Source organism: Populus euphratica, unplaced genomic scaffold (assembly GCF_000495115.2).
Source record: "Populus euphratica unplaced genomic scaffold, PopEup_1.0 scaffold339.1, whole genome shotgun sequence".
Taxonomy (NCBI): domain Eukaryota; kingdom Viridiplantae; phylum Streptophyta; class Magnoliopsida; order Malpighiales; family Salicaceae; genus Populus; species Populus euphratica.
This window is the reverse complement of record NW_011500231.1, coordinates 124,644-196,732: the sequence shown is the minus strand read 5'-3', so window position 1 is coordinate 196,732 and position 72,089 is coordinate 124,644. Positions and strand designations below refer to the sequence as shown.

The following is a 72,089-nucleotide window of genomic DNA, read 5'->3' as shown; positions in this document are numbered from 1 at the left end:
TCTCCAATCTCCATTTCCCTTTCTATATTAATTCCAAGATTTAAACTTCAGAAAATAAATAAGGAATTAAATCTTCTTTATCACCAGATTGATCCTTTAAAGTTACATTACTCGTTTATTAGTGTCTTAATTATTAAACCTGAGACTAGATCATGCATGTTAACCCCTCCAAACCAATCCAAACCTTATCAAATCAAGTTTAAAAAAGTTTAAAAAATTTAAATTATTTTGATAAAAATAATTAACTCAAGTTTGCCGGACCACAAGTTGACTCAATACATTCTCCATACTAGGTATGACAACTGTGGCTTGTGCTATGAGATTTTTCTTGGTATTCTTTTGGTTGTTCAAACTAGAAAATGTGGCTCGGGATTTAAAACTAGCCGTTTTATCAGCCCTCTTCTCCACATGATTGGGGGGGGGGGGGGGGGGGGGGGGGTGGGTGGGTGGGGGTTCTTTAGGCCCCACACTCAACAGGCACATAGTACGTAGACTACTCAAGTTGAATCTCCGTCCACCGCAAGCAAACATGAGCTTGCGCCATTGGTTCTACCAGGAAGCCAAAATGCTATGGCTTAATTCAAAAATCACAATCCAAAGTGGAATGGACATTGTAAAAACCACCCTGCAATCCTCCCCATGAAATGGGATAGTGTAACATTCACAAGATAATACAAAGAGTCAAGATCCATCACTGAGGCCTCTCAGCATCATTCACAAGATGCCCGCAGTCAATGAATAAGCAATCACGAGAGAGTCTCAGCGCAGTGCTAAACCTTTGGGATCAGAAATACCAATACACAAACAGTAGTTAACTCAGAAAAAGTGTAAGTGCAACAATTCAGATGGGAAAGACAATACCCCAAAGGGAAACGATGACTTAAAGCACCTTTTGTTACAAAACCATTCGGGCCGGAGTGCCCGTTTCCGTTTTGTTTAAGCTTTTCAACCTGCTTTTTAAGCAAAAAGTAGCTGAGAAGCTTTAAACAAACAGGCTTTTAATAGTCAAACAACTGGGTTTCTCCATTAGTTGCAGAAATCAATAAAGGGAGGGGAGCAACGAACACTCATGAAAAAGAAAAGGGATCAAACACCTTTGCAGTTTGCACTAGCTGAAAAGATGACAATAAGAATATAAAACTAAAAGACCCAACAAGTAATTAGTCACTTAACAGACCCGATAATACAATACTGGAGGAAGTTTTATTTTAAGTGACCAAATATATTGGGTTAGCAGAAGTAGAACTCCTATGCTGTTGCTGCTCCATGTTAAGCTCCCTCAGGCTCAAATAAGGTATCTCCATATCACCTTTTCTTGCAGGAGTCAAGGTTCCAGCTAGAGGCCCTGAAGACGGTCCGCTAGTGGACCTGGAAGGAGTACTTGACCCACTTAAACTATCAATTAAATAAACAGATCCTGAGATTGAAGCACTGAAAGCTCTAGCCCTTGCTTCGAGCACATCTTCTTCATGATCAAGATAGTAATCTTTGTGATTACTGTGGATACACTTCCACTTAAAGAACAACATTGCATTTCTCCACCATTTCTTCTTCTTCTTGCTGGCTTTGTGGACCTTTCTACTTGCAGACTCTTCATTTGAAATGGGCTTTCGGAGCTTGAAGTGTAAAGAGTCAACGGAAAACCTTGCTGTTATAGTCTTTCTCTTGCGATTTCTTGCTTCCTCCGACAACTTATTTATATGGAAATTAAAAAGAAAAAGGGGTCACTTCAAAACATCAAATAATTAAGAGTATATATAAAGGACTGATTATAAAGATTGAAACAAACCTCAAAGTAATCAATTTGTGGGTCAAAGCCATAGTCGCTGAAGTGAGGTTCTGGCATGGGAAAAACTGGGGACTTGTTTGACATCTTTGCTTTGTGGTAGCACCGAAGCGCAGGACTTTTAATTGTCGGTTTGCTTTATAGGAGAGGAGGGGTCAGTAAATTACTTTAGCAAGAGTATCGTTGTGAATTCATCCTTGTGAGAGGACGGGGGGCGAGCAAAAAGAAATATGTGGTTTTTTTGGGCCTTGGGCTCAAAGTGGGTGATTGGCCGTGGGGAATAGCAAACCCTAATTATTAGTTATTAATTACTAATTATTACTGCCAAAAATTAAAACATATAGGGTTTTGTCACTAATTATTAGTTTTAAAAAAAAAAGATTAAAAATAGCATTCTGTAAATATTTCTCTTTTTTTAAATTACCAAATATGATTAAAAAAATAATCAAAATGTCCATGAATAACGGCAGACTTTGTTGATTTTTAATTTTGTTTTTACATTTAAATAAAAATTCATCATATTTTCCAAAGCTGAATTAGAAAAATTTAAACCCCAATTGATTTTTTTTAAAAAGGCACAGTCTTATTTAAACGCAAGAAAAAATATTAAAAAATCACTAAAATTTTTAATTCTAGGGTTATCATTAATTATTGATAAGTTTTTTTATTTTTAAGGATCAGTGTTAAATTTAAATAAATAAACAATGAATAAGGTTAGAATTTTATTACATAGAATAATTAAAACAAAACAGTAACAATAACTTTTTTATTTAAAAAAATATGATAAAAATAGTGTCTACCTTTTCTTATACACTACTAATCCAATATTTAATTTTTAAATAAGTCATTATATATTTTATAATTTTTATTTTTTTAATTATTAGATAATGATGTTAAAAATTACTTTATTTTATCAAAATCATTTCGTCACTGATTTTCATCATGATATGATAGCATGATGACTTGTTTGATATTTTTTCTTCGTGGTAGCTCCAATGCGAAGGACCTTTTTTTTGGGTTTGGGGCTGGGGGGGGCTCGGGCCTTGATGTGTAAAGTGGATAATTAGCCGTTGGGGGAATAGCAGACCCTAATTACCAATTATTATTACCAAAATTAAAATATATAGGGTTCACTCACTAATTACTAGTTTTGAAAAAAGAGATTAAAAAATATTTCTCTTTTTTTAATTACCAAAGATGATAAAAAAATCAAAATGTCCTTACATTATTGGACACTTTGTTGATTTTTAATTTTTTTTATTCTTAAATAAAACTTCATCGTGTTTTTCAAAGTTGAATTAGGAAAATTTAGACCTTCATTGGTTTTTGAAAAACAAAAAGCAGCTTTATTTAAATGTAAGAAAAAATCAGTAAAATCTTCAATTATAGGGTTATCATCAATTTTCAACAAATCTTTTATTTTAAAGACTAGTGTTAAATTTAAATAAATAAACAATAAATAAGCTCAGAATTTTATTAGATAGAACAATTTAGAAAAAAAAACACAAGCAACAATAACTTTTCATTTGAAAGGATGTGATAAGGGCGATATCTACCTTTCTTTATGCATAGCTAACCCGATACCCGATCTTTAAATAAACTATTGTACATTTTAAATTCTTTAATTTTCTTAATTACTAAGTAACGACTCCAAAAATTACTTTATTTTCCCAAAACCATTTCATCGTTGATTCTCAGTATGACAATATAGTGACTCCATTAGGGACTGAGTTAAGCCAATTTTATATGTTTATGTCCTTGATTGTTATTTATTTTTCAGCAATTAATTATTTTATTTGCATTCTTTATTTCATACTTTTATTCATGTTTGTTTATTATAATTCATTTAATTCAATTTTAATATTTTACATGTTGGTTTGGATATGCATGCATGTTATTTATTTGAGTTTCACATAAATAACTGCAAAATCCATAAAACCTCTGGACTCGAAATCATCCATTCTAAAGATAGAAAGAAAGATTCGGTGGAAAGAATGGCTTATGTCTATTGATGCTCACTTGAACTTTTGCTCAGATTAAACCCACCGTATATGCTTGGTTATATGGATTATATCTCTAAACCAGGTGCATAAGGTTAAATGGCTAGATTATTTCATTGGTAATTTGGATGATCCAAGAGCTTGAAAAATCTCTATGGATGAACAAACCAAGCCTAAACCTTTATGAGTTATATTCAATCTAATAGAACGGACCTTTTAGGACATGACTTAATAACATGTCATTTACATACGTGCTCTCACTTTATATATTGTGTTCTTATTATATCTTTATCGACCCTTATAGAAAATGTGAGATGATAGAGCATATAACCATCATGGATATGAAGGTTGGGTTATAGTAGGATTAATGGAATGTAAGGGATTGCTTGTTGACTAGATTCAAGTTTTAATTACCTGAACATGAACATGTGAAGCTGGATGAAAGATCTCTGGGTGTGAATCAGTTATTAGATTGTTGGAAAAGATTTTTTTTCATAACCAATCTAATTTTGAGAAACATTATGGTGATATCGTGTAATTGCTTACAACTAAGATTCAATAATCATGCTTTCAAGCTTTAATAGGATTTTAGGATCCTGAATGGAAATGCTTCACTTTTGACAGATATTACTCCCATTTTATAAGGATATGATGCCTTTATAGACTTCCCCAAATCTGATAAAGTGTACTTTTATAATTTTAGAAATAGACTTCTTTTAATTTTACTTAGCAAGCTAAAAAAATATAATAGAAACCATTTATATTATATCTAATCGTAATAAAAACTATTATAGGTGTGTTTTAGATCAACAACATCACATTGGTTAAAAAGAATAGTCAAATTTATTATCATAGCAAGAAGTTCATGAATTTCGACACTTATAGCCTATTAAATGTTCTTGTCTAACTAGAAAATTTTCAACACAAGTTATTACATCCTTGTAAGAAAAAAAATCCTTACAGGATAGAAAATTTATAAGTTAAAAGAAAGTAAATAACAAAATTTATATAGCTTATTATGATCTATATCTTGCTTTCACGAACTTTGACTCACTTAAAATGTTTATCCCAACATAGAAAAATACCTCTAGACTCTTCTGGTATAATTTAAGCTCAATCCAACAATTTAATTTGAAGTTATGCTAAATAGATTAAAACTGGATGGTATAAAATTTTACATTGAATTTAATTTGAAGTTATGCTAAATAGATTTAAACTGGATGGTACAAAATTTTACATCGAAATCTGAATTTGACCTTACTTGGGTCGTATCAATCCAGTTTCACAAACTCTTAACTTATCATAGTCAAGTACTCCATTACATATTAATACCTTAAATTTATTATGTGAATGGATATAGCAAACAGATTTTGAGGTATAAAGATTATTATCTTTAAAGTATTAATCGTTCCAGCTCTATTTGCTGTAAGGTTAAAGCAATATATATTTAGGATATAAGAAAGTCTTAAATTTATAAAATAATTAACATAATCAAAGAGTTTGTAGAAAAAAATAAGAAAAAAATAATATTTTTTTTAATTGATTTCTTATCATATCAAATTGATATTTATAAGAAAAATAACATCCTTTTAGACTAAAATGTCTAGATAATTTAAAAAGTACATCTCTTTAGAGTGTTTGTAGAATTTGAAAGAGGCATATTTTTAGATCAAAATGTTTGTATACTTTAAAAAGCTACTTTTTATCCAAATTAAATGAATAACTTGTTATGAGTGTCATGCATAATTAATTCATTCTAAAAATAAAAAATTATTTATTTTATATAATACAAATTACTGAATTGCCAACACACACATACACACGTATAAATTTTGAGTTTCCATTCAAGTCTTTCTTCCAACATCTAAATATATTGATTCAAGGTGGGCTGATGTTCTCTTTGTTTATCCACATAATATAAAATCTATTTCTATAACATGTTAAACACACAATACCATATATCATGCACATCTACTGGGCCGTAAATATTGAAACTCCAGTTCATACCCCCACACACCATGTAAATTCATTCTTAAAAATATATGCACTGACAATTTCATATACGCATCGATCATGCACGTTAAAACCTTCACCCAGAGACCAAGTTGCTGCAGACTTCTTCCTATCCTACTGTTTTACCATTTCTTTAGGATACCAAACTAACCAAAACACAGAAAGGAAGGCATCATTTTTTTACCCTTTTTTTGAAAGGAAGGCATCATTTTTTTACCCTTTTAAAAAAAAAAAACGAGCATAGGTACAGACTAATAACATCAACTCTTCTATCTCGAAAGCTTTTTCATGAAGAACAAAAAGGGTTGGCAGGCCTTTAACACAAATAATCATATGTGAAGCAAAAGGAATGAAAGGTGGTAAGCACAGATCTCATGCTTTTTAATTAGTAGGAAGATACCTCAATGCTGTGGAAGTAAATCCATGCCAAAACTGAAGCAGAGGAAACAGAACCAACAACAGGTTTCTCTCTAAACTAAGAAGTCTCATGGCTATTTATCACATTCAATGAGATCGTATAGGGAAGAAAAAGAAAAGGAAAAAGAAGAAAATGAACCACATAAGATTACACCTTTAGCTATACATATGCTGGGTCCTATCAAAACAGCAGCATGAGTACTAAACCAAACTACCACCTTTAGCTATGGATGAACTGCCATGGTAAGACTCCTTTTTTCGTTTGCTCCTCCTCTTATTTTTTAGTCTAATTCACTGATGTCTCTCTTTCACGCCATTCCTCTTTTCCTTCTTTTTGTTTCCTTAATACCCCTCCCTGTAAAACTCTCTTCTTTCCTTTTCACTTTCTTTGCTTCCTACTATCTCTCTCTACTGTTTTTTCTCTCAATTTTTACCTTGAGAGCTCTTTTCCAGAATCTACTCACTGCCTCACCCTTTTTCTTTCTTTCCTTCTTTTTTTCTTGTAAACTCTCTTCTTTCCTTTTCACTTTCTTTTCTTCCTACTATCTCTCTCTACTGTGTTTTCTCTCAATTTTAACCTTGAGAGCTCTTTTCCAGGAACTACTCACTGCCTCGCCCTTTTTCTTTCTTTCCTTCCTTCTTTTTTTCTTGCAATCCCTTCTTCGAGGGGTCTTTTATAGGCGAAAGTAGCTATGGGCAAATGAATCTTTGGTTTGGCGAGATCATCACCATTGATCTCCAGAAAGACATCACCATTGTTTTTTTTGTAAACAATACCTGTTATTTGCCTGAGTTTAAAGACTGGGAGGAATGGGAGCAAAGTAAATGATCTGATGAAAAGAGTGGACTGTTCGTTATAGGGTGAGGGACGCGTGAGAGAGAGAACCTTTTGTCCAAAACATGCCCGAGAGCCATTAAAGCACCTCCAGTATAGCCATGCGGTGAGACAAAGAAATGCTGCCGCTTTTATTTCTCCCAACGGCGTCGTATAGACATTTCAAATATTTTTTGGTGAAACTCACGTCTTCACTTGAGATCTTTTTCTTTTTTTAGATTCAAATAAAACGAGGCCGTTGTTTTCCAAAGTTCAATTAGGGTTTAAATTTCCCTAATTCAAATTTAGTCTCTGATCTTATACATCTAGCAATTAAAACCTCAATTGGTCAAAACTTTAACAATCCTTTCAATTTAACCCTTGGAGTGTTCAATTGCATGTTCTCCCAAATTTCACGCGCTTTATATATTGGTCCTTGATCTCGTAATTATTCAAATTAGCCCTCGAATGACCCTTTAAACTTTCAAGTCTTACAATTTCACCCCTGATTAAGTCAATTATGCCTTCAAAGTTTAAGTGCCTATTCATTTTGGTCCTTACACCTTTAAATATTGCAACTTTGATCCTATTTGGCTACCAAACTCTATTTTTCTTTAATTAAACCCCTATTTAGATATTGGCAAAAAAAACAATAATTTGCGTGGGATCCAACACGATTGCTAAACACAAATATATATATATATATATATATATATAAAACCCATAAAATCAATTTAATATTTTGAAGAATTTAACACTATAACGTAATTAGCAATTACATTTTGAAGCTGTTCTTGGGTGGACATCGAGGTCTTCTAAATGCTCTACAAGTATCCTTTCCCTCTGTTTTACCAAACTTCTCCCAAAACAAGCAAAATAATTAATGCTCTTAAAAAAAGGAGAATGATTTCTACTAAATGATTACAAAAATAATAATTATTTTTATTTTATATTTTTTCATGTACTTTATATTAAAATATCATAAGTTAATTTTCGTTGCGAATAAAAAGGATTTCTATGTTATTAATATATCATACAAATATGATTTGCATAACATAAAAAAGATTAAAAACTAGAGATAAATTAAAATAATCTAAAATCAATCAATAGTATAAAAAATAAAACTAAGCCAAACAATTTAAAAAATAACATAGAAGAAATCAATCAATATTAAATAAAAAGAATCAATGAAAAGATTTTAAAAACACCAACAAAATACACACGAAAAGAAAAAGTAAGTGCTGGTGGATAGGCTAGGCACACGCAGTTGACATCTAATAAAAAATGCCCAGGCATACCTGGAAGCGTCCTGGAAGCCTAGGTCCTCTCTCTCTCTCTCTCTCTCTCTCTGTATATATATATCTACACACAGACGCAGAAATCGTTCTCTAGTATATATATATATATATAGACACACAGACGCATGAATCGTTCTCTGTTATTAATTCTCTACTTCAAGTACCAACTCCAAAAACATTCCCTGTTCATCATTTACAAGCTAACCCACTTTCTCTTTCTTCTACTCCTATAATTCCATAGACTCAGCAACTGTCTTAATACCCACAATCAAGAAATGGACTCGGACTTGGGAGATCCACCAAAGGAATATAGAGAAGGCTATGCATTAAGTGGCAAGATAATGCTAAGTGCTGTTGTTATTCTTTTCCTTGTTATCATTTTAATGGTTTGTCTGCACCTTTACGCTCGCTGGTACCTCATCCGCGCACGGCGGCGCCATATCCGCCATGCCCGCAACCGCCGTAACCATCTTGTATTCTACGTCGACTCTGCCCACAACCCTACCATTGTCACAACTGAAGTCACACGTGGCCTTGAAGAGACCGTCTTAAAATCGCTTCCTGTTTTTGTGTATTCAGAAAAAACCCACCAAGATTCGATGGAGTGTGCGGTTTGTTTATCCGATTTTCAAGAGAACGAGACGGGTCGGACCTTGCCTAAATGTAATCATAGTTTCCACATCGAGTGTATTGATATGTGGTTTCATTCTCACTCCACGTGTCCTCTCTGTCGCTCTCCGGTTGAGCCGGTGACGGAAAACCCGGTTCAAGAGGGTTCAGGTTACGGGATTTCTGTACCGGGTTCGAGTTCCAGTACGGGTTCCACGCGTCAGCATGAGGAGGATAGTGTGGGTTCGGCTTCTACGTCGTCATTTAATGACAGAAGGAAACGCGTGGAGCTTTTCGGGGTGACCATCGAAGTGCCTAGAAGAAATGGGAATTTTGAGGATGAGTCAAACACTGAGTCACCATCAGCGAGTCACGCGTTTAGATCGCCAATGAGTCGGATGCTGTCGTTTAAGAGGATGCTAAGTAGGGAAAGAAGAGGCACTGCGTCTCCTAACGTGGCTAGCTCTGTGAGTTGCGGTGGTGAGTCGGGGACGACTGAGATGGATATTGAACGAGGGCAGGATGAGTCGATGCCTCAGCAAACTCGGTGCTAAAATCAGCGGTGGATGATTAAAAAGCTACGTGGCGGTTGTCTCATGCAGAAAACAGGCGGCGATTTTCAGTCGCTTAAGTGGGGCAGCGTGTGGGCACTCGTTGGACGCCGCCTTGGGCTCAAACGTTTAGCTTTGACTTGTGTATAATGAAATGAATATCTTCTTATTATTTTTTCTCCTCCTTGATAATGTCTACTATGATTTTCATTTACAGAGATTTAGATAATGGTCGTTTTGTATTGGAAAGTGAATTTTTTGAGCATGTATTAGATTTAATTAATATATATATATATTTAAAATATGTTTTCCTAAGAAAAACCTAAAATGTCTTGATATGATAAATTTGTGATTTATATATATATTTCAATTAATTGTTTTTCCATTCAATACTATTTTTTCTTTAATTATTTTAAATACACATTCTTCACATCAATCTAGGGCATCAAGAAAAAAATTAATGAATGCCTCCCGACTTTAAATTCAAAAATTAAAAAAAAAAACACCATATCCTACCATTCTCTTAAAATTATTATTATTATTATTATAATAACATAACTTTAATTTCACACCTCAAAAATGAGGTTATAGATCGGAAATAATTGCTCATTACATTAAGTCACTAAAATATAATATTTATAAATTTTAACAATTTTAATACACGTAAATCTCATAATTTTGATATGCAACTAATTTGATTTATAAAATTCGAGAGTTGTATTTAATTTTATATGTAAAAAAGAGCTGGAAATAGAATAATTGGGACGAAATAGAATACAAGGTGAGGAGTAGGTGTCGAGTGGCCCAAACGAAGCATCTTTGTAGGGTAAGATGCCATTAAATTTCATAAAAACGAAACTCCTCCGATGTTGTTTGCACGATTGAAAAATTTCCTAGACTTTTAATGAAAATAATTGCTCAAGCCGGCTTCTGACAAGTGTTTTTTCACCCACACTGAATATATTTTAGTATCTTATTATGTACCAGACCGATTGATGTTGTGCCATTTTCTTGTCTGGGGACCACTCAATTTAAAATTATAATTATAATGGACGGATGAACGAGCTCCATGCTAAAGTGTAGAGGTGAGTAAAGAAATTAAAAAAAATTATTAAACAAAAAGATTAAAAAATATAATAAAAAAACTAAATGATAAAAAAAATCAATTAAATTAATTAAAATTTTAAAAAACCAACCAATTTGATTTTAGTTTTATAAATTTAAAACTAAAAAACTGAATCAAACTAAATTCAAATCTAAAAAAAATCAAGTTAAATTAAAAAAGATTGAACCAAACTAAAAAAACGGTTTAAACTAGTTTTGGTGTAAAATAATAAAATTAAAACTAATCAATTTAAATTAATTTTAATTTAAAAAACCAATTTAATTATATTTTTATTAAAAATTACATCAAATTAAAAATAATCACCCTCATTAAAAGTTTTTTTTTTCTGTAAGAACTCATGATTTATGCTAGGTAAACATTTGTGAGTTCGGAACTTTATCAAATTCAATTATTTTAAACTAGTCAATGTGTCAAATTTAAAGTCCATGAATCTCTTCACAGTAAAGTTTTTATTTTTAAAGAATAAATGCTCAAAAAAATATCTAGAGTTATTATCATTTTACTTCCTAACCGGTTAAAAAATCATTTAAAAATTATTTTTATATCAAATCAAATCAAAATTAATATTTTAATAGGATTAAACCTAGATTTTATTAGAAATATTAAAATTATTTTGTTTTGTTTTGTTTTTTATTTAAACTGGATTAATTTAGATTATAATTATCAAGTTGATACATTAGATGAATCCAGATTTTCAAACAAAGTTTATAAACGGGAATCATGCTAGGGTATAGTTGGATTTTGGAGGAAGAAGCCGGAACTCTCTTTCAAATTTCTATTCGATTGTCATCCAATGCCAAGTAAGATAAAATGTCCATTGCATGCAGGAACACACAATGGATATATATATCTTCTATCCTCTTAAACAGTAACTAAACGCTATCTAAGTCGGATTGAAACCATGTCCATTTCACTGCGCCAGCAGAAGAAGGAAGAGTTATGAAGGATTTCACTGCACTGTGTGTGTGTTTTTCCTTGATGGTACTGTGCTGGAGAGGATTTGCGACTCGATCCCATGTCTTTTTCCTGTTGTTTACGCGCTTTCACTCAGCCCCAGGCACACTGTTTGATTTGCACTGTCCCATTCAAAGCAGTAAAATAGCTCAAGGTGCCATCTTTGGAAGCCTTCTCCTCCTTTCCTCGATGTTTCATTCTAGCTGATGTCATTGAAGATGACATGATGAATCATGAGTCTCTCTAGCATGGTTTCTTGAATATCATGACATTATTTCTTCTTTCTTCTTTTTTGCGTGTCTTACACTGTAAATTGTGAGCATTTTATTTTATAAATTTTTTTAAAATGTACATATAAATTTGGATGATGATCTGTTTAGAAAGGAATTATAAAACGAATGTATGGTATAAAGAGAAACAAGGGAATGGTGGCTGGGTAAGAATAGTATGATTACTGTTAAAGTATTTTTTATTTAAAAAATTATTTTTAATATTAGTAGGATAAAATGATTTAAATTATTAATTTAAAATAAAATAATAAAATAATTTTAAAATTTTTTAAAAATAGTTTTATAATGCAAATGTTGATGGAGGGATCCAAGATGCGCAACGCCAATAGGCAAATAACACGCCATCTCTGTTCCTCCACAGAGGTCCACACGCTTTCGCAACTTTTGCCTTGGGCTTCGAGGTATGTTCAAACAAGGGAGCAAGTCAGAATTATTGTGTTGGGTATGCTGAATGCATTTACATGGATGCTCTTCACACGTCTTAGTAGACACCCACCACCAAATCCCAAGATGCAATTTCGTCTTTTTCTCGGAGTGTCTATAGCCAATCTTCATTCAAGTTGGTTAGATATTCTTCCTTCAAAATATATAAAAATAATATTTTTTAAAAAAATATACATCAAAACCAAAAACATAAAAAAAAAATTAAAAATAATTATTATTCTTCAAAGGTATGCTACAACCATAAAGTATCAAACATCATATATAAAAATAATATTTAAAAAAAAAATATACATCAAAACCAAAAACATAAAAAAACAAATAATTATTATTCTTCAAAGGTATGGTACAACCATGGATCCTGAAGTTAACGACCATGTAAGCCTGTATCAAACACCATCTTAATGTTATTAAACATGGTTTTTTGGGTTAACAAATAGGTGACTTGATCAATTAAATAAAAATTATTTTAATAAAAAGTAAAATAATATTATCTAGATTGAATCAAATTAATATTAATTATCTCTTTCAGGTAGAAAATCCAGTTTGATAACCTTGGGCTATCTATAGGAAATTGGAGGAGGGAGAGTGGGCAAGCAACATTATTAAGTATTAGTTAATTAGTTGTTTGAAAATCATGGTTATTTCGAATCATGAGAACTTTGAGGATCCTTCCTTAGTCGACTGAAACGAGTGATATTTGTGACGACTTTTTCTTAGTGATTATCTTTCATTACCATAAAGTCAAGTAATCAACGAGTTTTTTCACTTAATTCTTATCTGACAGCAAATAAAATCGGTTCGGATGATGGTTGCTTGACAAAGAAATACCCACTACTTTGACTAATTAAATAGACTGGTGTTATTTCCCCTACAGTAGTTTTTTTTAATTATGATTAATATATTCATATTAAAATTCTCTAAATTCCTTTAAAAATATAAAAAAACAATAATAATAGAAGATTATTAGCAAAAAAAAAAAACCTATATTTGAAGGATTTTATTTTCAATTTGTTGGCTTTAAACTTCATAGCACTTTACTAGTTTACTAGATTGTACAATGTTGCCGTTCCAATCCAAAAATATTCAACATGAAATAATATTCAAATTATAAAAAATTATTTGATATTATTATTAAATCTAACATATTAAGTTAATCTTAAAACCTCTTTACCTGATTTTTTATATAACTTGGATTCTAAATTAAATTGTGTAATTATCTAGATATAATTTAGTTAATTTGGTGAGTTCAAATGCAATTCTTTTTAAATATTAAAATGAGAATATAATGAATTTATTTAGATTTCATAACTTAATTAACAAATCTACAACCCTAGTCATTGATTTTATTAAAATTAATAACTCTATTTTATTTTGCATTTTATGAGGTTATCGTGGTCTTAAATAAACATTCTAGTTTTTTATTAATATTTTATTTTTTAAATATTTATTTTAAAATCAATTATATATATATATATATATATATATATATATATATAAAGACCACTAGCAATGTTCATTTAAATAGTGTAAGCAAGTGATTTAAATTCAACTCTTTTAATATTTTTAGTAATAATACATATTTTCTTAAATAACAGTATCTAACTTCGAAATATAAAGTGTTATATACAATTACAATATTATATTTTTTTTTTATTTCGTGATATGTACCTTCATCAATGAAGTCACTAAATCATTAAGACAATACTAAATTAATAGTAATTGTTGTAGGAGATGTCTCAGTAAATTAAAGGTTAAAAAAAAGAGAAAACAATCATTCATTATCTAATTTTATAATAATTATAAAACCCTAATTAATCAATTAAAAAATATTATGTAAGGAAGTGATTATGCTAAGTAAAAAATAAAAATCACTTTAAAACAACTTACTTAGAAATAAATTGCTTCATACTTGTATTTTTATGATAAACTATACTCATGATGCTTATATACTAAGTCTTTATTTAAATATATGCATACATTTATGGTGAAGGACAAGTAAAACTTAAGATAATAATTTTGGATCTAGGCCCAATTCTTACATTTAGAATAATAGCATTGAACTTATAAGTAATAAATAATTTTTTAATTTATGTTTTTTTTGTTATGTCTAAAATACTACTATAAAACTTGTTAGTTTATTTTTTATTTAGTTTCATTTTTTATGTTTAAACATATTAGAGGATGCTTTAGGCTTTAAAATATGTTCAGTAAGTATTTTTGGATGTTTTCAACGTGTTTTTAGATAAAAAAAAGTTAAAAATAGATTTTAATAATCAAAATATCTGAATTTTTTTATCTTTAAAAATGACTAAAAACAATAGAAATAAATAACTCATTATCTACTAAGCCAGATAATATATCATTCATTTAAATAAATAATAATAAAAAGAAACAGATGCATCGTTCACTTTTCAAAAAATAACCTAGTAAATGGGCCTGGCATATTATACTCATTTCTAACTAAGCTTTTCCTTGTATATAAGGCATGTAGGCCTAACTTGTTAAGTCCAACATCACATGATCTCTTTTTTATATTTTGTTTTTATATTTTTTATAAAAAAATAATTTTTAATGAATATTCTCTCACAAATTTTTTTATATCATTTAGTTAACATTTTTTAATATTAATTAAGCTTTTGGATTGTTTCTATAATTTTTTAATACTTTTAAGGGATTGTTTTAATTTATCTTTAAATTTTTCTCATCTCAATTTTTAGATAAATAAGTTGATTTGCACAAAAAAAATCATATATACTTAGAGAGAAGAATTAGCCTTGATGATAAATAAAATAAAATATATAAAATTAAAAGAACAATCAAGATAAAAATTTACACATGAATCTATCTTTTTTTCCTTTTAAAAAATATCAGCTTTTTGCTTATGTTTTTAATAATGTTGACTACTCTTAATTAAAAATCATCTTTCCATTCGTAATTAAAAAAATATATACGATACCACAAAATGCATTCAGAATGTCTTTTTCGTTTATATAGAGCATTACCTTGAAATCTTTCATGCGAGTATAATAACAAGTAAAAGAATTAAAAGACATCAATTAACAAAAAAAAAAATCTACTAAAAAATTTATTGTGCATCAAGACACAAAGTTATTGATTAATACTTAAAAGTACATTTTTATCAAGGTTTTATATCATCATTTTGCACTTAAAGTATCAATAACTCCTTAACTAAAGCATGTTTAATACTAACAAATCTAATAATATAAGATACCTTTAATTTATGGTAAATATTCATTTTAAATGCAGGCCTATCACATAAATAAAAGAATTGATTGATGAGTTCAAGAACTAAAATTGAAAGGATAAAGAGATGGTCAAACTTAGAAAAGAGATGTCAGTACAGTCCAAACCGGAATACTGTTCGGTAATTGGGTCATATCTAGAGCTGTAGATCTCAGATTTAGGTCTATTTTATATGGATGGAAAGGTAAGACATAGGCTTACAACTTTTATATGAAGCCCAAGATTTATTAAGGTCATTTTCAAGTCCAAATTGTAGCAACAATGAAGAAGTATGAATCTGTCCTACAGCCCAAACACTGTTCAGTATTTGGCCCATATCTGGAGTTCTAGAAGTCCAAATGACCTCCATTTTTTTCCTAGAAGCTGAGATAATTTCCTACAACTTTCATGTTTTTACATGGTTCTAATTATGACGTTATCAATGATGTTTTGGGCAGACACAAGAAGATAAGGATTGTTACCAAGTCAAGAGTTGACCACCCACTCATCAATTAGTCATCAAATTAATAGTTTTCAATTTTAGCCTATAAAAGGAGGCATTTGCCATACATTTAGGCATCTTGGTCTCTAGATCAAGATTATGCTTTTGCTTTCTCTATTTGTATTTTTTTATATTTTTAAGTTTTATTTTCATTAATGTCTTGTTTATGCTTTTCATTTCCTTTTCTTTACTTAGTTAACTTTTATCTTATTTATGTTCTTATTTAGTTTTTTTTCTTTTATTATGTTTAGTTAAGTTTATTATGTCAAGATGAAAAGGTTACACTAATAGTGTAAGAATAAATATAGTGTAAACTTAATATGGAATTTAATGTTTGATAATAACATGTTTTGTATTTGTTATCTTGTTCACTCTTTAATACTTTGCTTGTTAAATGACTAATCTAGATTTATGTTGTATAACACTTGGTACAACAAATGCTTGGCACTCTCATAGCCCATACTGTATGGTATAACGGACAAATGAGCTATGAAAGGAACTTGATTTGTTGTTAACATAAGTTATAATCATGAATGCTTGATGAGATTTACAAGTACTAGCATTAATCGAACAAGATGACTAATGTAATCATGTTAACAATCTATAATCTGATTGGAACCTCCTTTGTGTGTGGTTTCCAATTGAATAATAAGAGTTTATACTATACTTGTTTGACATACCATTAGTGAAATCTCTAACCTTGACGTTTGTTATTATTATTGTTTAATCCTTACATTAATCTTTCATCTCAAAGTTCTCATCGACTTCTTCTTCTTCTTCTTTATTATTATTATTACTACTACTACTATTATTGTTACTATTGTTGTTGTATTATTATTATCTATAATTTATACAATTAACCTCTATATGGTTCGAACCTAGTCTTGCGAAATTATTTATTACTTTGACACTCTTGCACTTGGGAGAAGACATCAATCTTTTAGTCATGTCAAGTTTTTGGCACAGTTGCCGGGGAGGTAAGTTCTTGTACAAATTATAATATTTATTTTATTTTTAATTTTCACTTTTCTTGTATATAACTTTGTTTCGTTTCTCTTATTTCTTCTTCTTTTATTTTCTTCTTCCTTTTATTCTATTCCTACACGTGTATGAGAGTGTGGTTACGTACATTAAGTGATAAACTTTGTAGGGTATCCTCATCATTTTCAGAAAATATGACCGAAGAAGATAATTAATCACTTCATAATGAGAATAATAAGAATAACCATGTTAAAACACTTAAAGACCACATGAATCCCACAAGAACAAGTGCATTATTGACACGACTAAAAGATTGATGTCTTCTCCCAATTGAGGAGTGTTGAAGTAATAAATAACCCGGTAAGACCGGGGTCGAACCACAAGGAGGTTAATTGTACAAATTATAAACGACAATAGTACAACAATAATAATAATAACAACAACAACAATAATAACAGTAATAACAATAATAACAACAATGACAATAACAACAACAACAACAACAACAACAACAACAACAACAACAACAACAATAATAATAATAATAATAATAGTAGTAGTAGTAATAATAATAATAATAATAATAATAAAGAAAGAGAAAAAGAAGAAGATGATGAGAACTTGGAGATGGAAAATTAATGTAAGGATTAAACAATAATAATAACAAATGTCAAGGTTAGAGGTTTCACTAATGGTATGTCAAACAAGTATAGTATAAACTCTTATTATTCAATTAGAAACCACACACAAAGGAGGTTCCAATCAGATTATAGATTGTTAACATGATTATATTAGTCATCTTATTCGATTAATGCTAGTACTTGTAAATCTCGTCAAGCATTCATGATTATAACTTATGTTAACAACAAATCAAGTTCCTTTCATAGCTCAGGTGTCAATCTTGACAAGTGACCTGCGACAACATTTTCGCTGCCTTTCTTATCTTTGATTGTGATATCAAATTCTTGAAGTAATAAAATCCACCGCACCAATCTAGCCTTAGAATCTTTCTTAGAAAGAAGATATTCCAATGCTGCATGATCACTAAAAACAACAACAGGTGAGCCAACAAGATAAGATCTGAATTTTTCACATGCAAATACTACTGCAAGTAATTCTTTTTCAGTGGTGGTATAATTCGTTTGAGCACTATTTAAAGTTTTACTTACATAGTAAATTACATAAGGTTTCTTATCTTTTCTTTGTCCCAAAATAGTACCTACGGTATAATCACTAGCATCACACATTATTTCAAAAGGTAATGACCAATCAGAAGGTTGAATGATAGGAGCACAAATAAGCAAGTTTTTAAGTTTAACAAAGGCTTCTTCACAATGTTTAGTCCATTCAAAAATAATATCATTTGTTAGAAGGTTACTTAAAAGCTTAGATATTACACTAAAATCTTTGATGAACCTTCTATAAAAACCAGCATGTCCTAGGAATGATCTAACATCTTTAAGAGATTTTGGTGTTGGCAAGTTTGCAATTAACTCAATTTTAGATTTGTCAACCTCAATTTCTTTTGATGAAACAATGTGACCAAGTACAATACCGTTTGTTACCATAAAATGACATTTTCCCCAATTCAACACAAGATTCTTCTCTTCACACCTGGTCAAAACCTTTTCTAAGTTAGTCAAACAATCATCAAATTAATCGCCAAAAACAGAAAAATCATCTATGAAAATCTCAAGAAAATGTTCAACCATATCACTAAATATACTAAGCATGCATCTTTGAAATGTGGCTGGTGCATTACATAATACAAAAGGCATCCTACGATATGCAAAAGTACCAAATGGACATGTGAAAGTAGTCTTCTCTTGATCTTCCAATGCAATTTTAATTTGGTTGTAACCCGAATAGCAATCTAGGAAACAATAAAATTCATGACCTGCAACTCTTTCTAGGATTTGATCCATGAAAGGTAAAGGAAAATGATCTTTTCTAGTCATTGAATTAAGTTTCCTATAGTTAATGCACATGCGCCAACCAGTAACAGTTCTAGTGGGAATTAACTCATTGTTCTCATTTGTTATCATAGTGACTCCAGACTTCTTGGGTACAACTTGGGTAGGACTTACCCATTTGCTGTTAGAAATAGGATAAATGATTTCATTATTTAGAAGCTTATTACCGGAAAAGTTTCATTTTCTCCCAAAAATGAGTATTTGAGATTGGATGGCAACGGCTTCAAATCAGGTTTTGGTGGTTGAACAATTGAAGGTATGGACTTAATTGATCGTGGTGGCAATTCCTCAATTTGTGGCCTCCAATTACTTGTCTTTGATTCTTCCTGAAAATAAATCATTTACAAATTATTAGATTCATCAATCTCAATTTCACTGGAAGTGGTTGGAAATTAATCATGAATTAATTTTTCAGTAAAGTCCACTTCCTGTAAATCATTATCATCTCTAGGTTGCTTGCAAATATTGAAAATATTCATCTCCAATGTCATGTTTCCAAATGATAGCTTCATCAGTCCATTCCTACAATTAATCAATGCATTAGAAGTTGCAAGAAATGAACGTCCTAAAATAACAGGAAATGAATTACATACTTCAACAGGTTGTGTGTCCAAGACAATAAAATCCACAGGATAAATGAATTTATCGACTTGTACTAACACATCTTCAATTATTCCTCTAGGCACTTTTATAGATCTATCGGCAAGTAAAAGAGTTATAGAAGTTGGTTTTAACTCACCTAGATTGAGACTCTGAAAAACTGAATATGGAAGTAAATTCACACTAGCACCGAGATCAAGTAAGGCTCTTTCAATTTTATGCTCTCCAATAAAGCAAGAAATTGTAGGACAACCAGGGTCTTTATATTTCAAAGCATTATTGTTTTGAAGAATAACACTTACTTGTTCGGCTAGAAAGGCTTTCTTTTTCACATTCAGTTTCCTCTTTACAGTGCATAGATCTTTCAAAAATTTAGCATAAGAAGGAACCTGTTTAATAGCATCCAGCAAAGGTATATTGATCCTTACCTGTTTGAAATTTCAAAAATTTCAGAGTTGTGATTGACTTTCTTTTGTTTGGTCACGGCTTGAGGAAATGGAAGTGCTGGCGAAGAATCAGTCTTTTCTTTGCAATTTTCAGATTCAACCCCTTCCTTACCCTCAAAGATTGACTCATCATCTTTCTTATAAGGTTCAAGAGAGGGTTTTTCAATAACCTTACCACTGCGCAAAGTAGTGACTGATTTGACTTGATCCATATGTTGGCTTCCAGAACTACTTGCATTTGTATTGTATTGCCCCTCGGGATTTTGTTGTGGTTGAGATGGAAACTTACCTTTCTCTTAGAAACTGAGAGCAGATGTTAATTTTGCAAGAGTATCTTTAAAATCTGTCATGTTTTGAGCAAGTTGAGTATTGATTGTCTCTTGCTTTTCAATGAATGCATGCAATGTTTTCTTAAGATTTCTTCTAAGAGGTGGAGCATAAGGAGGTGCATATCCATAAGAATTTTGGAAATTGTGGTGTGCTTAAAATGATGGTTGTGAAGTTTGTGCATTGTTGTTCTCAGTCTTCCAACTAAAATTTAGGTGATTTCTCCAACCAGGGTTGTATGTTTGGGAATATAGATTGTGGTTGGCCCTTTGGAAACTGTTTAAAGCATGGGCTTGTTCATGGAGACATTCCTTAAAAGAAGGCAAGGTTGGACAATCGTTGGTTGAGTGTTCATTTGTTTCACAGATTTGACACACAATGTTTTCAACAAATTTTAATTGACCACTCTTTTTCAATTCTAGTGCCTCGACTTTTCTAGCTAAAGATGCAAACTTGGCTTGAGGTCATGATCTTCCCTAAGGTTGTACATACCTCCACTAGATGTATGAGGTTGAGTTTTACTCGGTGCCTCATAAGTACCCGCGATGTCCCAATTTTGAGCATTTTCAGCTAACAAGTCTAAATACTCCATTGCTTCATCAGGGTCTTTATCTTTAAAAGTTTCATTGCACATCAATTCAACCATTTGCCTATCTTTAGGTGTTAACCCTTCATAGAAATGTGAAACCAATCTCCATATTTCAAAACCATGATGAGGGCAAGTACTAAGCAAGTCTCGATACCTATCCCAACATTGGTAAAATGTTTCTCCTCGTTTTTGAGTGAAAGTAGTGATTTGTCTTTTGAAAGAGTTTGTTCTGTGAGATGGGAAAAACTTCTTCAAAAACTGTTGTTACATTTCATCCCAAGCACGAATGAATTCTAGTCTTAAATTTTGTAGCCATGTTTTAGCTTTATCTTTTAATGAAAAAGGAAAAAGCTTTAATTTGATGGTGTTCATGCTACAATTTAAATTATTATATGTGTTGCAGACCTCCTCAAATTCTCTTAAATGCAAGTATGGATTTTCCAATTCCAAGTCATGAAAAGATGGTAAAAGTTGAATAATGTCTGACTTAAAATTAAAATGAGATGCATCGGGAGGAAAAACTATGCATGATGGTGCACTTGTTCTTGTGGGATTCATGTGATCTCTAAGTGTTCTAGCACGGTTATTCTCATTATTCTCATTGTGAAGTGATTGATTATCTTCTTCGGCCATATTTTCTGAAAATGATGAGGATACCCTACAAAGTCTACCACTTGATGTACGTGACCAAACTCTCATGCACGTGTAGGAATAAAATAAAGGGAAAAAGAAAATAAAAGAAGAAGAAACAAGAGAAAAGAAACAAAGTTATATACAAGAAAAGTGAAAAGAGAAAATAAAATAAATATTATAATTTATACAAAACTTACCTCCCCGGCAACGACGCCAAAAACTTGACACGACTAAAAGATTGATGTCTTCTCCCAAGTGCATAAGTGTCGAAGTAATAAATAACCCGGCAAGACCGGGGTCGAACCACAGGGAGGTTAATTGTACAAATTATAAACGACAATAGTACAACAACAATAATAATAACAACAACAATAATAATAACAATAATAACAATAATAACAACAATGACAAGAATAATAATAATAATAATAATAATAATAATAGTAGTAGTAGTAGTAGTAGTAGTAGTAGTAGTAGTAGTAGTAATAATAATAATAAAGAAAGAGAAGAAGAAGATGATGATGAGAACTTGGAGATGGAAAATTAATGTAAGGATTAAACAATAATAATAACAAACGTCAAGGTTAGAGATTTCACTAATGGTATGTCAAACAAGTATAGTATAAACTCTTATTATTCAATTGGAAACCACACACAAAGGAGGTTCCAATCAGATTATAGATTGTTAACATGATTACATTAGTCATCTTGTTCGATTAATGCTAGTACTTGTAAATCTCATCAAGCATTCATGATTATAACTTATGTTAACAACAAATCAAGTTCCTTTCATAGCTCAGGTGTCCGTTAGACCATACAGTATGGGCTATGAGAGTGCCAAGCATTTGTTGTACCAAGTGTTATACAACATAAATCAAGATTAGTCATTTAACAAGCAAAGTATTAATGAGTGAACAAGATAACAAATATAAAACATGTTAGTATCAAACATTAAAGTTCATATTAAGTTTATACTATACTTATTCTTACACCATTAGTGTAACCTTTTCACCTTGATATAATAAACTTAGTGAGACATAATGAAAGAAAGAAAAATAAATAAACAAAATAAGAACATGAATAAGATTAAAGTTAACTAAGTAAATGCAAGGAAATGAAAGGCATAAACTTGATATTAATGAAAGTAAAGCATAAACATTACAAAAAATACAAAGAGAGAAAGCAAGAGCATGATCTTGATCTGAACACCAAGATGCCTAAATGCATGGCAAATGCCTCCTTTTATAGGCCAAAATTAGGAACTATTGATTTGATGACTAATTGATGAGTGGGTGGCCAACTCTTGACTTGGTGACAATCCTTATCTTCTGTTGTCTGCCTAAAACGTCACTGATAACATCAAAATGGGAGCTACTTGAAAACATGAAAGTTGTAGGCAATTGTCTCAGCTTTCTTATGTAAAACCTTCAGCTCATTTGGACTTCTAGAACTCCAAATATGGCCAAAATACTGAACAGTGCTCGGGTTGGAGGACAGCTTCGGGCTTCTTTGTTGTTGCAATAATTTGGACTTGAAAATGGCCTTTTTAGATCTTGGGCTCCATATGAAAGTTGTAGGCTTATGTCTTAACTTTCCATTAATATAAAGTAGACCTAAATCTGAGATCTATAGCTCCAGATATTACCCAATTACCGAACAGTGTTCCGGTTTGGATTGCACCGACATCTCTTTTCTAATTTTGGTCATCTCTTTGCCTTTGCAATTTAAGTTCTTAAAGTCATCAATCAATCCTTTCATTTATGTGATAAGTCTGCATTTAAAATGAACATTTACCATAAATTAAAGGTATCTTATATTATTAGATATATTATTATAAAACATGCTTTAGTTAAGGAGTTATTGATACTTCAAGTGCAAAATGATGATATAAAGCCATGGTAAAAATACACTTTTAAGTACTAATCAACCATCATGCATAGTTTTTCCTCCTGATGCATCTCATTTTAATTTTAAGTCAGACATTATTCAACTTTTACCTTTTTTTATGGCTTAGTTTGGAAAATCCATACTTGCATTTAAGAGAATTTGAGAAGGTGTGTAACACCTATAATGACTTAAATTGTAGCATGAAAACCATCATATTAGAGTTTTTTCCTTTTTTATTAAAAGATAAAGCTAAAATATGACTATAAAATTTAAGACCTAGATCCATTCGTGTTTAGGATGAAATGCAACAATAATTTTTTAAGTTTTTTTCTTCTCACAGAATAAACTCTTTTAAAAGATAAATCACCACTTTCACTCAAAAACCAGGAGAAACATTTTACCAATATTAGGATAGGTATCAAGACTTGCTTAATACTTGCTCTCATCATGGTTTTGAAACATGGAGATTAGTTTCACATTTTTATGAAGGGTTAATACTTAGAGATAGGCAAATGGTTGAATTGATGTGTAATGGAACTTTTGAAGATAAAGGGCCTGATGAAGTAATGAAGTACTTAGACTTATTAGCTAAAAATACTCAAAATTTAGACACTGTAGGTACTTATGAGGCACCGAGTAAAACTCAACCTCATACATCTAGTGGAGGTATGTACAACCTTAGGGAAGATCATGACCTCCAAGCTAAGTTTGCATCTTTAGCTAGAAAAGTTGAGGCATTAGAATTAAAAAAGAGTGGTCAATTAAAATCTGTTCAAAATATTATGTGTCAAATCTATGAAACCAATGAACACTCAACCAATGATTATCTAACCTTACCTGCTTTTAAGGAATGTCTCTATGAACAAACTCATGCTTTAAACAGTTTTCAAATGCCCAATCATAGCCCATACTCATAAATATACAACCTTGGTGGGAGAAATCACCTAAATTTTAATTGGAAGAGTGACAATGCACAAACTTTACAACCACAGTTTCAAGCACACCATAATTTTCAAAATCCTCATGGATATGCACCTCCTTATGCTCCACCTTCTACAAGAAATTTTAAGGAAACTTTGAATGCATTTATTGAAAAGCAAGAGACAATCAACACTCAACTTGTTTAAAGCATAACAGATTTTAAAGATACTTTTGCAAAATTCACATCTGCTCTCAGTTTTCAAGAGAAAGGTAAGTTTTTATTTCAACTACGGCAAAATCCCAAGGGGCAATATAATAGAAATTCAAGTAGTTCTAGAAGTTAACACATGGATCAAGTCAAATTAGTCATCACTCTTCACAGTGGTATGGTTATTAAAAAACTCACTCTTGAACCTTATGAGAAAGATGATGAGTCAATCTCTAAGGTTATGGAAGGGGTTGAATCTGAATATTGCAAGGAAAAGACTAATTCCCTACCAGTACTTCTATTTTCTCATGTCATGAACAAATAAAGGGAACTTAATCATGATTTTGAAATATTTGAGACTTTCAAACAGGAAGAAATCAAAGACGAAAAAGGCACGAGAAATGTTGTCGCAAATCATTTATCAAAATTAGCAATAGATTCAACATCCGATATCACACCATTCGATGATTCCTTTCTTGTTGAATCTTTACTTTCTCTTAATTCAATGCCTTCGTTTGTTAAAAATATCAATTTTCTTGCTTCAGGATTTTTACCAACTTATTCGGATAACCAAGACAAAAGAAAGTTTTTGAGCGACGTGAAAATTTTTTGTTGGGATGACCCTTACTTATTCAAATATTGTCCTGATCAAATATTTATAAGTTGCATTTATGACAATGAGGTAAGTAGTGTCATTAAATTTTATCACTATGAGACATGTGAGAGTCATTTTTCATCAAAGAAAACAACTACAAAAATATTACAAAGTGGATTTTATTGGCCCACCATGTTAGAGGATTCACATGCATTCTGCAAAACCTGTGAAAATTATCAAAATGTGAGATTTATTTCAAAACACAGAGAGTCTTTAGATAATCTTCTATTGACTCTTAAGTCTCATAATCGTGGAGATGTGCATTGTGCATTTCATGATTTATGACCCCATTTCCATAAAGAAGTTGCTTGATATAGTCTTGAGAATCTGATTAAAAAAGATCGTGTTTGCTGGTTTTTAAGAAAACTGGATGAGAAGCCTATTTCCGACCCATAGAGAGTGTTTAAGCCGTTCTTGGATGTAAAACCAAGGGAAGATGTGAGTCACAATCACAACTGTGATTTGAGTCTTAGTTTGTAAAAACTTGTGTCTTTTGGTTTTATTAATAGCATAATATTTGTGTTTTGTTGTTTCTTATATTTATTTAAGTGTGTTTCAGGTTTATCAGTGTTTGGTGTTTCAGGTGATGTCTTTTATACTCTATCTTACTACCTTAGAATATTGAGGACAATGTCTTTTTTTTGGTTGAGGGGAGAGAATAGTAGTTGATATTAAAAAAATTAACTAATTGTGTTTTCTATTTCATAAAGTATGTGCAAAATTGTTGTTACTAGGATGGTAGAGTAAATGAGCTTTTTTGTTAAAGTGACTCCTGAGACGCATCTTAGTAACCATTCTTAACAATATCTACCATAATACTTCTTGAAATATTCAGGATTACAAACTCTCGCATTGTTATCATTTAATTCTGTTTATATACTCATTTAACATGTACTCTTAAACCTTAATTTCCATACATACACTTTAACATATGATTGTAGGTTGCACATTAGACTATTATATTATTTATGCTTTTTTGTTAAAGGTAACAACTAAGAAAAAGAGATAGTATATAATTTGTTAAAAAAAAAAGCAAAAAAAATGGTGATAATAAAAATATAGATAAGTTTGGTTTCGTAGTATATCATTTGTTAGAAGGTTACTTAAAAGCTTAGATATTACACTAAAATCTTTGATGAACCTTCTATAAAAACCAGCATGTCCTAGGAATGATCTAACATCTTTAAGAGATTTTGGTGTTGGCAAGTTTGTAATTAACTCGATTTTGGATTTGTCAACCTCAATTTCTTTTGATGAAACAATGTGACCAAGTACAATACCGTTTGTTACCATAAAATGACATTTTCCCCAATTCAACACAAGATTCTTCTCTTCACACCTGGTCAAAACCTTTTCTAAGTTAGTCAAACAATCATCAAATGAATCGCCAAAAATAGAAAAATCATCTATGAAAATCTCAAGAAAATATTCAACCATATCACTAAATATACTAAGCATGCATCTTTGAAATGTGGCTGGTGCATTACATAATACAAAAGGCATCCTACGATATGCAAAAGTACCAAATGGACATGTGAAAGTAGTCTTCTCTTGATCTTCCAATGCAATTTTAATTTGGTTGTAACCCGAATAGCAATCTAGGAAACAATAAAATTCATGACCTGCAACTCTTTCTAGGATTTGATCCATGAAAGGTAAAGGAAAATGATCTTTTCTAGTCATTGAATTAAGTTTCCTATAGTTAATGCACATGCGCCAACCAGTAACAGTTCTAGTGGGAATTAACTCATTGTTCTCATTTGTTATCACAGTGACTCCAGACTTCTTGGGTACAACTTGGGTAGGACTTACCCATTTGCTGTCAGAAATAGGATAAATGATTTCATTATTTAGAAGCTTATTACCGGAAAAGTTTCATTTTCTCCCAAAAATGAGTATTTGAGATTGGATGGCAACGGCTTCAAATCAGGTTTTGGTGGTTGAACAATTGAAGGTATGGACTTAATTGATCGTGGTGGCAATTCCTCAATTTGTGGCCTCCAATTACTTGTCTTTGATTCTTCCTGAAAATAAATCATTTACAAATCATTAGATTCATCAATCTCAATTTCACTGGAAGTGGTTGGAAATTAATCATGAATTAATTTTTCAGTAAAGTCCACTTCCTGTAAATCATTATCATCTCTAGGTTGCTTGCAAATATTGAAAATATTCATCTCCAATGTCATGTTTCCAAATGATAGCTTCATCAGTCCATTCCTACAATTAATCAATGCATTAGAAGTTGCAAGAAATGGACGTCCTAAAATAACAGGAAATGAATTACATACTTCAACAGGTTGTGTGTCCAAGACAATAAAATCCACAGGATAAATGAATTTATCGACTTGTACTAACACATCTTCAATTATTCCTCTAGGCACTTTTATAGATCTATCGGCAAGTAAAAGAGTTATAGAAGTTGGTTTTAACTCACCTAGATTGAGACTCTAAAAAACTGAATATGGAAGTAAATTCACACTAGCATCGAGATCAAGTAAGGCTCTTTCAATTTTATGCTCTCCAATAAAGCAAGAAATTGTAGGACAACCAGGGTCTTTATATTTCAAAGCATTATTGTTTTGAAGAATAGCACTTACTTGTTCGGCTAGAAAGGCTTTCTTTTTCACATTCAGTTTCCTCTTTACAGTGCATAGATCTTTCAAAAATTTAGCATAGGAAGGAACCTGTTTAATAGCATCCAGCAAAGGTATATTGATCCTTACCTGTTTGAAATTTCAAAAATTTCAGAGTTGTGATTGACTTTCTTTTGTTTGGTCACGGCTTGAGGAAATGGAAGTGCTGGCGAAGAATCAGTCTTTTCTTTGCAATTTTCAGATTCAACCCCTTCCTTACCCTCAAAGATTGACTCATCATCTTTCTCATAAGGTTCAAGAGAGGGTTTTTCAATAACCTTACCACTGCGCAGAGTAGTGACTGATTTGACTTGATCCATATGTTGGCTTCCGGAACTACTTGCATTTGTATTGTATTGCCCCTCGGGATTTTGTTGTGGTTGAGATGGAAACTTACCTTTCTCTTGGAAACTGAGAGCAGATGTTAATTTTGCAAGAGTATCTTTAAAATCTGTCATGTTTTGAGCAAGTTGAGTATTGATTGTCTCTTGCTTTTCAATGAATGCATGCAATGTTTTCTTAAGATTTCTTCTAAGAGGTGGAGCATAAGGAGGTGCATATCCATGAGAATTTTGGAAATTGTGGTGTGCTTGAAATGATGGTTGTGAAGTTTGTGCATTGTTGTTCTCACTCTTCCAACTGAAATTTGGGTGATTTCTCCAACCAAGGTTGTATGTTTGGGAGTATGGGTTGTGGTTGGCCCTTTGGAAACTGTTTAAAGCATGGGCTTGTTCATGGAGACATTCCTTAAAAGAAGGCAAGGTTGGACAATCGTTGGTTGAGTGTTCATTTGTTTCACAGATTTGACACACAATGTTTTCAACAAATTTTAATTGACCACTCTTTTTCAATTCTAGTGCCTCGACTTTTCTAGCTAAAGATGCAAACTTGGCTTGAAGGTCATGATCTTCCCTAAGGTTGTACATACCTCCACTAGATGTATGAGGTTGAGTTTTACTCGGTGCCTCATAAGTACCCGCGGTGTCCCAATTTTGAGCATTTTCAGCTAACAAGTCTAAATACTCCATTGCTTCATCAGGGTCTTTATCTTCAAAAGTTTCATTGCTCATCCTTTCAACAATTTGCCTATCTTTAGGGGTTAACCCTTCATAGAAATGTGAAACGAATCTCAATATTTCAAAACCATGATGAGGGCAAGTACTAAGCAAGTCTCGATACCTATCCCAACATTGGTAAAATGTTTCTCCTGGTTTTTGAGTGAAAGTAGTGATTTGTCTTTTGAAAGAGTTTGTTCTGTGAGATGGGAAAAACTTCTTCAAAAACTGTTGTTACATTTCATCCCAAGCATGAATGGATCCTGGTCTTAAATTTTGTAGCCATGTTTTAGCTTTATCTTTTAATGAAAAAGGAAAAAGCTTTAATCTGATGGTGTTCATGCTACAATTTAAATTATTATATGTGTTGCAGACCTCATCAAATTCCATTAAATGCAAGTATGGATTTTCCAATTCCAAGCCATGAAAAGATGGTAAAAGTTGAATAATGTCTGACTTAAAATTAAAATGAGATGCATCGGGAGGAAAAACTATGCATGATGGTGCACTTGTTCTTGTGGGATTCATGTGATCTCTAAGTGTTCTAGCACGGTTATTCTCATTATTCTCATTGTGAAGTGATTGATTATCTTCTTCGGCCATATTTTCTGAAAATGATGAGGATACCCTACAAAGTCTACCACTTGATGTACGTGACCACACTCTCATGCACGTGTAGGAATAAAATAAAACTACCACTTGATGTACGTGACCAGATGAGGATACCCTACAAAGTCTACCACTTGATGTACGTGACCAAACTCTCATGCACGTGTAGGAATAAAATAAAAGGAAAAAGAAAACAACAGAAGAAGAAACAAGAGAAAAGAAACAAAGTTTATACAAGAAAAGTGAAAAGAGAAAATAAAATAAATATTATAATTTATACAAAACTTACCTCCTCGGCAACGACGCCAAAAACTTGACACGACTAAAAGATTGATGTCTTCTCCCAAGTGCAGGAGTGTCGAAGTAATAAATAACCCGGCAAGACCGGGGTCGAACCACAGGGAGGTTAATTGTACAAATTATAAACGACAATAGTACAACAACAACAATAATAACAACAACAACAATAATAACAGTAATAACAATAATAACAACAATGACAATAACAAGAATAATAATAATAATAATAATAATAGTAGTAGTAGTAGTAGTAGTAGTAGTAGTAGTAATAATAATAATAATAAAGAAAGAGAAGAAGAAGATGATGATGAGAACTTGGAGATGGAAAATTAATGTAAGGATTAAACAATAATAATAACAAACGTCAAGGTTAGAGGTTTCACTAATGGTATGTCAAACAAGTATAGTATAAACTCTTATTATTCAATTGGAAACCACACACAAAGGAGGTTATAAACTCTTATTATTGAATTGGAAACCACACACAAAGGAGGTTCCAATCAGATTATAGATTGTTAACATGATTATATTAGTCATCTTATTCGATTAATGCTAGTACTTGTAAATCTCGTCAAGCATTCATGATTATAACTTATGTTAACAACGAATCAAGTGCCTTTCATAGCTCAGGTGTCGGTTATACCATACAGTATGGGCTATGAGAGTGCCAAGCATTTGTTGTACCAAGTGTTATACAACATAAATCAAGATTAGTCATTTAACAAGCAAAGTATTAATGAGTGAACAAGATAACAAATATAAAACATGTTAGTATCAAACATTGAAGTCCATATTAAGTTTACACTATACTTATTCTTACACCATTAGTGTAACCTTTTCACCTTGACATAATAAACTTAGTGATACATAATGAAAGAAAGAAAAATAAATAAACAAAATAAGAACATGAATAAGATTAAAGTTAACTAAGTAAATGCAAGGAAATGAAAGGCATAAACTTGATATTAATGAAAGTAAAGCATAAACATTACAAAAAATACAAAGAGAGAAAGCAAGAGCATGATCTTGATCTGAACACCAAGATGCCTAAATGCATGGTAAATGCCTCCTTTTATAGGCCAAAATTAGGAACTATTGATTTGATGACTAATTGATGAGTGGGTGGCCAACTCTTGACTTGGTGACAATCCTTATCTTCTGTTGTCTGCCTAAAACGTCACTGATAACGTCAAAATGGGAGCTACTTGAAAACATGAAAGTTGTAGGCAATTGTCTCAGCTTTCTTATGTAAAAATTTCAGCTGTCTAACAACATTTACAAATATTAGCATTAATCGAATAAGATAACTAATGTAATCATATTAACAATTTATAATCTGATTGGAACCTTCTTTGTGTGTGGTTTTCAATTGAATAATACGAATTTATACTATACTTGTTTGACATACCATTAGTGGATCCTCTAACCTTGACATTTGTTGTTGTTATTGTTTAATCCTTATGTTAATCTTCCATCTCAAAGTTCTCATCAACTTTTTCTTTATTATTATTATTATTATTATTATTACTACTACTACTATTATTACTATTACTATTACTACTACTACTATTAGTATTGTTACTATTGTTGTTATTATTGTTATTGTATTATTGTTATCTATAATTTTTATAATTAACCTCCCTATGGTTCGACCCTGATCTTGCCAGGTGATTTATTCGATACTCTTGCACTTGGAAGAAGACATCAATCTTTTAGTCGTGTCAGCTATAAAATTAAAAGAAATTTAAAGTTCACTCCTTACCATTTTCTAATCTTTAACTAGTTTATCAAATTGCAATTTTTTTTTCAATTTCACCCCTCCTATTTTTAAATATATAAATAATTTATCAAATTATAAATATTTTTTAATTTCACCCTCAATTATTTTTTTACTTATAAATAGTATACAAAATTATAAATATTTTTTAATTTCACAACCTATCATTTTTTAATCTATATGTTACATATATGCTAGCATTGTGGCATCAAGATTAAGAAATCACTACCTAGTTATTTAGTCCAAGGTCATTAAAAGGTCTGGGTGGACTAGTCTTATAAAAATAAATAATTATATGAAAATATAATAAAAGGGCGAGAAAAAATAATTTTTCTTGTTGCATGCAGCTCAGTCCTTACAAAAAATTGCATTTTCTTTATAAAAAGGAGAGAGAAATGTTTTTGTTATTGTTTTAGAAATTTTTTATGTGTTATTTTTTAAATTTATAATAAGTTTGTAAAATTTCTTAAGAAAATTATCAATATTTTAAAAATCTAAAAATTTTAATTCCTGAAAATTAATTGTCAATATTTTTGCATAAATATTGAATCACCAATAAACTTGTATTTAAGTACTAATTGTTGACTAGAGAATTTCAGAATTATTTTATATATTCACTAATTTTAATTATAAGTATTTTTTTATCACAATATACGAGTTGTGAAAAATACTTTTACCTTTTAAGATAAATAAACTTTATCAGGGCACCTACAAGAATTATTCCTAAAAATTTACTTGGACCTATGAGTCTATAATGCATTTAAAATGCCAAATTTATTTAAGAGTATAAATCTTTCTTTTAAGTTATAGACGGACCACTAGTTAAAAACTGATTCATATCTTTAAACCACATTCAGACCACACAATATAGTTTATTTTAGGTAAGGTATGCTAGGGTTTCTAATACCTTTCTTAGCCACAATCAATACTTTATCTTAAAATTTCAGATAAAAGTAGTCCACCTAGATGTCTTCCTGACCTTAAACCAAACAAATAAGTGGCGATTCCTTGATCCAAATGTCGCGCATACAAGTGTGACATTATAAATAATATATCAAATTATAAATATTTTTTTATTTTGCTTCTATAATTGTTTTATCTATCAAATTTAGTTTTTTATTTTTTTAATTGTTATTTGTTTTGTTTGAAATTATTTTTTAAATTTTTTTTCAAAAATTTCATCATTCTTGAGTTTTTTCTATCAAATTTTATCTCCATTGTTTTGGTTGTTTTTTTTTTTAAGCAATTTTTTTTATATAATTTCATCTTTTAAAATTAAATTTAATGAGTTAAGCTTCTTAATTAAACCTAAATCCAGGATTTCACAAGTTACGGGTTTTAAAGATTAGACCAGGTTTAGAAGGCTAGTTTGAATCTAGGATTTCATAAATTGCATGTTTTAGATATTAGACCAGATTTATAAGGTTCGTTCGAGTTTACTTGGTTTTTCTTCTTCTTTTTTTAAGCTAGTTTTTTATTCCTTCTTTTGTTTTTTTTTTTTCCATTTTTTTGTGGTTTAAATCTATGGGGTTAGCCCTCTATATATTTTTTAATTTCACCTTTTATAATTTTTTATTATATAAATAATCTATCAAATTACAAATATTTTTTAATTTCACCCTTTATGATTTCTTTCAAATTTGATTCTTATTTTTTAATTGCTATTTATGTTTTTGGATTTCTTTTCAAATTTCATCCACGTAAGTTTTTGTCTCTTAAGTTTTATCCTCTTTTTTTTTTACAATTTTTTTATAATATTTTCAATGATTTCATAGTTCTAACTTCAAAATAAAATTGGTTTATAGTTAAACTTCTTGATTGGAATCAAGTCTATGATTTAATAAATTAAAAGTTTTAGAAATCAAACCAGATTTAGGAGATTTATTTAAGTTTGTTGGGTTTTTTTTTTAAGTTGTTGTTTTCTTTTTCTTCATTAGAGTTTTACTTTGTTATTTTTTGTGATTTGTCTTTTATTATGTTAGTATTACGTTGTTTAATAATTTGAATAAACTCATGTCTATTTTTTTATTGTTTTTTTTGTTAGTTTATTTACTAGTGTAGTATTTTTTTATATATATATTACTTAAATAACCACTTGAAATATAGATTTTTTACCCAAAAATTGTTTTACATAAAAAAAAGAAAAAGAAAAAGAAAAAAGAATCTGCTCAACCCACCGGAGCGTGGATAACAAATCTGGTGTTTTACAAAACCTTAATTGTTTATCAAGAGACAATAGCCTTTTCAATTAAAAGGCATCATTGTTTCGCTATCCTGGAGCCTGTCTTAGGGCAATCCGTTCCGGCACAATCCCGGAGTAAGGTAGAAAATGCAGTTCGTTCCTATTCTATTCAAGGTGCGGAGAAGCTCAACCGTAGGACATCTGAGATGAGGAAACTCCTAGCGATGCTACCTGGATACTTTTTATTCAAATATCTTTATTGATATTTAAAAAAATGCTAAATTTTGTCAAAATATATATAAAAAAATGCATTTAAAAAGGGGATTTGACAGAAGATGTGCAGTTTTTTTTTCAAGTATTTAAATTAATTTTTTTTATGAATATATATTTTGATTACCATAAAATAAAATAAAAAACTCTATTTTTTGTAACGGCCGTATGGCATCGCATGTTCTATAGTGAAGTGTAGTTAACTGAGAATAAAAAATAGAAAGACAGCGACAATTCCCTTGCTAAAGAAATCTCCAGGTCTTGTCTAAAGGCCCAATTCAATTCACTTATGCTTCAGCCTGCCACAGTTTCGAGCATTTAATTTGGGCTACAAAGGGAAACTTTCAGATAGAGACAATGTGCTTCAAGAGATGAGTATTTTCATCATTGTTTAAAACCCAATACATTAAAGTCTAGATTAATTCAAATTAATAAATAAAAAAAACTTGATTGAGATGCTAAAGAAAGAGGGCTAATTAAGTGAAAACTTGAGGATTAAACATGTTGATTTTTTAATTAAAATCATATTATTTTAATTTAAAAAAAATAGATCGAGCATTGAGTTTAATCTGAGTTATTATAATGCATAGATTTTAAAATTATGATTTATAAAAAAAAATTAAAGTTTTATATATTAATTTGCAATTTAAAATTTATTTTATGATTTATTGAGAAAGATATGATTTATTTTCTAAGTTTAGATTAAAAAAAAAGGAATGATTTTTCAAGCTTAATTTATTTCTCCAACAAATCAGATCCAGCCAGATTATAGAAATAAGTGATGGATTTAAATATTCTATTTTTTTTTTTAAATAAAGAGAAAACAGAGAGAAAGAAAAGTAAAATGAAACTCCAATAACACCTAATAATATTAATATTGTCTCCTAACATCAACTGATCTCATAACAAAAATTAAAACTTGCAGGGAATTCACTGTAATTATTTTTATTATTCACTCTCTTGCCATTTATAATGAATTGTAATATTGTATTTTTCAAAAAAATTATTTTGACCTTAATGTTTTTTCCCATATTTTAAACCCAAATCAGCATTTAATTGCTTTTTTTTAAAAAAAGGGTTGAATTGAAAGAAAAAACGAATTCAAGTAAAAAAACATGAATACCATAGGTGGTAGCTTTGAAATTTATTTCAAAATTCATCTTTCATCTGTTTTATCTATTAGATGACTAGTCTCTATAATTTTTTAAAAATACATTTTAATATCAATTTTTTTTTAAGTTCTTTATTAGATGGAAGAGAAAAGAGATCACTATATTCTGGTTCAGAGAAAGAAAGTTGCTATTGGAAAATATTTTAGCCATCAAAATGATATATTTTTGTATCAAAAGATTTAATATGATGAGGGGGTTACAATTAAGTATTTCTTTTTCTTTTTTACCTTGCAAACATTTAAAATACATATCTAAGATCGAGAAGATTTTTTATTTTGAGTTTATTTCAGGCTTTTAGTATGGTTTTTTGTATTTTAGAAGGTTATAAATTGGTTTAACAAGGTTCCTAAAATATTTCTTAGGTGTTTTGGGTAAAAAAAAAAGGTTCAAAATTGGTTTAGATAAAAAAACTCTTATTTTCCAACCATACTAATAATTATTTTTTATTTATTTTCAAACGTGTTATCTGTGTTTTTTTACTAAGCAACTAAGATGAATAACATATCGTCCACCTTGTTAAACTTAAAAAAATTAAAGGTTTATATGCAGGTCTTTTCTTGATTGAGCCAAGCTTTAGGTCTGACAGCACCTTGCTTCATTATATCTTTTTTATTTTTTATTTTTTTATATTAATGATTTTTTATGTACTTTTTAAATTTATATTTTAATTAATATTCCTTCTTTATTATTTTTTTTTGAGGTTTTTAGTCTTTGTTGAATAATAATAATTTTTAATTATATGAAGTGTGTTTAATTTTTGCATGGATTAAATACTTATTTTTTATAATATTTTTAATATATGCAACTTTTCATAGTATCTTTTTTTTTATTATATTCAATAAATTTTATGTGTATGTCAACCTCTATTACAAATTAATTTTTATAAATAAATTTATTAAACAACCAAGTAAATAACCTGTATTATAATATTAAATATCTTGATATACAATTTTGTTTCATATATAAGATTTTTTATTAACATTTATGATTTTTTAATATAAAAAAACATTTTGAAAAATTTCATATGTTCATTTTTTTTAATCATATAGTAGTGTTTTCAATTTAATCCTTATTTTTATAATTTCATATTTTTTTCCTTAACTCTTTTATAAAAATTTTATTATTTTATCTTTCAATCCTCCAAGTTGATAATGTTTTAGCATGTTCTATAGTGAAGTGTAGTTAACTGGGAATAAAAAATAGAAAGACAACAACAATTCCCCTGCTAAAGAAATCTCCAGGTCTTGTCTAGAGGCCCAATTCGATTCACTCATGCTGCAGCCTGTCACAGTTTCGAGCATTTAATTTGGGCTCCGAAGGGAAACTTCCAAATAGAGACATGGTGCTGCAAGAGATGACTGTTATCATCATGGTTTAAAACCCAGATACGAGTTAAACCCGGATATAATTGATTTAGAGTCTGAACAAAATAAAATAAAAAATTTGGTTGACATTACTAAAAATTATGGGCTAATTAAGTGAAAACTTGAGGGTTAAAATGTTGATTTTTTTAATTAAAATAATATTATTTTAATTTTTTTTAAAAATTAGATCTAGCATTGAGTTTAGTCTGAAACTTGTTATTGAAATGCATATATTTTTAAATTATGATTTATAAAAAAAAATTAAGTTTTATATAATAATTTTCAATTTAGAATTTATTTTATGATTTATTGAGGAGGATATGATTTATTTTCTAAGCTTGGATTTAAAAAAAAAAATGATTTTTCAAGTTTAGTTTGTTTCTTTAACAAATCAGATCCAGCCAGATTATAGAAATAAGTGATGGATTTGAATATTTTAATTTTTTTTTTAAAAAAAAAAGGCAAAGAGATAGAAGTAAAATGCAACTCCAATAATATTGTCTCCTAACATCAACTGATCTCATCAACAAAAATTAAAAATTGCAGGGAATTCACTGTAATTATTTTTACTGTTTACTCTCTTGCCATTTATAATGAATTGTAATAATGTATTTTTTTAAAATTTTATTTTAATCCTTAAAATTTTTTTCCCACAATTCAGCTATTTTAAACCTAAATCAGCATTTAATTGCCTTTTTTTTTAAGAAGGCTTGAATTGAAAAAAAAAAGATTTCAAGTAAAAAAAATATGAGTAATATAGGTGATAACTTTGAAATTTGTTTCATAATTCATCTCTCATCTTTTTTATCTATTAAATAACTCATTCATATAATTTTTAAAAAATAAATTTTAATATTAAACTTCACTTTCTTCTTTTTTAAGTTCTTTTTTGAGTGGAAGAGAAAAGAGATCACTATATTTTAGAGAGAGAAAGTTGTTATTAAAAAATATTTTAGTCACCACAACGATCTATTTTTATATCAAAAGATTTTATATGACGAGGAGGTTATAATTAAGTGTGTGTTTTTTACCTTACAAGCACCTAAACACATATCTAAATTCAAAAAGATTTTTGATTTCGAGTTTATTTTAGATTTTAGGATAGTTTTTTGTATTTTAGGAGGCTATAAATTGGTTTAACAAGGTTCCTAGAGTATTTTTTAGGTATTTTGGATTAAAAAAAAGGTTCAAAATTGGTTTAGGTGAAAAAAACTCTTATTTTTCTGACCACATCAATGACTAAATTTTTAAATTTTCAGATAACATGTTATCTATTTTTATTTTTTTTTACCAAGCAACTATGGTGAATCTCGTCAAACTTAAAAAAATTAAAGATTCATATGCAATTCTTTTCTTTATTGAGCCAAGTGCTAGGCATGTAGCACCTTGCCTCATTTTTTATTTTTTTATTTTTTATATTAATGGTTTTTTTATGTATTTTTTAAATTTATATTTTAATTAATATTCCTTTATGATTTCTTTTTTAGGGTTTTTAGTCTTTGTTGAATAATAATAATTTTTAATTATATTAAGTGTGTTTAATTTTTGCATGGATTAAATATTTATTCTTTATAATATTTTTAATATATACAAATTTTCATAGTATCATTTTTTCTTTTATTCTATTCATTAAATTTTATGTGTATGTCAACCTCTATTACAAATTAATTTTTATAAATAAATTTATTAAACATAACCAAGTAAATAACTTGTATTATAATATTAAATATCCTGATATACAATGGTGTCTTGATTTTTTTAGTTATATTTTTATTTATTATTAATTTTTTTATTTATTTACACAAATAGTTCATGATTTATTTAATTGGATTCATATATAAGTTTTTTGATTCACATATATAATTTTTTTTAATATTAAAAAACACTTTGAAAAAATTCATATGTTCAAATTTTTTTTATCATATATTAATACTTTCAATTTAATCCTTATTATTTATGATTTTTTATCTTTTAACTCTTTTATAAAATTTTTATTATTTTATCTTTCAAACCTTCAAGTTCACATACACGCACCCCCGCCGCACGCATGCTAACCTAGCTTTAAGGATATTAAATATTCTAATAAAAAAATAATACAAACACTAACCTAGTTCTATCACTATTTCTATGGCTTTGTCAAACAAAAGATACCAGCGACTGTTCAAGTGTGCTTTTCCATCGATCAATTCATAACCAATTAGTTACAAAAACAAACAAAAACATTAATGCAGAGAATAACACTGCAAGCATCTTCAAAAATTCACAGTACGCAGATTGGCATTATTACATGGCACAAGAACAAAATCATTGTGCAGTTAAATTAGTTGCGTTATTACAAGGGCATTTGACCTGCAAGTCCGTGAAATATTAAAGATAACATGGCACAAGAACAAAATCATTGTGCAGTTAAATTAGTAGTGTTATTACAAGGGCATTTGACCTGCAAGTCCGTGAAATATTAAAGATATTACACATTCTAGCTTATCATTGTCTATACCATATTTTTGAAACCAGGGCCGGGACACTCGGCTAGGTTACGGGTTGGCAGATGAACCTAACAGCCGGGCCAGGTCTCGGAACTAATTGTCTATGCTCTAGTGATACAAAGTTACAAATAATGCAATAATCACATTGTTAATGCACCAAGCCAATCAGCACAGGGATTGAATAACTCCAGCAATAAAACTTGCTTATGATGCCTTGGTCACCCTGCTGAATGTAAGTCAACTGGCTCAACAACTCGAGATCTTCGCCTCTTCTTACCTTCAGGTGTGCACCTTGTGTTACCATTCTTCCCAAGCTTCGGACCTCCCTTTCTTATCGGTGATTTAACTCTCTTTTTTGACAGTTGAAATTGTCTTCCTTCCTTTTCTTTTTTGTGTCCGAGGAGCCGGACATGGAAAGGATTGATGGCCGTGTAACAGAATGACTCGGTATTAGCTTGACTCCTATCAAAATCAACTTCTCCATTGTTGACCTGAAATTGGAGAAATCATGGTAATTCTTTTGGCATTTGAAAGCAAAGCATATCTATTTCACTCCAAATGACTCCAGTATTTACTTATTGTATCCAACACACAAACTTCGTACGTAATAACAGAAATTTACAGTGTCATTGAGAAAAATGATTTAGAGCTAGTAGCCTACACATTGCAAGTATGAGGCCTGAGAGCAGTTGCTTTGGATATTAAAGGGTACCGGCCATTTATTTTAGAAGCTGTTCTACTTTAAGGTACTGAGTACGCTTCCTAGATTGAAATAGTGGAAGAGAACTACCAGCTGAAGAAGCGCGGAGAAGGTTCGAGCCACATCATGTTTTTCCTGGCCCTTCACAACGTCTGTAAAGGCCATGACATTTTTTTGACTGTCTGTTTCAAGAGAGAGTTTGTCAACAATCCTTTCACCATAGGCATGAATGTCAAATGGCGGATGCGAGTCCTATTAGAAAAAAAATTCACCTTCAATTCAAAACCAATAAGAAAGATTTGAGCAACTAAAGAGCAGCAAAATAAATTGACGTGAAAGTTACTTGTTCTTCCAAGTTTTGCTCAATTTTCTGTTTCCATGATGAAACCCGAGCAGCCAGTTCAGTTTGCTTCTCAGTTTCAGCTATATTGGCGAGCAGAGCATCCTACATATGAAAGGTGGGTAAGCTACAACATATTCTGGCAATAATTGGGCAAAAGATTATATCTGAGAGAGCACAATCAATTCCAAAATTTTAGGGACCAGGTTGATCTCATAATTCAACTCCTACAATCTCTAAAATCATTGCTTTCAAAAACTATGCTTCTATTTCCTGAGAATTTTAAACCTAAAGAGAAACCAGCAAAGTGCACAAATCTACATTGATGAAAGCTAAGTTTCGGAAATTGACATAAGTACATGCAGTGGATTGGATTGAGTATGTGTAAAAGACCTGCAAAGAGAGCAGAACTTATTCATCTTGCTTTTCAAGACAAAATCAGGAATTTATGGAAGGAATATATCCGATAAAACAAACTTTACAGACTACTTTCTAAAAAGAGTGCATGTTCCACAAATATTTGGTGACAAGTCACGGAAGAATTTTGGACAGGTAGAAAAGTCAAATACTTTACCCAGCAAGGAAATTTCACCCAAGCTACCTGAAACAAATACATGAATATGTGTGCATGTACTATTGCCATGAACTAGGTTAGATTTAGTCAAAAAGTGATAGAAATGCAAGCTTACAAGGTGAGAGCGACATAGATCTTCCAGGCTTGCTTGAGATCTTTGATCTCCATGTCCAAAATCTTTATAGGTGTCAAAGTGAGTCCGATCTTTGATCTCCATGTCCAAAATCTTTACAGGTGTCAAAGTGAGTCCCACCATCATCATGCTGTGTAAATCAGTCAGTAAGCAACCTAATAGTTCCTTCTATACTATTGCAAATACAAACTAGAACAAAAACACAAGCCTGCCAACCTTTTCATGAAGAGGGGGGGATGAATCTTCATTCATGCATTCTGAAATCTCTTCATCAGGCAGCCCGAAATCAGGGATCCCAGTGTCATATGCATTGTCTTCATTGTCAATCCCAGAGTTACCATAAGTATCAGGAATATTATGTCCTTCATTAGTAAGAGATTGCCTCAGCTGCAATTGTAACATCAGGTATGATAGGACAATCACAAGAAATTAAAATAAGAACTTTAACAGAAAGACCAATACCTTTTCATATAATGTCGGAGATTGTGTGTTCCCATGTTTTCCAATTTCGTTTTGCTGTGCTTCCCATATTTTGGCAAGATCTGGACTAATAGTACCATGCATCCTTGCAAGTGGAAACAGAGCAGTTATAGAGGTCTTCTCAGCAGATTTTAGCCCATTCCTTCTGAAATCTTTTACTGCTTGTTAAGGGAAATCCAATATGAGTGTGAAGTAGGCATATAACATACTACAGGGAAAACAGAGGGGGAAAAAACAGACAAATTCTTCAACCACCTTTCTTAAAAGGTTTCACTTTTAAGTTCCCAGGTTCATGGGGGTTCAAAGGCTTCCAGGGATCATCATTGTCATCTGAATCTTCTGCATTCTCAGGATCTGAATATATGTCTTCCATATCAAATCCAGGATTCTCGTCAAAATTATCATAGACAGGAGGGTCAGGCCTGATCTTACAATCATTAACTCCAAAACTGCAACCAGCAACAGGGGATGGCATGGGATTGGCATCCCGATTCTTTCCAAGAGAAGGCTTGTTAGCAGTTCCTCCAGAACGCCTTGCTGGGGACTGAAAGGTCTTACGTATTGAGCTGCCCCTGTAAGGACCATTTTGTGCCTTTCCAGCATCATCTGCTTTCAAAAAATCATTTATGGCTAGGGCATCGCATGGGTCTAAGAGAATAAAATCTTGGTAAAGATCATTGGTGGCTAACTGCAACCATGTAGGAAAAAAAACAAGTGATTTAGATTGGGTCAGAAGCATAAAGTTCAGTAAACTATAAAGTGGAAGTACATGGAATACCAGATATGACTCTAATTCCCCACCATCACCACTGGTATCTAAGCAATCGCCTTCAAGAACAACAAGATTTGCTGGCGGTTTCACAAAGTGATAGAAAGAAGCATCTTTGCTGGTTGAAGCATCCAAGCAATTCCTTGCCTCCACTGAAGCATAATGATTTTTTTTTAGCTGTGAGTTACATCGTAACTGCATCAAATAGAGGGCAGAGTTGAGCCTACCTGGGACATCATCTGAGACCCAAAATTGATCGTTTTCTTCATCAGAAACTGCACAGGAACCATTTTGTTTGGTCTGGACAGATGTGCCCTCTGATTGCTCCTGCTGCCTGTTTCAAAAATTTATAAAACCAATTTAAAAATCATTTCCATGGGATGGTACCACAGATTCAAAACTACTCATTATAAGCCTTAAATGGCTTTCCTGTGGGAATATAATTTTTTTTTTTGTGGTGTCTCTTTATTCTTCCTGACATTGACCTTGTTTGTGATCCCTAGTTGAATTTTAGTGGGTTGGTCTGATGTGAGAAGTTATGGGAAAGAGTACAATGAAGAGCCTTAAATTTGTGAATTTCTAACGACCCATGTTCCGCAACAATTAATAATTTTCCTGAAAACACGAGCAGGGTTTTGTACTTGACTGTTCCAAATCTATTTATAAAACTCATAATCAGTTAAACTGCCTACTGACAACTTTAGATTGCATGGCAACTAACAGAATCCGCAGTAGAGCCTAGAAATTCTTTATCAAAATATAGCAACATATAACTGCACTTTAGTATCCCAGCTCGACTAAAAGGTGACGATTGAATACATTTCCTGTCCTCTCTCAACCAGTAGCCATATTCCCTATCTCTAATTCAAGCAGTGGAAAAACTCTCAGAAAGGACAAGTGAATGTCACAACTATGTGTATCATGATACACAAATTCTCAAGATTCTTAAAACTTCTAAGAGCAATCAATCATCGCAAAACACTCGCTTATGATAAATGTAAGTTGAACAAAAACACCACGCTTTCCATTTGAACTGTATTTAAATTTAAACCAAATGACAAGCACCTTAACTATCAAATAAACCCAGAAACAAAGTACTTTACAGACATAAATTCTTAAAAGAACTACATTTCGCATTGAAAAGGAACTTGGGAAGCGATCAAAACCCAACAAAATAGGTGGAAAAAAGAGAGAGTACCTTTTCTGAGATAGGAAGTCCAAAGCATGCAAAACCAAGTTGTATAAATACTCAACCTTCCTGCTATAAACTTGAACTGAACCTTGAAGCAATAAAGCAGCTACATTTTGCCACAAAAACAAAAACCCATTAAATCGCTCAACAACAGAAACCTAAAACCACAATTAATTCAAACAAAGCCCAAACCTTTGAAAAATAAAGCAACTACATTCTTCAAAAAAAAGAAACTACAAAATTTGTTTTTTCAATAAAACCCTAACCTTCAGCGAAATTGACGTTACTATCCTCTTCGTTTCCAGCAATTTCACCAGAACAAATCTTTAACAAATAATCTTCAAGCTTTTTTGAAAGATCGACTTCCCAATTGGCTTCTAAATCACGCTCTGCTTGTACTGTGTGGTACTTGCTTGCTTCTTCTTTGTTGTTATTAATCATCTTTTTGAATAATACTTGAACATTTCATTTGGGGGGCTTTCTAGGAAACCCAGGAGTTGGGAAATTTGTGGGTGTTTGGTTGCCAGGAAAATTATAGAGAGCGTGAAAAAATCAAAGAGTGTGAGATTTGGCCATTTGAAGGTTCAAAATTTTCGATGACTTTTTTTTCCCGCTGCTCTTTGTGTCTGATTTTTGTTTCTTTTAATTTTGAGTTGTCTTTATTGAAGATTCGGAATCTCGGATATTGGGCTGGTTCGATCGTTATTTATTTACTAGACAATTTCTATTCCATTTTCAATTGAACCGGGCCCCTTTAGTGTTACCAAGTTAGGGTTTATGAAATCTTCTACACCTGCAGTTGTGATCACCGTTGTCAAGCCTACCCTGACATGTTGGCTATTTAGCCAAAAATAAGATTTTGGAGTTGTTTGAAGGTATTATTTTTTAAAGTATATTTTATTAAAAATATATTAAAATAATATTTTTATTTTAAAATTTTATTTTTAACAATATTATATTAAAATATAATAAAATTAATTTCAAATAAAAATAAATAAATTTTAGCCCCCCTACACTGCATAGCAGTTGTTCTGGTAAGACTCAATTAACAGTCAATTCATGGCCCAATCAATTTTTTAAAAACTTGGTTTAATTTTTTTTTAATTTATTTTAAAATAATATTTTTTTATTTTTTATTAAAAAAATTAAAATAATATTAATTCAATTTAACTGACAGCCCAAAATCTAATAATATTTTTTTATTTTTTATTAAAAAACTTAAAATAATATTGATTCAAATTAACTTACAACCCGTATCATGTGCCTTTTTAGATTTAATAATATTTGTTGTGATTGCTTGCTGCTTATTTACAAAACTCAACTTATTAAACAAAGAAAAAGGTATGGCAATTAAGTTGTTATTAAAATTTTTAGAAATTATGATAAAATATTTGATGTTAATAATAACGGTTTAGAAAAGGTGGAAAAATCGATGCTCTTCTTCATGTTTTTTTTTTTAATGTTTTTGATATCACTTATTAAACAAAGAAAAAGGTATGGCAAGTAAGGTGTCATTACAATTTTAGAAATTATGATAAAATATTTGATGTTAATAATAACGGTTCATGTTTTTTTTTTAATGTTTTTGATATCTATGTATTAATTAAAATTATTTAAAAATATAACAAAAATCAAATGAAAATATTTAATGATTTTTTTTTAATTTAAACGCATTTTCAAAGACAGTACAAATATATTATCAAACATAGTTACTAAAACTTTACAAATAAGACGAACCATGAGAAAATTGGATTAAAGTAAAAACAAAGCACAAAAATAAAATAAAGCACTATAATATTGCACATTATTTTACAAGGCAAGAAAACTACTGTGTTTATTATTAGGCAAATTCTCATGAATGTGAAGCAAATTTCCTATATATTATTGAGAAGTATGGGGAGCCAGGCACCTATAAACCAATAATTTTTGGCAAGGATTATTAGTATACATTTAGACGGAGATGGAGTTTGCTGAAGTAAAATTTCCTATGATATTATGGCTGCCCCATGTCAATTACAAACTTGAGAAGCAAATTGATCTTGATGTTTTTCATTATTTTTCAGAATAAAAGTAAAGGCAACGTATACATATACTGTAGAGTTGAATGCAGATATTTGAAGGACCAAATCATAGCGCGAGTCCGTTGATTTTCTCATTCTACGCACTGATCATGCCAGCAGTGTAAGGCACGCCAGTTTGTGGAATCCATTCATCACCCTGAATGAATTTTGCAGCAGTGTAACCATCTGCTGCCTCTGGTGTAAGCTTTTTGATGCCAGCCCATTTTACTCTGTTGGTCTCCACTGCACCTTGTCCCTTGTTGTCGTACTCGGAATAGAATAATGTATTCAGGCCAAAATTACCCAACCATGGCAACCAACCTTCAGGAGCAATCAAATCATCAATATGAGATTGCATGACAATAGTCCTGGACAACTCCCTCCATGGCCGCCCAAGATAGGCCTTGTTCTGCAACCTGACAGGAAAGTATTTAGGGTCTGCTGTGATCGTGCAGTTTTGGATGACGAAGCCAGTGGGCTCACGCGTCTCGTTCCTTCCTTGAGCTGTGACGATGCACTGTTGGTTTTCCAGCGGCTTCCTGACGACCAGTTTGCAGTTTTGGAAAACAGCAATAGCATCGCCAAAGATGAAGTCAATTGTGCCTGTGATGGTGCAGTCACGGTAGAATTGGCGCTTGGTGTGGGCATAGAGGGTGTCTTGGTAACCATCTATTTGGCAATTGTAGAAGACAGACATGTCAGCTTGGACTCGGAGTGCCACGGCTTGGTGTCCTATTGCTCCGGCAGAGTTCTCAAATCCAATGTCCTTGGCCATGAAGTGATCTCCAGATATTGCTGTATGGTTACAAATGACAAAGCATTATTAGAGAATAAACTTCCAGATATTAAAGCTACTCCATGTATTTATTTAATGAGCTTTGTTGTCCTTTCTATGGCGGCTCTCGAGGCAAGGATAGCAATACTTACAAACTGTTGCGGTCTTGAATGTTTGGACTCCATTAGCATAGTTGAGATTTCCGGTGATCTTGGTCTTTGTTGGGCCATCACCAATCATCAGAACATGGGTATGGCTCCTTGCGAGGCTCACTTGCTCCTTGTAAACTCCTTCCTTGATGTATAGCACAAAGGTTTCGTTGTTTTTCTTGGGGATTTTCTCGATGGCCTCGGCAATTGTTTTATATTGACCGCTTCCATCCTGAGCCACAATCGCATCGGCCTTGATTGTTGCAGGAGTCTCTTTGAGGAGTAGCATCCTTTTTCCACCATTGACCCACGAAGGAAATTCATCATCAGCTTCTAGGAGTCTGCGGCTCGTCAGTCCCGGAATGTTCAAATCCTTGAGGATGGAAGTGACGCCATCAACCATGGCTAGGCCATTGCTGGTGAGCTGACTAGAAGCCATCAAAAGCTCCTTCATTTTCTCCCCAGCTGAACCTGTTGTGTTGTCAAACCCGTCCAAACAAGTCCGTTGATACGTGATGGTAGCGCTGAGCCACACTTTAAGGTTATTTACATACTCGTCGAACTGGCTAGCCTGGAATGACTCTATAAGATCAAAAGAATGCTCGAGTTCAGCAATAGCATCGTCCATCAATTCACGGCAATTATCAAGAGCCTGGCTAGCCATCGGATCCTTGGCCAATTCTTTCAATGTGGTGGATCTATTGATGGCATTTTGGAGAGCTTCAATGGTAACCTTGAAACCAGCCTGGACAAGCTTCGAAGGATCGGTTGTGTTTCCCGCAGCTTTTGAGAGGCTTTCTTCACAAGTTTCTCTATAATCTGTGGGTTGGCAAATAGCTTTGATAGATTTCGATGTTGTCGATATCTGCCCCTTAGGAGAGCTTTCTTGCTTCGAATCTCCATGGCTGCCACCGATTCCAACAGCCACGGCAACCACCATGGCTACCAGGATTATAGATGACACACCAATAATGGCAAACTTCTTCTTTCCGGCGTTGGAACCATCATTACTAAATGCCATCTTCTTCAATGAAGTTATTAATGTCCTGAGCACAAAACTAAGACACTGAATATTATAGATCCAAGGTACGCCTATATATACACACACACATATACCTATATTTCACTGCTGCTATCTACCATAAAAACAGAGGCTCCAGTGCCTCTTAGGCCCTAAAAAATGTGAGAGACCCCTTTAGACGAGGAGGAGCGAGGGAGGGAAGGCAAAAATAGGGATGTTCAAAATCCTGTTGCCTTGGGAAACGTGAGGTGAGAGAGGCACCCGCCAAAAATGAAGCAGAACTATTTTGTTAATACAAATTAACGGGTGGCTAATCTCTTCCTCTCCTTCATTCTTCACCATAATTATTAAAGTATCGACACCATTCAAGGTAAAACTTGCACCTTTGTTAACAGTAACATGGCTTTTAATTTAATATTGTTATGATTAAAATGGAAGAAATTTTGGAGGTACATGTAATTATAATGGTTTGTATTTAGATTATGTTTCTTTTTATGTTTTAAAAGTATTTTTAAAAAAAATTAAAATTTTTTTTATTTTTTTTGCTTCAAACTAGTTTTTTTATTTTCAAAATTTTTTGATATGTGATGTCAAAAATAATTTTTTAAAAATTTTTAAAAATATTATTTTAATATATTAAAAAAATAATTTAAAAATAATTATTGTCACACTTTCAAATACCCTCTTTAATTTATTTTTTTCATTTTAATAATCAAATTGTTTTTTCTTTGTTATCATTTTATGTATTGAAATTTTTTTATGCTATGGTATTTGCAAAGTGTCTAGAAATATCATGTCATTAAATTAATATTAAAAAATTAAGTTTAAGGTTATAATTAAAAATAAAATTTCAAGAACAATAATCAAAATTAACCAAAAAAATAAAAATATTTTTTTTTTCACTTTTAAATAGTTACAAAACTTCAATTTGATATTATTTTAAAATTTTATTTTTTATCTTAAACTTTTTTTTTTTTCATGTTTCACTTCCTTGATGATAAGAGAGGAGAGAGAAAGTTGGAAAAAAAGAGGTTCAAATAGTCGCATAGAAGTTCAATTAACGTGGTTTCTCTCGAACAAACAATAAAAAAATAAATTAGCCTTCTTAAAAATATTTATGATTCAATTTGATTATTCGGTTTTAGATTGATTATATAGTATTTTCAGATAAATAGATGTGTTTTTAAGGTTTTTAGAATATATTTGATATATTTTAAGGTAAAAAAATGTTTAAATTTGAGTTTTCAAGGAAAAAAAACTCGAATATCAAATTTTTGATCTCCTTCCGTAATTAAAAATGAAGAAAAATATTTTTTTCTCTCTTTAATCTGATTTTTTTAAAATTTATTTTCCATTATTACCCTCTCTCTTATTTTTTAAGATTGGTAGGTTTAACTTTTTTATAACCAGTAATTGATATTTTTAATTTTTTATTTAACTTCATAATACATTAAAAAATTATTATAATTTATCTCTAAATTATTTTTTAATTAAATTTTAGATTAATCACTTATATTTGCAAGATGCATTTAGAAAATCATATGTAGTTCTTTGAACCTTCAAGATTAAAGAAAAAAACCTAAAATAAGAAGAACAACCAATGCAAAAATACAGGTACATTACATTTATTTTTTACTTCTTAGGAAGTTAAACTTCACATTTTATATAGTTTTTTATTAACGTTAACATTTTTTATGATTTTTTTTTCAAATTAGTTTTATTAAGCACATATATACATGTTCTTTTCATTCTTCAAATAAATTTTTTTATAATGTTAAAAAGCATATCTATAACGGTGACGTTTCTTCTCTTGTGTGAAAAATAACTTGGAATACTACCCTCAAGCTACACAATGACTAGTACACTACTGTATAGCAGTTCGTTGACTTGCCAATCTTTTTTTTTTAATATACATTACAAACACAAAAACTTAAGATTTTTGTTAAAACTTAAGATTTTTGTTTTTCTTTCTTAACTAAATTGTGGCTTGGAGTTGGCTTTGGAACCTAGTTAAGGAATTAGAATATAAGGGTTTTTAAAGTGGATGAAAACAATATAAAATAGCAAGTGGAAGAATAAATAATTTGGATAAAAAAAGTCTTCATACAAAAATTTTATTTTAAAACTTTATTATGAGATATTTTCTCTTTAACCTTTTTTAATACTAATTATAGGTTTAACTTGAAAAAAAATCATGATAAGTAATTATGGAGTTATTATAGGAATTTCTAAATTAAAAGTGTTTGTTTTTGCAATTCAGATCATTTTTTAAAGTATTTTTTATTTGAAAAATATTAAATTAATGTTTTTAGATGCTTTTCAATGGTTTAAATGTACTATTTAAAAAATAAAAAAATATTATTTTAATATATTTTCAATTAAAAATCATCTTTACAAAAGCACTCTACACTATATTGCAAAACACATGCTAGAAAAAATAAAATTACCAAGCACAATATTTGATTTTCTAAACTAAATAAAAAAATATAAAGAAAAATATTTTTTAAAAACTAAATAAGTATAACAATAACTATAATAATAATAATTTCTTCTAGAAATTCTCTTGTATTAGTTTCCCATTGCTAAAGATGACTCGTTCTCAAGTTTAAATTGCTCTTGCATCATCTATTTAGTTGTCTAATAAAAAATTATTAACCCTTTACATGCTTAACATTTTTGTTAAAGATATCATATCCGCAATCAATATAATCGACCTTCCAACAAGAAAACCAATATTAAGGTTACAAATTATGTGAAGCAACTTTCACACACTTTTTTTTATATCATTACTAATAAGATGTGTAATGATTTTTCTATTAAGAGAACTTTTACATATGTATATGACACGATCAAAAGATTAATATCTTCTCTCAAATGTAGGATTGTTGAAGTAATAAATAATTTGGTAAGATCAAGGTCGAATCATAGAGAGGTTAATTGTATAAATTATAAATAACAGCAATATAACAACAATAACAACAGCAACAAGAATAATAATAATAGTAGTAGTAGTAGTAGTAGTAGTAATAGAAGAAGAAAAAGAAAAAGAAGAAGTTACATAATAAACTTAACTAAATATAATAAAAGAGAGAAACATAAATAAAAAAAATAAGAATATAAATAAGATAGAAGTTAACTAAGTAAAGGAAAGGAGTGGAAAGACATGAATAAGATATTAATAAAAACAAAATTTAAGCATTACAAAAACACAAAGAGAGAAAGAAAGAGCATGATCTTGATCTGGAAACCAAGATGCCTTAATTCATGGTAAATGCCTCTTTTTATAGGTCAAAATTAGAAACTATTGATTTGATAATTAATTGATTAGAGGGTGGCCAACTCTTGACTTGGTGACAATCCTTATCTTCTCTTGTCTGAATAAAACGTCATTGATAACATCAAAATTTGAACCAGACCTTCATATGAAATTGTAGAAAATTGTCTCAACTTTCCAGGAAAAAAAAATTGAGATCATTTGAATTTCTAGAACTCAAGATATGGGCTGAACACTGAATAGTGTTTGGGCTGTAGAATAGATTCAGACTTCTTTGTTATTGTTACAATTTAGACTTGAAAACAGCCTTATTAAAACCATACCTCCATATAAAAGTTGTAGGTCTATGTCTTACCTTTCCATTTATATAAAGTAGATCTAAATCCGAGATTTACAGCTCTAGATATGACTCAATTACAGAACAGTATTCCAGTTTAGACTACATCATCATCTCTTTGATTTTTCAATTTCAGTACTAAAACTCATCAATCAATCCTTTTATTTATGTGATAGACCTGCATTTAAGATGAATATTTACCATAAATTAAAGGTATCTTATATTGTTAGATATGTTATTATAAAACATGCTTTAGTTAAAGAGTTGTTGATACTTTAAGTGCAAAATGATAATATAAAACTTTGATAAAAATGTATTTTTAAGTACTAATTAATATACTTCACAACTTTTATTTGAAATTCAAGAATATCAACTTTCATCTTATAAATTTCAAAATTCTCCTTGAACATGTGAGATATATCCTCTACTATATATCCCTTTAAAAACATATCTAATTTTGGTTTTTTTTCTCATTAATGGTTTTATTATTAAAATCAAAGTTCGTATGCTAGTTATGAACATCTTTTGCAAGCTAAGAGTCCTTATAAATCTTCGTCATTCTTATTAGTTTCAATATAATATTTTTATTGCTGAAATCTCTTAGATATCCCAATCAAAAAATGTTCTCTCTTCTCATTCTTCTTAAACAAGTCTTTAAATTAGTTACAGATTAATAACTTTCTTCACAATCCTTTATTTTTCTCTTTTTCATCTTTAGTAGATGAAATAATTCTTTAATTTATCTTTGCAAGTTTATCATCGTGAGTAGACAAACTAATCCTGTCATTTATCTTTATATGTTTTTTATTACTAATTTTAGAATATCTTTTTCTCTACTTATACCCTCCACGAGAATGTCATGTTCTATAATCTTTTCTAGCCACTTTATCACGATCAAAAGATTAATATCTTCTCTCAAATGTAGGATTGTTGAAGTAATAAATAATTTGGTAAGATCAAGGTCGAATCATAGAGAGGTTAATTGTATAAATTATAAATAACAGCAATATAACAACAATAACAACAGCAACAAGAATAATAATAATAGTAGTAGTAGTAGTAGTAGTAGTAATAGAAGAAGAAAAAGAAAAAGAAGAAGTTGATGAGAACTTTGAGATGGAAGATCAATGTAAAGATCAAACAATGATAACAACAAATGTCAAGGTTAAAAGATCTACTAATAATATTTCAAACAAGTATAGTATAAACTCTTATTACTCAAATGGAAACCACACATAAAAAAGGTTCCAATCAGATTATAAATTGTTAATATGATTACATTAGTTACCTTATTCGAATAATGCTAATACTTGTAAATATTGTCAGGCATTCATGATTATAACTTATGTTGACAACAAATCAAGTTCCTTTCATAGCATAGGTGTAGGTTATACCATACGGTTGGGCTGTAAAAGTGCCAAGTATTTGTTGTACCAAGTGTTATACAACATAAATCTAGATTAACCATTTAATAAGCAAAGTATTAAAAGTGAACAAGATAACAAATATAAAACATATTAATATCAAACATTAAGGTCCATGCTGAGTTTACACTATACTTATTCTTACAACATTAGTATAACTTTTTCATCTTGACATAATAAACTTAACTAAATATAATAAAAGAGAGAAACATAAATAAAAAAAATAAGAATATAAATAAGATAGAAGTTAACTAAGTAAAGGAAAGGAGTGGAAAGACCTTTTCACCTTGACATAATAAACTTAGCTAAACATAATGAAAGAAAAAAACAAAAAAACAAAATAAGAATATAAATAAGATAAGAGTTAACTAAGGTAAAGGAAAGGAAATGAAAGGCATAAACTTGATATTAATGAAAGCAAAGCATAAACATTACAAAAAATACAAAGAGAGAAAGAAAGAGCATGATCTTGATCTGGAAACCAAGATGCCTTAATTCATGGTAAATGCCTCTTTTTATAGGTCAAAATTAGAAACTATTGATTTGATAATTAATTGATTAGTGGGTGGCCAACTCTTGACTTGGTGACAATCCTTATCTTCTCTTGTCTGAATAAAACGTCATTGATAACATCAAAATTTGAACCAGACCTTCATATGAAATTGTAGAAAATTGTCTCAACTTTCCAGGAAAAAAAAATTGAGATCATTTGAATTTCTAGAACTCAAGATATGGGCTGAACACTGAATAGTGTTTGGGCTGTAGAATAGATTCAGACTTCTTTGTTATTGTTACAATTTAGACTTGAAAACAGCCTTATTAAAACCATACCTCCATATAAAAGTTGTAGGTCTATGTCTTACCTTTCCATTTATATAAAGTAGATCTAAATCCGAGATTTACAGCTCTAGATATGACTCAATTACAGAACAGTATTCCAGTTTAGACTACATCATCATCTCTTTGATTTTTCAATTTCAGTACTAAAACTCATCAATCAATCCTTTTATTTATGTGATAGACCTGCATTTAAGATGAATATTTACCATAAATTAAAGGTATCTTATATTGTTAGATATGTTATTATAAAACATGCTTTAGTTAAAGAGTTGTTGATACTTTAAGTGCAAAATGATAATATAAAACTTTGATAAAAATGTATTTTTAAGTACTAATTAATATACTTCACAACTTTTATTTGAAATTCAAGAATATCAACTTTCATCTTATAAATTTCAAAATTCTCCTTGAACATGTGAGATATATCCTCTACTATATATCCCTTTAAAAACATATCTAATTTTGGTTTTTTTTCTCATTAATGGTTTTATTATTAAAATCAAAGTTCGTATGCTAGTTATGAACATCTTTTGCAAGCTAAGAGTCCTTATAAATCTTCGTCATTCTTATTAGTTTCAATATAATATTTTTATTGCTGAAATCTCTTAGATATCCCAATCAAAAAATGTTCTCTCTTCTCATTCTTCTTAAACAAGTCTTTAAATTAGTTACAGATTAATAACTTTCTTCACAATCCTTTATTTTTCTCTTTTTCATCTTTAGTAGATGAAATAATTCTTTAATTTATCTTTGCAAGTTTATCATCGTGAGTAGACAAACTAATCCTGTCATTTATCTTTATATGTTTTTTATTACTAATTTTAGAATATCTTTTTCTCTACTTATACCCTCCACGAGAATGTCATGTTCTATAATCTTTTCTAGCCACTTTAATAGCACATAACAATTAACCATTAAAAATTATCAAGCTTTGATACCAGTATAGATAAAAACAATAATTAAAAGATAACAAGTACAAAAACATAAAATCTAAATGAAAAGAGCTCTTTTGCCAAAATTCTAATTCAAGATTTTATAAATTTTATTACAGATATTTACTCTTTTAAGAATTTTATTTAAGTACAAGTTGAAAATCTTATTTAACTTGTCATAGGACTACTTAAAGATGAAAAAAATCACAAGTAATTATAAAGTTATAATAGCAATTCCTATATTAAATTAAAAAAAATAAAATTATCAAGTTTAATATTTTTTATTTCCTATAATGCATTATAGAAAGAAAAAAAAACTAGAAAAATAGTTTCCTAGAACAAATAAGTTTTCTTAAAAATTCTCGTGTCAGCCTTGCAGCTAAAGTATCAAAGGCATTATAACTGCATGGAAACCCTTAAGACTGCAGCCGGCGCAACAATGGGAAACAAAAATCTCAAGTTCAAATTTGACTATTGAGTAAAGAAAATTGCATGATCAACAATATAAAGTTACTGCATATAACAGTATTCAAGTGCGAATATCATTGGAAAAAAATGAAGCATACCAGTATGATAAACACCAAAACTGCGAAATAAAATTCACAGAAACACTGATGCAGTTCGTATCAGAATAAATAAAGAACTCATTGTATCCTTACATTATTGCGATGAAAGTTCGTCCAAGTCTTCTCATACTTCCCACACAATTTTTAGTTATTGCTCTTTGTTTTCCTTTATTTGTTTTTTAAAGCTTAGCTCTCCGTAATTCCAACTTGGCAATGGTACCCAAGTGAACTTCATCAGGGCCATCTGCAATTCTCAATGTTCTTGAAGTTGCCCAAAGATGGGCCAAAACTGTGTCTGATGATACGCCAGCTGCACCATGAACTTGCATTGCCGTGTCAAGAACCATGAGTGCCATATTTGGAGCTGCTACCTGCTCCACATTATGTCAAACCATTTTACTCTATTTATGTTATGGATGTTTGATGTAAAGAGAACGATACCATGATGCATTTCAAATTGAAGAGCGATAATTACCTTGGCCATAGCAATGGTACCTCGGGCTTTTTTGTTTCCAAGCCGATCAAGCTGATCAGCTGCCTCAAAAACCAATAGTCTGGTCTTCTCAAGCTCTATTCGACACTGCATGAAACAGTAAATTACACACGTTAGATTTTTAGGCAGAACACCTAGATGAATAGTTCTGATGAAGAGGAACGTAAAAGGCATGCAGCATAAGCCATGGACAAATTTCTAACACGGTAACCAAGGTCTATTTTTTAATTCAATACTGCAAGGGAAGGATGGTGGTCCCTTTCTTTAGATTGAACGACCGGTTTGTCATTTTCTTCAAGTGACTCGGAAGATATTGTTTTCCTTGCAAAAAAAGGTATCTGACAAAAAAAAGTAAATGAAAAAAAACTACCCTTGCAACATCTGAACGAAAAGAACCATGCTCTGCAATCAATTTTCCAAATGCTTTTCTGCTGAGAGCTCTTTGAACCATCATCTGCATGCCACGCTCGGAAGCACCTATCAATCTCATGCAGTGGTGCAATCTTCCAGGGCCCAGTCTACCCTGCAAGAAATTCAGGACATGCTATTACTGACATAGCAAAACCTCGGTGTCTGCAATGTGAACACACACTGTTTTCTACACAGATCTTGTCCTCATAAAGAGGGTCTACACAAGCATGTCTCATAGTTTGTGTCTACTATGGAACTGGTAGTATGACTGAAAAGTAGGTAAAACTTTTGAATTCAAAGTTTAAATCATAAGCACAAGGTGCCTTGCAAATTGATTGAACTTTTACAATTAAGCCAAATATGAAAATCAGCCAGTACAAAATTCATGTAATCCATTCAGTTACTTCGGAGCATGCACCAACTTTACCTGTGCAATCTCAAATCCACGCCCTTCTCCCAGTAGAATGTTCCTTGCAGGAACACGTACATTGTCGAATACAACTTCAGCATGGCCATGAGGCGCATCGTCGAAGCCAAAGACCATGAGTGACCTTTTTATGTGTACACCTGGAGTCTGAATGTCTACTAATATCATAGACTGCTGCTTGTGATTAGCAGCAGTGAAGTCTGTTTTTCCCTGCGCATAATTCCACACATTATTAAACAAAATGAACAACTGATTTAACTATCCCTGAACTTAATTATCAGAACTAACCATGACTATAAGAACTTTACACCTTGGATCCATTGCGCCACTCGTCCACCATTTCCTACCATTAATGATGTACGAATCCCCTTCTCTGTTCAAGGAAAGCAAATTCAATTACAGTGATAGATAACTAAAGCTGAAACTCAAAATTATCTGCATACATCACATAAATATCACTCCTAATGATTAACCTTGCACCAAACTTTAAACTTTTGTGCCTATCTACTTTGATGTAAATGGTATCCCCTTTTCAATATATGCTACCTTTTAATGGAACACTCAATATTTGTTGCATCAGATGATGCAACTTGTGGTTCTGTCATTGCAAATCCAGAGCGGATCTTTCCCTGAAGCAATGGAACTAGCCATTCGAGTAGCTGTTCTTTATTACCATAGCGCAACAATACCTGAATAAAGAAGTATGGTTGCTTAAAACAAGCATGCAGAATTACAGTAAATAATTAATGCAACAAGCACACATCCAGTTGTTAATATCTTGAATAGAAGGGAAACAATGGAAACAAGAAGAGGAAGCTTTCTTGATAGTTATCCCTGCATGCAATTCCTATTGGTTACTATTCTTTTGATTTGGTGCAGGTTTTAAAAGATTTTCAGATACACATTCTTTCACTTATTACTAACTTGACGAGATTGAAACCATGCCGCTCAAAATACTCCTAACTAACTCTCTTCAAATGTGTTTTTTTTTTTACATAGATCTGATTACATTCCCAAGTTTTAGTGTTGGAGAGAATATCTCAGAATTACTCATAGAAGCTGAGAATACATGCACTCAAAGATGGAAGGGAAAAACATGCGGTAGCCCGTAGTCACATTAATAAATTGTTCCCAGACTCGATAAAATCTGAAACTAAAATTTACCTCCATATTTCCAGTGTCGGGTGCACCACAATTGAACACCTGCGGTGCCCAAACAGAACGACCCATGATCTCACAAAGGTATCCATATTCAAGGTTTGAGAGGCCCGCACCAAGGAACTGATCATGCTCACCATTAGAAACCATGCGACTACTTTCATCAAATAGTAATTTTTTAGCTCTTTCAGCACTATCAAACTGCAAAAAAAGCACAAAAGTTTGCAAGAATTTCATGATTCCAATCAGTCTCTTTTACACGAGTTAAAAACAGCAACAAGACTACATAGAGAAACAAGGAGCTCAGAAGGCAGAAGCAGAAATACAGGTATCCATAAGTTCCACAATCCTTCTTTCTTAGCCAGCTCCTTTAAACTCTCTTCCTCTGGGTGCACTGTCCAACGTGAAGAAGACTGAGCAAGTTTATAGAACTCATTTTCCATGGGGTAAATGTGATCTTCCATAAACTTGATTAACTTGTTTCTCAACTTTAGGACCTTTAAACTAGGAACAAACCTCCCACTTTCATTCCCTCCACCAAATTGTTTCATGTAATCTCTAGCAACTGGATCTGGGTAGTTAAAAGAATAGCCACATAAACAACGAAAGAAATCAAAATGAAGGGAATGCTAACATTGTGTCTGAAAACCCATGATGATATCAATTAAACTACCATGTGCCTACCCTTAGTCTACCTGGTGGTTAATCAATTATTGTGATGGATTAAGGTTGAATTATGCATCCCTAAGAAGAATAATGTTCCTAAAAATAACTGTCATGTGTAAAATAACAAAATCTCTGGACCAAAGAAATAAAAAATTGATTCTACCAGGAGGAGGGTGATTAGGAAGCACAGATTTTCTTGCAATATACGCCCATGCAGAGTCTACAAGATCATTAGCTTGCTTTCCTGCATTTTGAGCACGCTCACCTCCCGAGGCATTGCCCTACAATGTCACGAGGACAAAACAAAATGTTAATTTATCGACTTCCACTGATAGAGCTTTTACCATAAGCTTCACACTAAAACATGAAGTTTTATCTTAGAACAATACCATAAGCCAACGACTGTATATCCCTGCAAGGATTGCTGCCCCACGAAACATAGCCAAGGAAATATAGAACTTCCACACAGCAGCAGGCCATGGTTTTCCCTAAATTGCAACATTTTCAGATAAAAATCTATAAATTATCTATCTACCATGAGCATTTACAAAACAAGCAAATTACGAAGAGCAAGCATTGAGTAGCTTCATAGTTGCATGAGTGTAAAGCATGCCAGAATCAATAGTAACAAGCATTCATGTCATTCATTGATACAGAAACATTCAAAACATACACGTCAATTTCTCCTACTTCTAATCACTAAAAACTAGAGTTTTTAAACATTTACCAGCTTTCTCTACAAGTCACTAGATCTATTTCTTAAATATTTACCACACATCTTGTAGTTACCTTGATATCTTCCCAAAGGAAATAAATATCCAAAGAATATGTGTATATGACACTTTTAAATGAGAACTTCAAAATATATTGTAGGTCAACAGTCCTAGGAGACTAGAGACATGCTGGAAAGCCTAGAATCAATCCTGCCTAGGATTCATGACTTAAAAAGAAATAGAATTCACAGCTGTCTGTCAGTTTCCTTCAGTTTGCAATAGCAAGTAGTTAAAGTGCTTTCAGAAAGTCATAAGAAGAAATAACTGAGTTTTTGGCACAGAATGCATCATTTGCAAAATCTAATATGTTCAGTTTAGTTGCATTAGCAACACGTACATTCATATTTGCTCAATAAAGTACACTCATATCTTTCTGAACCAACTACTAAATTCAATTTTCAAGAAACCCACGAAGAATACATGTCCATATAGTTTGATTTCCTTGCAAAGAATCATATTTGAACAATGCAGAAGGATAGCAATATTAAATAAAAGTTTCACAATGGGTTTTACAGATGCAGAGCAGTATTCTGCCAGATATTCTGCTTGCGAAGGAATTCCTTCTGGAATTCTGGTAAGTTCAAAGCCTTTACCCACTTGTTTATTTTCATGGTTAATATCCACAATGTAAGCCTGCCAAGGAAAATGAATACAATCAACTTAAAAATGTTGCTTAAAAGCTAAAGAAAAAGTATTTATCCTCTATATTTTTGTCGACCATACCCAAAGCATAAGAAAGGAAAGACTGGCATCTGCACCATAAGGTAAAAAAAAATACAGGGGAAATACTCTTTCCATAAAAAGAAAAAAGAAAAAAGAAAAAAGGAAAAAGAAAAAAGAAAAAAGAAAAAAGGAAAAAGAAAAAAGAAAAAAGAAAAAAGAAATTTGGGTCAATACCAAACAGCTGTACGCAACATCAGTCATCTGGTTTCCTAATGTGGATAATTCCCAGTCGAGAATACCAATTACTCGATCCTGCACATCAAGAGTCAGTTTAGATTCCTGATACCATCTACAATATTCATATTTCAAAAAGATTTATAGCAATGGAATTGCAAACACAATAGAATCATCTAAAGCACTAATCTCACAGCATTTCACATCTCTTTACCATGTTAAACTCCCACCAAATACTTTAATCAAACATTCAAGTACCTCACTGTCCTCAAACAAAGATGAAATATATGGATTTAGATTTTAAAAAGAACTAAAAGCATTTACAACAACAGACCTCAATGGGATGAAATACAATATTATCAATGCGAAAGTCCCCATGAACTATTCCTTCTCCTGAGGAATCTTCACTAGGAATATGTTGCTGCAACCAACGAGCCAGCTCTAACATCTTTGGATTACTCGGATACCTACTATCACCAGTTGATGCAATGTATTGTTTGGTCCATCTCTCTACCTAAATAGGCACAAAAAAATAATTACAAAAATAACAATCATAAGAACCACCATTGTGTGGAAAGCCAATAGTAAACTGCCCTTCAAGCACCCCGTTCCAAATCAAAACACCGCCTTGACTCAATTTACGGTGCTGGGTACTAGTATGTATAAACTATGAATTAAATATAGACGAGCTTGCATATTGAAGGAAGATCCACCCACCTGTCTTTTACAATAGTTATCTCGCCGTCCATATTTTCCTAAACCAATAGCATCCATATCAACAGAATGTAAAGCAGCCAATACTTTGGCAGTTTCTCTATAAATTGCCTCCCTCCTCTCCGGCGCCAAACCCTGAATCAAAACACGATGAGCACAAATCTTCAACCCCTCAAGCTCATATTCCACAACGCAATCGAAATTATATACATAAAAAAATACCGGAAGCTTAGGATCCATGAAAATGCGTCCTTCCAAAAACTCCATGATGTAAAAATCAGTTCCAATCACACTCGCATCCATACACCAACAAAACACTTTGGGAACTGGAACTTCAGTATGTTCACCAAGCGCCCGAAGAACCTGTCATGAAACGTAAAAAATAAATAAATAAATTACTCCACAGTTAAATTTTCCCTGTCATTTCATAGCAGTCAAACAGTTCCTAAAATTTCAAATTTTCCTTCAATTTCTCAGAATCGCAGCAATAACTTTCCAATCAATCAAACCAAAACCTAAGTTTTTCTTTGCAACCAAACAGACGTTACCTGATATTCTCTATCCACGGCATGGGCAGACTGAAGCAATTTACCAGGCGGTTTCTTCCTCAACACGTAGCGTTTCACGGAACCTCCATTTCCCACTTCCAGTAAAAACGTCGGATTCGATTGTCCATGTCCAAACTGAAATACACACAAAAAATCATATTAAAAAAGGTTAAAAAAAGATTGGTAAGAGTTTAGTAATAGTGTACTAACCTGTTTGACGGTGAAGGTTGAAGCTGCAGGGGAAGGAAAGCCAGGGACATGGACAGAGGCATAGCGGAATAAAGAGTCGTGATCGAACTGGTGAGCTGCTTGAACTTGGCCTAATAAATCATACGTACGATTCGCCATTTTTAATTTCTTGCAATTTGGAGAAGAAAATGAATGACGTCCGTGCGTCTGTATTTATTAACGGTTTTCTTCTTCGAAATCCACGCCATCATTTTGTTTCGTTTTCTTTCCACGTGTTTTCCTTCATAGCATACTGTGAGAGGACATTTTGGAACATAGTAGAATTTGGGAAAAAACTCTTTTAGGACAGTATTTTAATTTCAGGAAAGAAAGAAGAAATAAAAAAGATTTTAATGTCACGTCAAAGCTTCGAGTGACATGCGGTATCATGGAAAGAGTTCAATGAAACCAGCCCACAAAAACCATTTTTTCCTCTATCTCTCATAGGATAAGACAACTATATAATAAAATAATACAATGCAAAAACGTGGAGATGATATCTGCATTTCGAGAATCTCAAATATCATGCAGATATGATAAGCACAGTATTTAATAAGAAGAGAGAAAGAAAATTAAAGAAAAAAATAGCTAGAGTTAGACTGAAATTTTGATAATGATATTATTGTTAATGTTAATAATATTTTAATATAATCTAACAATGTTAAAAAAATTTGTTAATGTTAATAATATTTTAATATAATAAATCTAACAATGTTAAAAAAAATTACATGAACAGTCTAAAAATAAATAAGCTTTATTATTTTTAAATAAATAGTAAAGTTTACTTCCTCCATTTTTTATGACATTCTTTGATATTATTGTATTTATTTTATTAAAAAAAATTTAATGATCTTTGAGGTGCTATCATTAAAGTTTTGGTGTGCTTAATTTTTTTTATTCTTCTCTCCCCTCCTTATAATTTTAAAAAAATATAAGAAAGAAAATTAAAAAAATAATAAAAAGATTTCATAGTCATTGCGAAACTCCAATAATGATATTACTAGTATCATTGGAAAGATTTTGACGAGACAAATTCAACAATATTAAAAAAATTATAAATAATGAACAGAGTGCCACCGGAGTCCGCCAAAGTTATCGGGATTCAAAAATTATAAATAATGAACAGAGTGCCACAAGAGTCAGCAAAAGTTATCGGGGCTTACTTGTTTTTAGGTTGTTTGTGTGGCTTACTTCAGTCATTTTTAGTGATCTTTCTTATCATAAAATTCATCTCATCGAGATTTTTTTAACAATACTAGTAGTGTCGTCATTAAAATTTTGGTATAACTCTATAATTTTTTTCCTTCTTTTCTCTCATTTCTCTTTATTAAATGTTGTGTTTATCAAATTTACAATTCAAAAAAGACACAAAAGTTTTACTACGCTAGAAAACATGAGCTACAACCACAATCTAAAAGTGAGGACACCTGCTGTAACAGTGTCAAATGTGCATAAGGTGCACGCTTTGGCAGGCTGCAGTGCCTAAGAGCGCTAGTAGCCATGCCAACAGTGAGAAAAATCATCAGTGCAGATTTGTGTAGTTGTAAGTTCATTAAAGAAAAAATGGTGGTGTTGTTTGTTTGATGAACATGAGTTGGACGCTTGAATGTCCGAGCCAAGTAAGAAAACTCATCACAATGATATATTGATAAAAACATGGGATGTTGCAGAATTTGACAGCGCATGCATTGGCAGCTTACACGCGAGATGCAAATTCAGCAGCATGTAATGGCTTGTGTAAGTTATAGGTTCGAATTGACACGATCTGAAACTTGAATAAAGGATTGTCCAAGACATAGGAGTGACTTAACAGCTGATGCAACAAGAATTAGTAGTTGGGGCTGCCAGGTAGATAGCCAAAATGTGGGTGAAGTGGTAGCATCATGATGGCAGAAGGTGGAAGCATAACTAGGGTATTCTTCAAGTTGTTGAGATCATGGAAAAGTAATTGTCCCATCACTTACTGGAAAATAAACCATTAAAATCATAGAGATCATGAAGGAGAAAGCGCCCCACTATATTTTTAAAAATAAAGATTATGATTGTGCTTTGCAGCTCACATACTTGATTATAAATAGTTGTTGTAGTTCTTAGTTATAGAGAGGATGTATAAGTAGAAAATCATGTGTGTAAGCTTGGTTATGTAGCATGTGATTTCTGTACATAACACAAATTCTTGCTATGTAATTCTTTATTAATGAGATAAATAAAAGTTAAGAGTTCTTTTTATATATTTTGTATGTTTTATATGGTGCATTGTCACTCATGTATTCCATTTATTTATATAATAAAAAAATATAATTTTTTTTTGATAAATGAAATATTTAGTTGCTAAATAAACATTAATAATAACATTGATTAAAATGTAAGTTCATTAAAGAAAAAATGGTGGTGCTGTTTGTTTGATAAACATGGGCTGGATGCTTGAATGTCCGAGCCAAGTAGGAAAACTCATCACAGTGATATGTTGATAAAAACATGGGCTGTTGCAGAATTTGACAGCACATGCATTGACAGCTTACATGCAAAATGCAAATTCAGCAGCATGTAATGGCTTGTGTAAGTCATGGGTTCGAATTAGCACGATCTGAAACTTGAATAAAGAACTGTTCAAGACATAGGAGTGACTTAACAGCTGATGCAACAAGAACTAGCAATTGAGGCTGCTAGGTGGATAACCAAAATATGGGTGAAGTGGTAGCATCATGATGGCAGAAGGTGGAAGCATAACTGGGGTGTTCTTCAAGCTGTTGAGATCATGGGAAAGTAATTATTCTATCACTTGCTAGAACATAGACCATTAAGATCATAGAGATCATGGAAGAGAAAGCGCCCCATTATATCTTTAACAATAAAAATTATGGCTATGCTCTGGAGCGCACATACTTAACTATAAATAGTTGTTGTAGCTCTTGGTTATAGAGAGGATGTATAGGTAAGAAATTATGAGTGTAAGCTTAGTTGTGTGGCATGCGATTTCTATACATAGCATGAATTCTTGCTATGTAATCTTTTATTAATGAGATAAATAAATTTTAAGAATTTTTTTTATATATTTTGTATGTTTTATATGGTGCATTGTCATTTATGTATTTCATTTATTTATATAATAAAAAATATAATTTTTTTTTTGATAAGTGAGATATTTAGTTGCTAAATAAACATTAATAAAAACATTGATTAAAAACAAAAAAAAAATCTAGTGAGGACTAGATCACCACACGTCATGGAGCAAAAATTTATCGCGTGATAGCCGCCATCTTTGACTTGTGCATATGGTTCACGCTGTTCATTTTCGGTAGCCTTTCTTGATATTTATGGGGAGTTTTTATTGATACCGGGATACTGTTGTCGGAGCTTCAATGGCTCCAGGATTTTATTTTTTTATTTTCTCTCCTGTCTCATGAATTAAAGTGCCACACCTTTTAAATATAATATTTTAAAATACTGTATTTAGAAAGTGCAGTTTTTGTGTTTAGAGAGTGCAGTTTTTATAAAACTATGATATTTTATAAAAGTATTGTTTTAATTGTTATAGTTTTTTTATTTTTTTTAAATGTACTAATTTTTAAAAAAATCTTCATATTATTTTTATATTAAAGATGTGTTTGAAAATAGTGTAAAAGAAAATTAATTATAATGCTGCGCAAAGGGATACTGCGGAGGAATCATGATTGTTTTCTAACCAAGAGAGACTGACAAGGATGGAAGGGCAACACGGAGAATGGCTTTTATTTATTTAAGAATTTTTATATTGTACAATTATTTCAGATTTTATTATTTAAGAATATTGATCTTTATTTTTTTTACTAATCAAATTGGGATTTTAGTTTTCTGTTGAGTTAAAGTAATAATCTTTATTATTTTAGTTTCCTATACTGAATAAAGATTTATTGCATTCATTTTGGCGTTTTTTCCATGTTAAAAAATATTGATTTTTGTTCCGAAATAGATGCCATTGCTTCAAATTGACTTGAAATGTGAATTTTCAAAATTATTTGATGTTGGTTGATTATATATAATAATAATAATAATCATAAGAAATTGCATGCAATTTTTAAATATATTCTATGGTTAAAACACATGGATTGCTTATGTATTAATATATTTACATCTTAACCAATAATATCTTTCCATCTAAAAAAAATAAAAAAATACTATCACATAATCGGTCCATCTTGCCATATATGCATGCAAAAAGGAGAAAAACTAAGATATTGATGTAAAAAAAAAAAGACCCTAAAAACTATGAATTGCAATTTCCTAGCGTGCGTTTATTGCAAATTATTTTTACAATTTCTCATATTATAAGCTTTTGTTGAAGATGTATATTGATTTATTTTTTTGATAAGATTTAAAAAAATTAAAAAATCATCTTTCATACTAAATTAATCTATATTCAGATCTTTCGGGTTATTCAAAAGTTTATGATACTATAAAAATTGAATTACATATACATACATACATATATATATATATATTATTTGAATCCTTATTATTTTTTTAATTAAGTCATTTTTGGTAATAAAATTGCGAAATCAAGTTATATAATAGTATTGTTTTTTTTCAAAAACAAACAATAATTAAGAATTTAAATTAATTATGCATCATATAAAAAATACTGTATGCATGTTTTAAAATTTTTTATTACTATTTTATTTTACTTTCAAGATAGAAATCTATTTAAATTCAATTTAAATCAATATAAACAATATCAACATTAATACCATTTAAGCTGGCAAAAAAAGAAAAAAGAAAAATGTTATAATGAATACGGTATTTCTTTTTTTTCTACAAACACGTCTCTTTTCCTCCAAAATGAGAAGACTACCATTTTCATAAGGTTGTACGGTCACGTCTACTCATTTAGACAGTGTTGTTTAATATTTTGTTTTGAAATTGTTTTAAAAAAATTAATTTTTTTAAATTAATATGTACTGACGTTACAATTTCTCATATTATAAGCTTTTTTGTTGAAGATGTATATTGATTTATTTTTTTTGATAAGATGTAAAAAAATTAAAAAATCATCTTTCATACTAAATTAATCTATATTCAGATCTTTCGGGTTATTCAAAAGTTTATGATACTATAAAAATTGAATTACATATACATACATACATATATATATATATATTATTTGAATCCTTATTATTTTTTTAATTAAGTCATTTTTGTTAATAAAAAAATTAAGAATTTAAATTAATTATGCATCATATAAAAAATACTGTATGCATGTTTTAAAATTTTTTTATTACTATTTTATTTTAGTTCCAAGATAGAAATCTTTTTAAATTCAATTTAAATCAATATAAACAATATCAACATTAATACCATATAAGCTGGCAAAAAAAGAAAAAAGAAAAATGTTATAATGAATACAGGCTGCCCGGTATTTCTTTCTTTCTTTTTTTCTTTCTTTTTTTTTCCTACAAATTAACACGTCTCTTTATGATAAGGTTGTCCGGTCTGCTCGACTTCCTTATTGATGACCTGTGCGGTTGATGGATAGTTTTGAGTTTTTTAACAAAAATAATATTTTAATTTACTCTAAATATCAAATTTTGTGTTGTTGCGTCCCTTTCTTATCAAATACATACTTGCCTGTTTGGTATTGAGTTCCAAATAGAAGTTAGGTAAAATTTAAGATATTTTATTTAAAATTATTTTTTATATTTTTAAATTGTTTTAATGTATTGGTATTAAAAATAAATTTAAAAAAATTATTTTAATATATTTTTATGTAAAATATATTTTAAAAATAACTATTACACCAGTCATTTCAATTATTTTTTGAGTAGTTTTATTTTATTTTAGTTCCAAGATAGAAATTTTTTTAAATTGGATCTAAATCAAAATAAGCAATGTCACACTAGCACCAAGCTTGTAAATAAAAATAAAAATAAAAATAAAAATAGCTATAATGATTGGCTGCCCGGTATTATCTTCTCTACAAACACGCCAAACTTTTCCTCAAAAATAATAAGACTACCATTTGGATAAGGTTGTACGGTCTCGTCTCTGAATAAGTTTGATATATATTGACTGGTGTTTTATTTTATTAATTTGAAAATTTAAAAATTAACTTGACTTTTTATTAGCGTATATGTTTTTTATTTTATTATATTATATATACATACTGATTTTTTAACTAACAATTATAATTTTTAATTGATATAAAAAATTGTTAACCACTAATACATATTCATTTATTTATATTAGAAAATAATTATCCAATCCATTTCGAGAAATGATAAATAGGTGTGTTAATATTTTTTTGATTTATTTAATTAAATGTATGTATAGAGCTTTTGATGTATAATTATATTAAAAAAAAAGACATGTTGTAAAAGCATGTATATTTTTTTTCTGATTTTTTTTATTAAATTTGTAGTGAAATATGGATTAAATAGCTAATTTATATGTATTAAGAGTATGCTTTATTTACTTTTTGATTGCACATTGTTTATTATAGATAAAGATCCTATACTTTAAATCTTGCAAGAACCTTAGTTTCATTAAATATCAAATTAATTTATTAACTCATTTTACAATATCTATTTTTAATGAACACAATATCACTTATAGAAATATTATCAAAATTATCAAAACAAAATATGGATAAATTTTTTAATTTGTTCTAAATTAAAAGTAGCTTCAAGTGAGAGTCATGTGTGCGAGAAGCACACGCGTGATTTACTGAGCTTCATAATAATATTATAGACAAATTTAAAAATTATGAAAATTAATTAAATTACAACTAAAAGCTAAAACAATATCAAAATATATATATATATATATATATTCAAATTAATTTTTTTATATATATATATTAACTAATCTTACACATTTTAAAATTAACAACAATATAAATTTTAAATAACCGTAAAATTAACAATATCTACGTGTAAATTACTGTGGACGGTAATATCTGGGGGAAACAATGCTGTTTTTCTAATCATAGAAAATGACCAAAATGTGAACAAATGACATATTATTTACGGAAAGTATTTGTTTTATTAAAAAATTTTGGGCATCATCTGCCCGTTAAAAAAAGTCAAGTGCGGGAATTTGAATTTGCAGGCCTAAGCGTGCCTCACTGCCTATACTTCTTTATTTTAGACTAAGCGTGCAGCTCCCCCTCCTAGGCCCACTTACTCTCTTTTTATATTGCCTTTTAATTGTTTTAATATTGAATAAGGTTCAATATAAATAAAATAATATTTAAAGTGTTATCCAATTTTTCTATACTTTTTTTTCAAATAAGATTATAGTTTTTTATGATAATATTACTAATTTCTTTGTGAATTATTATATAAATTTAATAATTATTTTTTCTTAAAAATATGTCCATGAAATAAAATATTTATTTTTTTTAAAAAATTTCACTGTAAAATATTTACATAAATTTTTCATATTATTTTTTCCTTTATTTTTTTTTATCATGCAAATTATCGACTCATGTTCTTATATGTTTTTAATTAAAACCATGAGAAGTTAGCTTTTATTAAAAACATGTTATTATAATTTTTAAATAACCCCCGTGAAAGTTGTTCCCAAATATTCTGGGTTTGTATTGATATTGATACATTGAAAAGGAAAATATTGTGGATAGTTGTGAACAACGTACAACACTATGATCATATGATTACGAAGCTCTTCGCAGCATTTTATTAACAGAGAGTAGTTGAAACACCATTATTAATTATAATCTACTGTATTAATCTCTTCATGCCAAAGCTAATGAAGGGTCAATCACAAGACTCGTCCACTGATAAAAGAAGGTACGCCATCAACTACATTGTCCTGCATAAGCAGAAATCGCGGCTAAAGAAGCAGGACTTTCCTCCATAAAAGCCTTCTAAACAGGAGCAGAACATGCACGCAGCCCTCAGACCTTCTTCACTCCAGTATCAGTACTGTTGCTCTTCAACTGCTAGCGGAACCAACTTTACCTGAAGCAAAAATACAAGAGGCCCATGTAAATTCATCAAGGTATGAGTCCTCTTAGGAGTTTGTTTAATGGTGATTGAAACTGTGTTTTATCTTGATTACAGTTTTAAAAATGTTTGCACGAGTTCTGCTAAAAACTCTTTCTAGAAGCCTTGGATATGAAACAACTATAATTTGTAGCCTTTTTTGAAACAGCAGATGCAAAAACTATCAAGATGCCAAGCACGCAAGTAATTCATTGATATTAAGATTCGGTTTTCTCCTCCATTGGTAATAGTTGAAGAATCAGTTTTACGAATAAATGTACAAGTAAACAGACCTGACAGCAACGTGAACAATATGTTTTACGAATAAATGTACAAGTAAACAGAAAATGGTCCTGACAACAACGTGAACAATATACATTGACATGCATTCCCTGTTATGAATAGGTGCTCAGCCTTGATATGCACCCCAAAATGGTCCTTTAATTTCAAGAAGCCGGAAGAGAAAACAAATCAGATCCTGGAACTTGAGAATGTAAAACATCTCCAGAGATCGCCTTGGTTCTCTCCTCTCGAGCTTAGAAACATGCTTCCAGAAGCCGTAAACACCAGTTAGTGTCAGTAGCCTCTCAGAATAAATCTTCCATGTGTACCTGCAAAATTGATCTTATATATATTAGCTACTCTTTTGAAGATAGAAATCTTCCCTTGAGCAAGATCACATGGAAAAAGCAGACCTTTCATGGATTCTCTTAAGCCCTCCATCAGAAATCTTGTTCCAGTGGCTAGGATCTTTCTGGCATTGTTCAAAGAAGTTGACCAAAAGTGTGACCATCTGATCAGGGTGATAGGGATCAACATGGAAGCCTGAAACACCATGCTCAATGATCTCAGCAGGGCCACCATGGCAAGTGGCAAAAGTAGGAAGCCCGCTGACCATAGCTTCCTCAACAGTGAGGCCAAATGCTTCATAGAGAGCAGGCTGCAGACAAATACAATCAGGTAAAAAGAGTAGAGCATTGATTACAAAGAATGAAAATGAGCATATCACTGTCTACACCACATACCTGTACAAAAGCACCTTTTGTGTCAGCAATATAGCGGTAGAGTTCAGCGTTACTAACACGGTTCATTTGGGCAGTTATCCATCGAAACTGACCATGCAAATTGTACTGCTTTACTAGGTCATGCATCTTTTCAATCCCAGCCATTTCTTCTTTATCCTGGATTTATTCACGTCTATGTAACCTCAACCCACAACAAGATTTACAAGTTCTCTTAGCCCCGTCTATGTAACCTCCAACCACAACAAGATTTTAGAGCGTGTTTGAGAGTATGGTTGTTATTACTTTTCAAAGTACTTTTCACTTAGAAAAATATACCAATTTACAAGTTCTCTTAGCTTGCTGCTCTTGCCATCGCACTCAACGAGCCCTGTCAAGTTTTTCACCTTGTCCAATCATGCCATGGAAAACATGATAGGTTTTGCATGGTCGCTCAACATGCCGCTGCGTCAGCATAAATGGAGAAAATATTAGCTGATGACATCTTTGCCATGTATGAGATTCCGACCAGTGGTGTACTGATATTTGTTCATAGGAAGCTAAGTATACTAACACACAATATTTAACGTGGTTTGACAAATTGTCTACATCCACGGGAAAGATAAATATTATTAGAGATAGAGAAAAAATACAACACACAAAAAAGGATCACATTTACTCAACTCTCATCTCTCATTGCTACATAGGGTAGCAGGGCTGTTGGTGGCAGCCCTTCCTTCTTTCTCTTTTCTTCTCTTCACTTCGCTCTTGCTCTTTCTCTCATTTTGCTCTCTCACGTATGCCTCTATTTATAGGCATCCATGACAACTTCTCTTGCTCTTTTATCAACAATGGTGGCTGCCAACTCCAGCTCATCTTCAACAATGATGGCTGCCAACCTTTGACATTCCGGAAGGGCTGTTGCATTTATCAATGGACGGTGCCGTCCATTAATGGTTGCTGTACCCGGAAGGGCTGTTGCATTTATCAATGGACGGTGCTGTCCATTAATGGTTGCTGTACATTAATGGCAACCAACCCAACAATGACCCCCTTTGCCATTCATGTGGGGCAACTGTCCTCATGCTTCCAATGACCCCCTTTGCCATTCATGTGGGGCAATTGTCCTCTTGCATCTTCAACACAAGATTGCATCTTGCAGCTCTTCCAAGCTTACCATTCTGAGAGCATCTTTGACCAAGTTTATAGTACTCGCCAAACCTTTCAATCATCAGAGTAACCAAAGCACACCTTTTCTCACACAAAAGGATCACTACAACCAGATGGTCTACCACATCACATTTGAAGAGTGTTAACGCTTGTCTCTAGAACAACATTCCCCTTCGAGCGTATCAACCATGCTCAATTCAGAATCATTTATCAAGCCTCACATCAAGGCTTACAACACCCCCTTAAACAGAAATTTCTATTTTCGAGCGCGACAATCGTTATCTGAGTATTTCAATGTCATTACTAAGTTCACCACCTTGACAATAGTCAACTTGTTCCCAGAACCTACGCATGTCCTCTGCTCATTCCTAGCAGTCGCGTCTTAGTGCTCCATAAGTTATCCACTTATTATCCAAGGCAAATGTTATCTAGCTCATTGATTTTTAACCTAGGGGCAATATCAATGAAAAACAATCCGACTTTTGTCTTTATACTTATCATAGCCATTTCATTGGCTATCTATCTATCCACTCATATCTAGCCATCACATTGGCTCTGGGGTGTTTTGAACTGGGCTCCTTCCACGACCCTCACACCTTCTCCTGAGGTGTCTCGGCTCGTCGTCATGCATCGGTCTGATCCTGGGCTCATCTCATGGCCCTCACACCTTCTCTTTAAGGTGTTTTCGCCTTTCATAGGCTGTCATATCCTCCTTCAGCTGGGATGCTTCAAAGTGGCTATATAAATTCTCTGCCATTGATTACATAGAAAGAGAAAGTTGCGGTATACTCCTCGCAATCCTCCACCTCGATTTCTATGTTTGGAGCTTTTGCATCTTTTGTCATTGCACTTAACAGGTCCACCTACACCAACTCTCTTTGGTGTCTTCACCTTTCATCATAGGCGGTTGCCTTTTATCACAGGCGCTTGCACCCCCTCA

The 72,089-nt window shown here is 31.1% G+C and overlaps 4 protein-coding genes and 2 pseudogenes across 4 annotated transcripts; 1 reads left to right on the top strand and 5 right to left on the bottom strand.

Moving 5' to 3' along the window:
- Positions 1–1,000: 1,000 nt before the first annotated feature.
- LOC105112440 (uncharacterized) lies at positions 1,001–1,987 on the bottom strand. Its single transcript, XM_011008147.1, has 2 exons — positions 1,790–1,987; positions 1,001–1,691 (listed from the first exon to the last, which is right to left on the bottom strand). Exons 1-2 carry the CDS (start codon positions 1,871–1,873, stop codon positions 1,209–1,211), a joined length of 567 nt encoding a protein of 188 aa, XP_011006449.1. The 5' UTR covers positions 1,874–1,987; the 3' UTR covers positions 1,001–1,208.
- Positions 1,988–8,456: 6,469 nt separating this feature from the next.
- LOC105112439 (RING-H2 finger protein ATL2-like) lies at positions 8,457–9,730 on the top strand. Its single transcript, XM_011008146.1, has one exon. The coding sequence runs from the start codon at positions 8,604–8,606 to the stop codon at positions 9,489–9,491; it is 888 nt and encodes a 295-aa protein (XP_011006448.1). The 5' UTR covers positions 8,457–8,603; the 3' UTR covers positions 9,492–9,730.
- Positions 9,731–39,011: 29,281 nt separating this feature from the next.
- On the bottom strand, positions 39,012–43,954 carry LOC105112438 (condensin-2 complex subunit H2-like; annotated as a pseudogene).
- A 1,211-nt stretch (positions 43,955–45,165) lies between these two features.
- LOC105112437 (putative pectinesterase/pectinesterase inhibitor 28) lies at positions 45,166–47,330 on the bottom strand. The gene is made up of 2 exons (XM_011008144.1): positions 46,294–47,330; positions 45,166–46,161 (listed from the first exon to the last, which is right to left on the bottom strand). Exons 1-2 carry the CDS (start codon positions 47,309–47,311, stop codon positions 45,464–45,466), a joined length of 1,716 nt encoding a protein of 571 aa, XP_011006446.1. The 5' UTR covers positions 47,312–47,330; the 3' UTR covers positions 45,166–45,463.
- A 7,333-nt stretch (positions 47,331–54,663) lies between these two features.
- Positions 54,664–61,270, bottom strand: LOC105112436 (acyl-CoA dehydrogenase family member 10-like). The gene is made up of 17 exons (XM_011008143.1): positions 60,982–61,270; positions 60,772–60,906; positions 60,446–60,586; positions 60,227–60,358; positions 59,844–60,023; positions 59,510–59,587; positions 59,126–59,245; positions 58,229–58,327; positions 58,003–58,120; positions 57,500–57,744; positions 57,180–57,374; positions 56,562–56,704; positions 56,304–56,388; positions 56,016–56,225; positions 55,548–55,700; positions 55,160–55,264; positions 54,664–55,055 (listed from the first exon to the last, which is right to left on the bottom strand). The coding sequence occupies exons 1-17, from the start codon at positions 61,117–61,119 to the stop codon at positions 54,864–54,866; spliced, it is 2,469 nt and encodes an 822-aa protein (XP_011006445.1). The 5' UTR covers positions 61,120–61,270; the 3' UTR covers positions 54,664–54,863.
- An 8,117-nt stretch (positions 61,271–69,387) lies between these two features.
- LOC105112446 (sucrose synthase 2-like) lies at positions 69,388–70,440 on the bottom strand (annotated as a pseudogene).
- Positions 70,441–72,089: the final 1,649 nt, after the last annotated feature.

Excerpts from the sequence above, each read along its gene's own strand:
- LOC105112436 (XM_011008143.1), bottom strand. The coding sequence starts at position 61,119 with ATGGCGAATCGTACGTATGATTTATTAGGCCAAGTTCAAGCAGCTCAC. Across the intron at positions 55,701-56,015 it reads GTGGATTTGAGATTGCACAG|GGTAGACTGGGCCCTGGAAG; the intron begins GTAAAGTTGGTG and ends AATTTCTTGCAG. Across the intron at positions 55,056-55,159 it reads GTACCATTGCTATGGCCAAG|GTAGCAGCTCCAAATATGGC; the intron begins GTAATTATCGCT and ends AATGTGGAGCAG.
- LOC105112440 (XM_011008147.1), bottom strand. The coding sequence starts at position 1,873 with ATGTCAAACAAGTCCCCAGTTTTTCCCATGCCAGAACCTCACTTCAGC. Across the intron at positions 1,692-1,789 it reads CACAAATTGATTACTTTGAG|TTGTCGGAGGAAGCAAGAAA; the intron begins GTTTGTTTCAAT and ends CATATAAATAAG.
- LOC105112439 (XM_011008146.1), top strand. The coding sequence starts at position 8,604 with ATGGACTCGGACTTGGGAGATCCACCAAAGGAATATAGAGAAGGCTAT.
- LOC105112437 (XM_011008144.1), bottom strand. The coding sequence starts at position 47,311 with ATGGCATTTAGTAATGATGGTTCCAACGCCGGAAAGAAGAAGTTTGCC. Across the intron at positions 46,162-46,293 it reads ATTCAAGACCGCAACAGTTT|CAATATCTGGAGATCACTTC; the intron begins GTAAGTATTGCT and ends GTAACCATACAG.